We start from the raw sequence: 70515 nt of genomic DNA, 5'->3' as shown, positions 1-70515 counted from the left end.
TATTTACAAACTATATAGTCTATGGTAGGCCTCTTGCTAGCTAGCTCTTATATCTCAAATTAACCCATAACTATTAATCTATGTATCACCACGTATTCTGTGGCTTTACCTGCATCCTATTATATGTTGCTCCTTGGGTGGCTGGCTCATATCTATTCCCTTCTGCCTTTCTTCTTCCTGTCTATCTCCAGTTGGAATGTACCACCTAGCCTTATTTTGCTTCACCATTGGCCAAATAGCTGTATTTATCAACCAATCAGAGCAACACATATTCACAGCATACAGAAAGACATCTCACAGCACTTCCCTTTTTTTGTCTAATCAAAAAGGAAGGTTTTAACTTTAACATGTAAAAATTACATATAACAAAACAGTTATCAAGCAAGAATTACAGTTATAATATCTAGTCTATATTTTGCAAATTCAAAGAAAATAATCTGTTTATCCTTTATTTGTGAGTCTAAGGTTTCATATCTAACTTATCTTTTATCATAACCAAGGAAAATTATAATTATATCTAGTCTTCAACTATATCAAAGACCTCAGAAGAATATACTATTATCTAAGAAAACAGGAAATGCATTGTAAGCAACTTCCAAAATTCTGGAAATGACAGAGAGAGCTGCCTGCCTGAACAGTCATCCAAAATTCCTCTGTAATGTTGAGGCATCCATCTTCAGCCAATAGGCCTAGAGTTTTTTTAGTTGCTTCTTCCTGTGTGTCCTGTAGAATATTTGGCAGTCTCCTCTGTAAAGCAGGAACCCGAAGAACCGTTTTGTCTTGCAAAGTTAAGTAGTCACCTTCCTATGGGTTCTGCTTGTCCAGTTTATATAGCATATTATCAGCAGTCCAGGCAAGAGCAGTTTCTTGCCCAAATGGCTATTTTTGTCAAGAAGAAGATAAACTCCATATAGAGTGTCTTTGATGCCCATCTTTCTCTTTAAAGTAAATTGGTGCTGCCAGGAGCAGACATGTCTCAATGTCCAGAAAAGTCAAAGGGTTTTTTTTGTTTTGTTTTGTTTTTATGAGACAGGGTTTCTCTGTATAGCTTTGTGCCTTTCCTGGAACTCACTCTATAGACCAGGCTGGCCTCAAACTCACAGAGATCCACCTGCCTCTGCCTCCCGAGTGCTGGGATTAAAGGCATGAGCCACCACCGCCCAGCCAAAAGTCAAAGTTCTTAAAACATTTTTTATTTTATTTTTATTTTTATTTTTTTTTTCGAGACAGGGTTTCTCTGTGTAGCTTTGGGCCTTTCCTGGAACTCACTTGGTAGCCCAGGCTGGCCTCAAACTCACAGAGATTCGCCTGGCTCTGCCTCCTGAGTGCTGGGATTAAAGGCATGCGCCACCACTGCCTGGCTATTATAACATTTTAAATGTCATATTCTATAAGTCTTTGAAGTGTTTGAAGATTACCTACCTAATTGAAATATATCTATGTATACCTAGAAAACTTAACTAACATGACTATAAGTTTGATTATTGTGGATGACTAATTATTAATCTGTATTTCTTAATTATAAACTAGAGTTTCAAATGAGCTGCACAAACAATACCTTAAACAAGAGTAGAAATATGCATACAGTATAACAAAATTAACTTTAAATTTGTATCAATAAACTGAAATCCATAGCAATGTAAAACATTTAAAATAAGTTGTTGCTCTTTAAAAATAGATTCAATAATCTATCCTTTCATCCTATCAAATCTATATCCTGTTTTCTTCTTTAAAAAGAGGTTGTATTTATAATCAATCTCCTTTAAATAAAAATAAACATTTATAAACAATCTTTTGGGAATTTGGACGTAGCTTCTCATACTACTTCCTGCTGATCGAGGGCTCTGGCAATCTTATGGGAATCCTGAGAAAATTAAGAATTATGGTCAAGTCCTGACTGGAATAGTCTGTGATGTTGTATTATCTGAGCCTGTTGCCTTGAAGCTGTTCTGAATGTTAGATCATCTGGAGACCTCTCAGGCGGTCTTGGCTGATCAAACCATATTAGCCTAGAAGCAATCCATAGGTTCTCATCTTCTGTGGAATTAAAAGCAGAACCTCTTTTCCAAAGCAATATGTTCTTAGACACAAATTTTGAAGTCAAAATATCTTTAAAATATATATTTTGGTTTAACTCAGCAGCCTTTACAATCAAATGCCTTTCTGAAGTTAAAAATCCCAGAAGACAGGGCTGGAGAGATGGCTCAGAGGTTAAGAGCACTGACTACTCTTCCAGAGGTCCTGAGTTCAATTCCCAGCACCCACATGGTGGCTCACAACCATCTGTAATGAGATCTGGTGCTCTCTTCTGTATACATAATAAATAAATAAAATAAAAAAAAAATCCCAAAGACAGCTGGACGATGGTAGGGCACGCTTTTAATCCAAGCACTCAGGAGACAGAGCCAGGTGGATCTCTGTGAGCTCGAGGCCAGCCTGGTCTACAGAGCAAGATCCAGAATGGGCACCAAAACTACACAGAAAAACCCTCTCTCAAAAAAAAAAATCCCAAAGACAATATAATCCAGACTTTGTGTGTGATTTCCATCTTTATGTGGCTTATTTTTTTATTTTTTATTTTATTTACTTTTTTTTTTTTTTGGTTTTTCGAGACAGAGTTTCTCTATGTAGCTTTGTGCCTTTCCTGGAACTCACTTGGTAGCCCAGGCTGGCCTGGAACTCACAGAGATCCACCTGCCTCTGCCTCCCAAGTGCTAGGATTAAAGGAGTGCGCCACCACCGCCCGGCTGGCTTATTTTCTTTATATTACTTTTACTGTCTCTTTAAAAGACTTTACTTTTTAAATTTATTTAATTTTTGGTTTTTCTGAGACAAGGTTTCTCTGTGTTGTTTGGAACCTGTCCTAGAACTCGCTCTATAGACCAGGCTGGCCTCAAACTCACAGAGATCCACCTGCTTCTGTCTCCTGTGTGCTAGGATTAAAGGCATGTACCACCACGGCCCAGCAAGACTTTATTTTTTAAAACTATTTATTTATATAACTGCATATATTCCTTTTCCTCTCTTTTCCAAGCCTACATACATTTTTACATGTAATGTAAACCATTTAGAGTCTTGTTTCATCTGAATCTGACTTATTGTGAATCTATAATCCTTCTTTGACCTGGAGAGATTTAAACTGCCAAACTGTGTGTGTGTGTTTAGGACTGAAGTAGCAGCCTTGGCTGTGGACTCTACCTTGACACTTTTCAACATGGTGGAGGTAATTCAACTACAGCTCTGGGCGTCATGCTCTCGAGTAACTCTGGGAGGCAGTGTGTAGGCCAGAAACCTTTTTCTTTTTCTTTTCTTTTCTTTTCTTTTTTTTTTTTTTTTTTTACTAGCAAAAGCTAAATCCACCATGCAGCATATTGCATGGCTTGGAAACAGCTTTGTGTACCGTGGTGGGAATCTGCCATGCTACAGGTCAAGCCCACATGCCATGAACCCACCATAGTGTAGCTCAAGCCTGCAGGCCATGGCTGGCCTGAGAGACACACTAGGAAGCTGTTTTTAGCTCCAGTTTTAGACTCTTTTTTTTAAGTTCTCTCAAGTTTTAGGTGGAAAGTTGAACCAACACATTGGGCAGCCAAATGTAGCTGGAAGATTTCCCTGGCCCTGCCCAGGCCCTGTGGTTGGAATGAATCTCTCCCAACCATGTCCTGTAGCTGCTTGGTCTTATATTATTTACAAACTGTGTAGTCTATGGCAGGCCTTGCTAGCTAACTCTTATATCTTTTTTTTTTTCATTTTCCTTTATTAAGAAATTTTCTACTTATTCTACATACCACTCACAGATCCCATCTCCCCCATCCTCCCACCCCTAACTCTTATATCTTAAATTAACCCATAACTATTAATCTATGTATTGCCACGTGGTCCATGGTTTTACCTGCATCCCATTACATATGACACTTAAAATGTTTACGTTTTCTGCAGTGAACCATGACCATGCCTAACAGTAACCTTTGAAGTCTCCAAAAGGAGGATGGGGCCCCACAGCGATGATACCACCGGGACTATGATAACACCTCTAAGCTGAAAAACACCACCTAAAGATTGGCTTTGGACTACAAACTGCTCAGGACAATTTCAAAATGGCTAGCTGAGATGGTCCAGCCTCATAGACTACTCTAGCCAGGCAGGATTTGATATAAACCCTGCACTTTCCCATTACATAGAGACTGGACAACAAATGATACAGCTAGCTCTCCCAGGACTTTACAATTATCCCAATTTTTTTTCAGGGTCCCCTAAAGATTCCATCACCCCCAGACAGCAGGAAGTAATTTTAAGAATACGATGTTCATATTCCCAAGAGGTGGGATGGGCAGTTTTGGTTGTTCAGTGGGTTATAGATATTTGTCTTAGTTTAGGGGGTTGGTTACAAGTTGTTATTGGTAACGGTCAGGAAAAAAAAGCTCAACAAGGAGATTAGATGCAGGGATCTCATTCTAAAAAGAAAAAGGGGGGCTATAGAAACAGGATAAAAGGGTAGATTATTGAATCTACTTTTAAACCAAAAAAAAGCAAATACCAGTCTTAAATTTTTACATTGATATGGATTTTTGTATATTGATACAAATTTAAGGTTATTTTATTAGAACATACTGTACATATGTTTCTACTCTTGTTCAAGGTATTGTACCTATACAGTTTAACAATGTAATGTAAATTTCTAGTCCTTGGGCTGGAGAGATGGCTCAGAGGTTAAGAGCACTGTCTGCTCTTCCAGAGGTCCTGAGTTCAATTCCCAGCAAACCACATGGTGGCTCACAACCATCTATGATGAGATCTGGTTCCCTCTTCTGGGGTGTAGGAATATATGCAGACAGAACATTGTATACATAATAAATAAAGAAATCTTTAAAAAAATTTCTAGTCCTTGAAAGTTATTATTATAAACTAGGAGAATAAAGAAATGCAGGTTAGTAGTTAGTCACCTATTACAATTAAACCAATCAGTGTTTTATTTATTGACCAATCAGAGCATTTGACATACAGACCATCCCACAGCAAAGATGTTTTAATAACATAAGGTTCTTTTTTGTTTTTTATGACAATGAGACATGTCTGCTCCTGGCAGCACCAATCTACTTCAGAGAAGATGATGGGCATCAAAGAAACTCCATATGAAGTTTACTTTCTTTGTGGCAAAATTTAGCCACTGGGCAAGAAAGTGTCCTTGACTCAACTGCTGACAGTATGCTGTCCAAATTGGACAAGCAGGACAGAAAAGAAAGTGACTGCCAAACTTTGCCAAGACAGGGTAGGACAGCCCTTTAAAAATCCTTCTTCACAGAAGAGTCTGTCAGATATTCTAGGCCTTTAGGCCGAAGATGAATGCCTCAACATTGCAGAGGAACTGTGGGTAACTGTCCAGGCAGCCAGCTGTTTCTATCATTTCTTAATTTTGGAAGTTGCACTTCCTGTTTACTCAGGTAATATTATATCCTTCTCAAGTCTCTGTTGGAGTTGAAGACAGTTATAGTTTTCCTTGTTACTAAATTCAGAAAAGAAACTCACAGAAAGGTGTAAAGTGTATAAGGTTGAGAGACATAAAAAGATAGTTTGGGGTTAGTAATGCAAGTTAAGATAGAAAGTGAATTAGGTACAACACTTTGGACTCACCTGAGGCACAAATCCTAATTGGTCTTAATAATAAAAACCCAGAGCCAGATATTGGGGTAAATGTTGAAAGATAAGAGAAGCAGAGCAAGCCACCACCTCTTACCTCACCAACTCCTCAGCCTGTGAGCTCCTGTCTCCTTCCACCTTATATTCCTCTCTCCACCCAGCCATATCACTTCCTGTCTCCACCTCTTTAGTGCTGGGATTAAAGGTGTGAGATCCTAAGTGCTGGGATCAAAGGTGTGAGCCACCACTGCCTGGCTCTGTTTCTCTTTTAGACTGGATAATTCTTGTGTAGCCCAGGGTGGCCTTGAACTCACAGAGATCCATCAGCCTCGGCCTCTGGAGTGCTGGGATTAAAGGTGTATGCCACCACCGCCTGACCTCTGTGGCTAGTGGCTTAGCTCTGCACTCTGATCTTTAGGCAAGATTTATTTGTTAGACCACAAACAAAATATCACCACACTCATCAAGATAGGATAGATAATGGAGTGTTTTCTCTGAATTTGTCAAGTGTTGATGGACTAGATATTGTTAATATAATTACTTCCTTATTTATATTTGTATATAGTTATTATATTTATTGTATATAGTTTTTTCTATGTTAATTAAGTCCTCTTTTTATTTATACAAAAAGGGGGAAATGTGTGATATTTTGTATGTGTTCTAACAAATAAAGTTTGCTTGGAGTCAGAGGGCAGAGCTAGCCACTAGTTAATCATAGAGATCTGGAGGTCTGTACAGAGAGGAGCAGGAAGTGATAAGGCAGCGCAGAGACAGGATGTCATCACTTTTGGTTGGGGGATTTGGAGATGTAGGAAGTGACTGTGGCTGCTTCCTTGCTTCCCTGATCTTTCAGGTTTTACCCCAATATCTGACTCCCGATTTTTATTGATAAGATGTATTAGATTTATTTACACTTCACTTTTCTACCTTATTCTACTTCATACACAGTATATATGTGTTTGTACTGTGTGAAAGAGCGGTTTTTGTTTTTTTTTTTTTGTAGATTCATCCACACTATTGCAATTATCAAATTTGGTTTTTGAGACAGGGTCTCACATTGTGGACCACAATGACCTCAAACTCAAGGGAATCTTGCTGCCTTAGACTCTTGAGTTCTGAGATTACAAATGTGAATCCCCACAGTTGGTTTACATTTATTATGTTTAAAAATTGGGGGCCAAGTGTGGTGACCCAGCACTCAGAAGGCAGAGGCAGGCAGATCTCTGTGATTTTTGAAGCCTGCCTGATCTACATAACAAGTTCCAAGCCAGCCTATAAAGTGACCCCCCTTTCTAAAAAAAAAAAGGTAAATAAAATTCTGGAGGTCCTTTTTTTATTATTTCCTAATTTTATTTTATGTTCATTGGTATTTTGCCTGCATGTATGTCTGTGTGAGGGTATCAGAAGCCTTGGAATTGGAGTTACAGACAGGTGTGAGCTGCTATGTGGGTGCTGGGAATTGAACCCAGACTCTCTGGAAGAGCAACCAGTGCTCTTAACCATGGAGCCATCTCTCCAGCCCCAAATTCTATAGTTTCTAAAGACAGAGTCTGAGACTGGCAAATTCAGAGATCTGCCTGCCTTTGCCTTCTGAATGCTGAGATTAAAGGTATATATTACCATTGTTCTGGCTGGTCTTATGTCAACTTGACACACAAACTAGAGTTATCTGCAAGGATGGAAACTTGATTGATTGATTGATTGATTGATTGATTCATAAGATGCAGCATTTTCATAAGGCATTTTCCTAATTAGTTATTGATAAGGGAGGGCCCATCCCATATGGGTGGTTCCATCCCTTGGCTGGTAGTCCTGGGTTCTATAAGAAAGAAGACTGAGTGCTCACTCTGGCAGCACATATGCAAAAAAAGAAAGCAAAAGAAAAAAGAAAGCAGTCTGAGAAGCCAGTAAGCAGCACCCATCCATGGCCTCTGCATCAGCTCCTGCCTCCAGGATTCTGCCCTATTTGAGTTCCTGTCTGACTTCCTTCATTGATGAAGTGCTGTGGAAGTGCAAGCTGAATAAACCCTGTTCCCCACAACTTGCTTTTGGTCATGGTGTTTTGTCACAGCAATAGACACCCTAACTAAGACAACCATGCCCACCAGTTTTTATGCTTACTTATTTTGTATGTATATGTGGGCATGCACATACCATGGCATGCATGTAGAGGTCAGAGGACAACTTGTGGGAGTTGGATGTCAGGAATGAAACTCAGGTGATCAGGCTTGGAAGCAATCACTCTTACCCACTGAGCTAACTCACTGGCTGTTGTATGACAAAACTTTTCCTGGGGAGACACAACATTTACACTCCTACTCACCCTAGACAGGGAACCCATGACAGACCAAAGTACAGATACCACCAAAGTCCAACTTGGTAAATCAATGAGCTTTATTGGGGTCACTTATGGGAATATGGGTGAGGGGTTACTTATAGGAGCAGAAATGACTCAAAGACAGCTAGCTGCATCACCAAAGCCCACCCCCAGCACAGATGACAGCTCACAAAGCTAGGAACCTGGAGCACACTGCACAGCCGGCAGGCAGTTCAACAGGTTGGAGAGAATCTTTTCCAGGTGCCTCAGATGGTCTAAATCTCTTCCAAACAGCTTGACTGGTTTCTGCTGCTTCTCAGAGTCACTGCAGCTTGGCTCATCTGGATCTTCTCTACAACGAGAGACTTCTTTTGCAGCTCAGCTTGCTGAGCATCTTATTTGCAGCTTGGCTCTGCCACCTCTGAGGAAGACTCAGCTTTGATTGCTTACTCTGGCCTACTAAATCTGATCAGTTTTAGAGACTTCCTGAAGCTATTTTGAGTTGTTTAACTTCCTGTTTAAAGGTCTTCCCTGAATAACCAAGAATGTTTTGATCTAGAAGGAAACTGTTATACAATAGTGGCCCACTCTTAAAGGTTTCACTACCTTTTGGTAGTGCCAGTCAGGGGGATAAAGTCAACACAGGTAAAAGAGACTTTAGAACATATTTCAGACCTAAACTATAACACCATATATGTGGTTTGCAATTTTTTTCCTAGTCTATAGTTTATCTTTCATTTTTTAAAAATATATTTTTGAAAGCAGATTTATTTATTTGTTTGTTTGTTTGTTTATTCAGAGTCAAGGTCCGCTATATGGTCAAAGCTAGCCTCAGAACTGAGTGTCTTCTGCATCAGCCTCCTAAGTACTAGGATTACAAATGTGTGCCATTAAGTACAAGTGTTGTGGTGCATATCTTTCTTATCGCCTGGGAGGTAGAGGCAGGAAGTGAAGGGAAGTCCTGCACTGGGGGAGACTCCCTTCTAGACCCCGGATTAGGCACAAACCACACCCAAACACCTATTTTCACAGAGCGATCCTTTATTAAGCAGAAAAGAAAGTTTGAAGTGGCTGCTTTCTGACTCAGGCAGAAAAAACAACAGCAAATGACCTTGCAGGTGTCATTTTTAAGAGGAGGAGAAGAGGAAGGCTGTGTTAGGATGGGCTAGAATGTGGTGGTAAAGGAGATAGGGCACGAGGGAGAAGATGAAAGGGACAAGGGCAAGGAGGAAGGGGACAAAGAACTGCCTCTGGATAGAGGGGAAACGGATGCAGCACACAGGCAAATGGCAGTTTATAAACCGGGATACTCCAAGTTAGGATGAGGTGTTTAATTTTTGTTTTGTTTTGTTTTCCAAGACAGGATTTCTCTGTGAAGCAGTTCTGGCTCTCTTGGACTCCCTCTGTAGACCAGACTGGCCTCGAACTCACAGAGATCCATCTGCCTCTGCCTCCTGAGTGTTGTGATTAAAGGTGTGCACTACCAGCAAGGTGTTGAATTTTTAACTGGGCATGTTAATTAGCTGAGCCAAAGCGGGCTTCTGATTGCTGGACTTTGGTAGTCAGCCTCAGGAAGAAGTGGCCAAATAAGAAAATAGACTTTTTTGGCTAGCTTTAGGGGTGTAATCTAATGGTTTTTAGCAAAGCAGCGGGAATGGGGAAGAAGGACATGGCCTGCCAGAGCCACATGCTCAAATGGGCTAGTGTCTCTTCAGGATGACCTCTGTGAGTTTGAAACCAGCCTGGTCTACATAGTGAGTTCCAGAAAAGCCAGAGCTACATAGTGAGACCCTGTCTCAAAAAAGCCAAGATAAACAAACAAGTGTGTGTGCTACCACCCATAGTTGTAGCTCTTACTGTTTTCTTCCTCCTCCTCCTCCTCCTCCTCCTCCTCCTCTTAGACACAGTTTCACAATATAGCTCAGGCTAGCCTGGAACTCAATAAGTGGTCTAGGTTTACAGAGATCCACCTGCCTCCACCTCCCAAGTGCTAGAATTAAATGTGTGTCCCAGCATGCTCAGCTAAAACTCCTACTCTTTTGTTTGTTTCTTTGAAACAGGGCCTCTCTATGTAGTCCTGCCTGTCTTGGAGCTCACTATATAGACCAGGCTGGCCTCAAACTCACAGAGATCTTCCTGCCTCTTCCTTTCAAGTGCTGGGATCAAAGGTGTGCACCACCATACCTGATTAAAACTCCTTTTTTTTTTCTTTTCTTTTCTTTTTTTTTTTTTTTTTGGTTTTGTTTGGTTTGGTTTTTTGTTTTGGGGGCATTTGTTTGTTTGTTTTTGCTGTTTTGGTTTTTTGAGACAAAGTTTCTCTGTGTAGCCCTGGAAGTCCTGGACCTCCCTTTGTAGACCAGGCTGGCCTCGAACTCTCAGAGATCCACCTGCCTCCCCCTCCTGAGTGCTGGGATTAAAGGGTAAAGGCATGTACTACCACCACCTGGCCTGAAACTCCTTCTTTTGATAAAACCAGTATGTCCATTTTCCTTTTCTACAAATGGTGGATGGGAAGCTTCCTGTTTACTGAGGTGTGTACTTCATCCTGTGAGTGTTTAGCAAGGTGTGATAAGGATGAAGCATAGGACTTCAAGCATCCAATTGTCACCCTCTCACCTCCATGCTCAGACATCAGGCCCTCTGCTAACAGCAACCCTAAAATTACATCTGAACCACCAGCTGTGTGTTAAAGTCAGTCTGGATGCCACAAACATCTCTGGGGTAACTATAGACACAGAAAGTGTTCATCCTCCTATCATTGAATGGTCCCTTCATCCTTATTCTCTAATTACCACAGATAGAGGAGTTATTCCCAGATTCAACCCCTCTGACTTCTTTCATACCCCATGACCTCTGGATGATCTTAGGCCTGTGATACAGCCTCAAGGACTATATTGGTGTTTAGAGCTTCTGTTCTTTGCATTTTCTGAATGAATTATGTAGAAATTATCTTCATTGCTACATAACAAAAATTAAGTCACTAGAAATGGAAAACACGATCTTGCAGTTCCTGATGGGAACTATCAAAGAGTGGCTCAGCTGACAGTTTTACTGTTGGTGTTTTTGTTTGTTTGTTTGTTTTTAGAGACAGAGTTTCTCTTTAACAGCCCTGGCTGTCCTGGAACTCACTTTGTAGAACAGGCTGGCCTCAAACTCAGAGATCTGCCTCTGCCTCTGCCTCTGCCTCTGCCCCTCTGCCCCTCTGCCCCTCTGCCCCTCTGCCTCTGCCTCTGCCTCTGCCTCCTCTGCCTCCTCTGCCTCTGCCTCTGCCTCTGCCTCTGCCTCTGCCTCTGCCTCTGCCTCTGCCTCTGCCTCCTCTGCCTCCTCTGCCTCTGCCTCCTCTGCCTCTGCCTCCTCTGTCTCTGCCTCCTCTGCCTCTGCCTCTGCCTCTGCCTCTGCCTCTGCCTCTACCTCTGCCTCTGCCTCCTCTGCCTCCTCTGCCTCCTCTGCCTCCTCTGCCTCTGTCTCTGCCTCTGTCTCTGCCTCTGTCTCTGCCTCTGTCTCTGCCTCCTCTGCCTCTGCCTCTGCCTCTGCCTCTGCCTCTGCCTCTGCCTCTGCGGTGCTGGGATTAAAGGCATGTAGCACCATACCTGGCTCAGCCAACAGTTCTTACTCAGAGTCTTTCAGGACAGGAAGACCAGGTATGGCTTCAGTTTATATTCATTGTCATTGATATTGACAGGAGGCCTCTGGCCTGTTCTGTAAAAAGAAGTTCTGGGATCAAAGGAGTGGGTCACCCCTTTGTTGTTGTGAGGTATCTATCAGAGAGGACTACTAAAACACATGTTGAAGCCAATAGAAAGCCTTTAATAGCTGGCCTGTAACTACACTGGGTGTTCAGGACCCCAGTGCACTCCCAACTCCCAAGCCTTTTTCTTTTTCCTTTTTTTTTTTTTTTTAACCTCACTCTGTAGACCAGGCTGGACTTGAACTCACATAGATTTGCCTGCCTCTGCCTCCAGAGTGCTGGGACTAAAAGTATACTGCCACCCAGCCCCAAATCTTTCTCAGATTGAGCTTTTAAGCACAAAAACCACACCTGAGGTTAGCATATCTTAGTTAGCCAGAAGCAGAACTACAGAAGCCAAAAGGCAAGGTTAGTAGTTAGGGACTTTCCCATAGCTATGGACTTTGATGGGTGAGGTTTTTGCTTTCATTTTTGACAGGTAGTAATGCTGACATGCTGGGTTTCACAGCCTAAATGGTACTTTCATCATGGCATCAGTTGTGCTAAGATCTGGAGGCCTGTTACCACCATGCCCAGCATCAGCTGATCCCTTTGGTAAGCATATCCTGAACAAACTACAGAGGACAGGAAGTAGGGCAGGAAGGCTAGGGTCTGATTAGGAGAATTACTGCTCTTTCCAGAATTCTCTTCTTCTGGAAGGGGGCCAATTAGAGCAATATGACCTCCTATTGCCCTCTCAGGTGACACTTCTTCCCCTGGTCACACAGAGAAGTACTCCCCGACAATGTAGATTTATTTCTAAACAGTCTTATTAAATAAGAAACACGGAGCCAGATATAGGGGTGAAAGCCTGACAGAGATCAAGGAAATAGGTAAATCCACAGCTAACCTCACCTCACCAACTTGGCAGCTTCCAAAATGCCAGTTACTTCCTGTCTACCCATGCCTATATGCCTTGCTGTTCTGCCATCTGATTTGCTCTCTCTGCCCAGCTACATCACTTCCTCTTCCTGCCCAGCTCTGTCACTTCCTGTCTATCTGTACAGACCTCCAAACCTCCATGTTTAACTAGTGTTGGAATTTAAAGTCTGTGCCACCACACCTGGCTCTGTTTCCACTGTGGCCTAGAGCACACAGAGATCCTGCCTGCCAAGTGATAGGATTAAAGGCGTGTGCTAACATTGCATGACTTCTGTGTTGTGGCTGGCTTTTTCCCCTGATCTCCAGTCAAGCACAAATAAAATATCACCACATTTCAGCACAAATAAAATATCACCACATTTCCCCCCCTTTTTTTGTCCAATAAAAAAATAAAAATGAATAACTGGAGAGAGATATTTGATTGTAAAGGCTGCTAAGCTAAACCAATATATGTATTTTAAAGTCATCTTGACTTCAAAATTTGGATCTAAGGATATGTTGCTCTGGAAAGGAAGCTCTGCTTTTGTTTTCACAGGAAGCAAGAGGCTATAGATTTGTTCCAGGTTAAGATACATCAGGTTTGATCAGCCAAGACCCCCTGAAAGGTCTCTGATGACACCATGGCCCAGATGATCCAACATCCAGAATAGCTTCAAGGCAACTGGCTCAGACAATGTAGCCTCACAGACTGTTCCAGTCAGGACTTGACCATAATTCTTAATTTTCTCAGGATCCCCTAAAGATGCCTTTGTACTCAACCAGCAGAAAGTAGTATGAGAAGCTATGCCCCAGTTCCCAAAATATTGTTTATAAATGTTTATTTTTATTTAAAGGAGGTTGATTATAAATGCAATCTCTTTCTAAAGAAGAAAAGAGGATATGGATATGATGGGATGAAAGGGTAGATTATTGAATCTACTTTTTTTTGGTTTTTTGAGACAGGGTTTCTCTGTGTAGCTTTGCTCCTTTGCTGGGACTCACTTGGTAGACCAGGCTGGCCTTGAACTCACAGAGAGTCACCTGGCTCTGCCTCCCGAGTGCTGGGATTAAAGGTGTGCGCCACCACCGCCCGGCTTGAATCTACTTTTAAAGAACAACTTGTTTTGCATTGCTATGGATTTTGGTTTATTGATGCAAATTTAAGGTTAATTTTGTTATACTGTATGTATAGTTCTACTCTTGTTTAAGGTATTATATTTGTACAACTCATTTGAAATTGTAATGTATAATTAAGAAATATAGATTAATAATTAGTCATCTATGATAAGCATAGTCATTTCAGTTAAGTTTTCTAGGTATACATAGATATATTTCAGATAGATAGGTAATCTTCAAACACTTCAAAGACCTACAGAATATGGTATTTAAAGTGATTTAAAAACTTAGACTTTTCTGGACAATGAGACGTCTGCTCCTGGTGGCACCAATCACTTCAAAGAAGATGACGGGCATCAAAGACACTCTATATATGGAGTTTGCTTTCCTTATGGCAAAAAATAGCCATTTGGGCAAGAGACTGTTCTTGCCTGGACTGCTTGACAAAATGTTATATAAACTGGACAAGCAGAACCCATAGGAAGGTAACCACTGAACTTTGCAAGATGAAATGGTCCTTCAGGTTCCTGCTTTGCAGAAGAAGACTGCCAAATATTCTACAGGACACAGAAAAATGTGACTGAGAGACTAGGCCTACAGGCTAAAAATCGATGCCCCAGTGTTGCAGAGGAATTTTGGATGACTGTCCAGGTAGCCAGCTGTCTCTTTCAGTCTAGATTTTTGGAAGTTGCTTACAATGCTCTTCCTGTATACTTAGGTAATATTATATCCTCCTGGGGTCTTTGATGTAGCTGAATACTAGATAGTTATAATTAAAATTTTCCTTGATTATGATAAAAGATAAATTAGATATGAAACTTTAGACTCAAAATATAGGATAGATAGAATATTTTCTTTAATTTTGCCAAATACAAATAGACTAGATATCATAACTAATTATTGCTTGATAACTGTTCTATTATATGTAATTTTACTATGTTAAAATTAAAACCTTCCTTTTTGTTTAGACAGAAAAGGGGAAATGCTGAGGGATAATGATTTTGTGCACTGGTTTAATAAAATGCTGATTGGCCAGTAGCCAGGCAGGAAGTATAGGCAGGGCAATCAGACTAAAGGAATGCTGGGAAGAGGAAGAGCAGAGTCAGGAGATGCCAGTCAGCCATCCAGGGAGCAGCATGTAATGGCACATAGGTAAAGCCATAGAACATGTGGCAACATAAAGATTAACAAAAATGGGCTGAGTTTAAGTGTAAGAGCTGGTCAGTAATAAGCCTGAGCTAATGGCCCAGCAGTTACAATTAATATAAGCCTCTGTGTGTTTATTTAGGTCTGAGCAGCTGTAGGACCAGCAGGGACACAGGAAAAACCTCTGACTACACCACAAGGTGAGGCCTTGATCCAAGCAGGCCCTCACCTCCCCCTTCCCTTCTGTACTGAGCAGTTCCCACCTCCCACACTGACTTTTCTGCCAAGAAGATCTTTCACTTAGTTCCTTAGTACCATTGTCCCCCTTCACTCAGGTCTGAAGGGTACAACACCTATTCCACATGGTACCTACTATTCAGGATCACTGGCTCCAACCCATAGAAATTCAGGAAGATGGAAAGCAGTAGGGCAAGCAGGGGTGACAAGTTGAGCAAAGACTTAGTGATTTCTCCCAGGTTTGTACAGTTCGTCACAAGAAGATCCAGAGAGAGCCTATTGGAGGAGCTGGTAGATCAACCTGTAGTAGTTACTTGCCTTACTTCATGGTAGCCTGGATGCAGCTCCCATGTGGCCCACAAGATACTCTGCAGGTTGAACTTGTGATGGGAGCCATCCCCTTACACAAGGAAATCATAGCACTCAGTAGCAACTCTGAGGGCAGAAGAGGCACAAACAGTAGAATGGTGAATTTTGTGAAATAAGGGTGAGTTTACAATGCATTCTAGCCTTGGTGCCTCTTAGACTCAGTAGCATCCAGATGCCATTGATCAGGATAACGCAGAGAAGAACCCCAATCCTTTTCCACTAGGTGTGCAGCAAGTCCGTAACACCCCAAGAGTCTCTCTTGAGTCTAGGAATGAGGTGTCCTTGACAGGCTGTCATGCCAGGGATCCCTACCTGTGTTGCAGAAAGGGGAACTTAAGCTGGGTGAGGGGGAGCTCAATCTGGTTAGAAGCTGGTGTCTTTGTGCTTAACCATGGGAATGAAACAGAATCCAAATAGCCAAAATTGAGGTTTCAAGGCAGAAGAGGTCAACCCTCCCCCAAGTGCAGCACAACTTCACACAGATCACCTTCCAGGGTCTAGAGAAGAGTGAAAAAGTTACTCTTTTTTTTTTTTTTTCTTAAAAGACAGGTCTCACTGTGTATCCCTGGCTGGCCTGGAACTCCCTGACCTAAAACTCACTATGTAGACTAAGCTGGCCTCAAAATCATATCTGCCTCTGCCTCCCAAGCATGGATTAAAGGCATGTGCCACCATGTCCAGTAGTACCAGGGCTAAGGAGATGGTTCAGTAAGAGTGCTTGTTCTACAAGCAAGGGGAACTGAATTCAAACTCCTAACACCCATGTAAAAAGTCAGACATTACTACACTGCCTGGAACCCCAGCCCGGGGATTGGGGACAGGGATTGATATATTCTGAGAGCTCAAAGGCCAGACAGCCTAGCAAAGAGGACCACCTTTCAGTTCAATGAGAGATCCTGTCTTAAGGCAATAATCCAGAGAACCATAGAAAACATCCAATGTCTTACTCTGTCTTCTGCATGTGTGCCCATGGCTACATACTAGCACGCATAACACACACACACACACACACACACACACACACACATACACACACACACACACACACACACACACACTTTTTTTTTAATAAGGAAAAAAACCCTCTCCCTAATCACCTTCCCTCACTGAGATACATTCTGCAAAGCTTGGTAACTGTCACCTTCCTGGCTGCCCCTCTTGGAGCACCTATTATATCTGAAGGGGTGTTGCAGACTACACCACTGAACAAAGCAAAACTAACCCTGGAATACCAGGGGTCCGTTCATACATGCCCAAGCTGGATGAAAGGGCAGTCTTGCAGTGAGTGGGGCTTGAGAAATGAACTGGGTCAGGGCTGTTGGAACTAGGAAGTGGTACTACTGAACACACTGTTCACAAGATGAAACAAAATAAACCCACAACACAACTCTGTAAATATTCTCTGGTACAGTCTAGGTGTCAGGCCTGCATGCAGCCCTAGGTCAGACCACACTTCATCCCCACCACAACCTCCAGGATCGGTCATAGCCCTGAGGACCTGCAACAGGAGGTTACCAGAGTTAGCAGCAGGGAGCCACCTAACCCTAACCCTAACCCTAACCTTAGGCTCCTCAGCTTCTGAGGCTGGGAACAGCAATTCTGCACTAGGCCTGAGTTCCAGCTAGTGCAGGCAGGCCACCAGGTGGCCAAGTAAGTGGTGACACACGCCCGCTGGGACACCCTCACAGCCAGCCAGGAAAAAGTTCATCTCAAAGAGGCACTTTTTCAAACAGCCCAGTACTTGCCCAGGATCTCAGGGTTGGCGCAGTGCCGCTGCTGCAGCACCAAAAGCGGGAATCAGATCTTGCGGTGGTGATCCTACACACCTCTCACCTCCACATAGTGTCACCACACCACACCTGTCACTGGACCATGTAGGTTCTGAAGATGTCTCACGGTCATCTCCAGGATGTCAGCTGTCTCTAGTTTTGTGTGCTGGGAGCTCTGGAGACAGGAACGCAGGATGGGTGGCAAGCCAGAAGTATCCTATACTCTGGATCTTAGGATCTGAGGGCCACAGTAAGCCCTGTGAACTGGAGACCCTTCGAGTGCTTCATCCCAGTCCGGCTCACATCCTTCCCGTGTGCCTTCAGGATGACGGTCTGGAGCCGCCACTTCTCCGTAACCAGCTTGGAGGGCTATTTGGTGGAGCAGCGGCTGGTGTTTCATTGTCCCTCACTCAACCTTGCAGTTTTCGGATGTGTTGTCTGGGGTCCAGCCTGGGCTGGTTCAGAGCTCCTATGAGTGGTGAAGTGCTCGGCTTCCCTGAAATGTCCACCGGCAAAATGCACCAGGCGGTCTAGTGAGTGCAGAGTCGGTGCACTCCTACAAACTTGAACCTCAAGCCTGTGCATTGAGGGCTTTAAAAAAGCAGTGGGGCGACGGGGCCTGTGAATCCTACTTGGCTTCTGTTCCCACACTCCTCTCAGCCAATGGGAGGGCCAGCCTCCGGCCTGGCCTGCGGGCCCGCCCTCTCTTGCTGTTCCGTGCAGCCACCTCCCCCCCCACCCCCCACCCCCCACCCCCGCCCCTTCCCCATCCTCACCCTCCGCTGTCTGACAAAAGTGAACCGGATGCCAAAGTCCACTACCGTGAGGGCAGAGCACCAAAAAGAGCCCTCTAGTTAGGGGAGCGAAGTAGTGAGCTGGGTGGAGGCTTCTGGCTTATTTCCCTTTGGAGAGGAAGTACGGTGGGATGGGATGCAGTTCATAATCACCTCGTAGGAAGTCCAGAAGGAAATTTCTCCAAAGGCTAAAAGACAAATTCTCAGGACTGCGAAGCCTGGACCCATTGTGTCTCCTCGAGGTCCCACCCAAGGCTCGAGCGGTTTTAAGTCTGCCCCTTGTCTGTTCAACTGAACACCATTTGCTCATGAGCCATGCAGTTTCCAACAAGGAGCCTGAAACACAGAGGCCTAGGAACAAACTTTGGTAGAAAGATGAAGCAATACCAGCCACTGAGACTAGTGGGAGGTCAGCTGGTCCCTGTCAGCTGTCTGATAATGCAGGGCAAGTGGAAGGACAACTTCATGCAATGTAAAGATAAAGATGTCTGTCAGTGGTGACAAACCAGATGTCATGGAGTTAATGATATATTCTGGATCAGCCCATTGGTAACTAAGTCCAGCAAAGAACTCAAAAAAAAAAAAAAAAAAAAAAAGGAGGACAAGCTGGGTATAGTTGCATGTACCTTTAATCCCAGCTCTCAGGAGACAGAGGCAAGCAGATTTCTGTGAGTCCAAGGCCAGCCTGGTCTACAGAGTGAGTTGTAGGACAGCCAGAGCTACATGGTGATTGAGATACTGCCTCAAAACACACACCCCCCAAAAAATTAAAAAAATTTAAAATCTTTTTTTTTTTTTCCAAAGGAGAACAAGAAAAACAGGGCCATTATTGTTTTCATGGTTGCTATTGTTTTTATTCTGAGTTACACTGCAGGGCATATAGACATTACAAAACTCGGGTTCCCAATCACAGCATAGCCTGGCAGCTGCCTGCATATATTCATTCAATGGTGGTGGCCTAAGACCACAGGGGGCTGGACACCCTACTTCTGTTTCAAATCTGTCTTAGCAAGCCACAGAAAGTAAGTGACTAGTTTGTTGGGTTAGAGAAAATGCCACTTCTATTAGGTGGTTCCAAAGCCTTCAACAATTGGTTCTTCAGAGAGAAGGAAGCTTTCAAGAGGCCAGGTAGAGGGAATGGCACTCCCAGAGTATTCTAGAAAGGGAACACAGTGAAGAAGAGAAGGAAGGGAATGGAAACTCTAGGGATTGCAGGACAGGGCCCTTGAGGAGCTTTTCTGGATAACAGAGTAAGCCAGCTGGTACTGGGGGGAAAAAGTTTTCATCCACCTAGTGTGTGAGGTTGATAACTGGAAGGTGGTCTCTAACCAATGCCTGTTCCAAAATCCTTGAAAAAGACCATAACTAGGTATCTTCTCAGAAGCTATCTTTCTTTCTCTGAGGCCAATCTTAGGTCTGGTCCTAGTTTATACCTAAAAGAATTCTTCTTCTCAGCTCTAGGAAGCCCTTTTATGATCCCAGTGTTGAACTATACCTCGAAAGCCACTCTTACTAGGACTGGAGATGGGTGGCAAACCGATGTCCAACATGTCGACCCCCACCTCCCCACACATACCCATGCCTTGGGTTGACAGCAAGGCTGGGCTGTCACATTCTTAGCTGTAGGCTTATGCTGAGCCTTAGGAAGGAGTCTATCTGGAATCCCCCTGACCTCTGCCTCCTGCAGAGACCAGACAAGTGGGGGGGACATAGAAGAAGGAGGCCTCAGGAACCCCATTCCTTCTCTGGTTGCCAAACTGATGGTTAAAGTTTACTTGTGAAATGGGTTGTCTTTGCTCATATAGTCATTAGAAAGAAAAATAAGATCCTACTCCTTTAAAAATGTTTGATATTGGGCAGGGAGATGACTATGTAGAAAATGATTGAAGAAGACACTGAACATTAATCTCTGACCTCTACATGTACAAGCACATATATTCATACATATATGCAAAATAAATACATAAACAATATTTATATATCCGATTCCTTCTTCTAGACTCCAAGGGCACCTGTACTCACATATGTGTAGCATGAATCTTAACAGGTCTTATTAATAAAGAACAAACACAGGGCCAGGTATTGGGGTGAATGCTGGAAGATCAGAGAAGCAGAACAAGCCACAGCTTCCTCACCTCACCAGTTCCTCAGCTGATCCTGTTTCCTCAGTCTGGATGACTCTCAGCTGAACTGTGATGCTCAAAAGCCTAAAAGCTTAACCAACTCTAGTTTCTGGTCCTCACAACTTATATACCTTTCTGCCTCCTGCCATCACTTCCTGGGATTAAAGGCCTGTGTCACCATGCCTGGCTATTTCCAGTGTGGCTTTAAACTCACAGAGATCCAGATCTCTGCCTCCAGAAGGCTAGGATTAAAGGCATGTGCTACCACTGCCTAGCCTCTATGTTTAATATTACGGCTGTTCTGTTCTCTGACCCCAGATAAGTTTATTAAGGTGCACAATATTTTAGGGAACACAATATCACCACACATATGCACATACAAACCCACACCCCATATCCACATAATTAAAAATAAACCTTAAAAAAAATCTGAGGACTAAGTATATAACTCAGTTGTTCAAGTACTTACTTAGCATGCATGAAGTTCTGGGTTCCATCCCCAGCACTGCAGAAATCGGCACAGATAATGCATGACTGTAATCTCAGAACCTGGGCAGGAAAGACAGGAGGATCAATTTAAGGCCAGTTTCATAGTGAGTTTGAAGACAGCATGGACTGCACAGCAAGACTATCTCAAAAACAAACCCATCTGACTCAATCAATGAGGCCTCTTTATGTAAGCAATAAGGTCTTAATAAACTGTTCTAGGATAGAAATACTTCCTACTAGCCATGTGGTGGTGGCAGTGGCACATGCCTTTAATCCCAGCACTCAGGAGGCAGATCTCTGTGAGTTTGAGGCCAGCCTGGTCTACAGAGCAAGTTCCAGGACAGCCAGGGCAACATAGAGAAACCCTGTCTGAAAACAACAACAAAAACAACAAAATGCTTCCCATAACCCCCACCTTCTGCCCAATAACTATTGTCCTAAACTAATAACTGTCTTTGGGCAGTTCTGATTGCCATTACTTTGTGCAACTTCTGAATTAATTTCTGTGACTTTTTCCAAGATAACTAATTTCCAAGCTGATAAATGAAAAATAAGTTTTCTATTATTAGTTCCTGTTATGACTTCTACATGATTTGTAAAGGACCTGAAATGCTGAATATTTAGGGAATACACAGGCCTTGTTGTGGCCTTGACCCCTGAGAGCCAGTCTCTTTCCTTCCCAGCTAGTTTCTTTTCATTCAGTTTTGTTTTTCACACTCATTGAAGGTATGCCTTGGGAAAAGGAAACTGAAACAGAAGGCAGCTCTGACGTCTGGAGACTCCGCCTCTTGATACCCACAGCTCACACACTTAAAAGAGCTGACCCAGCCTCTGGCTGTGAGAGAGAGCAGCTAGAAGCTGAGACAAGCAAACTTCCTCAGTTCCTGCAGGGGACCTAGTGCTAAAGCCTACAGCCATGGTGAGTCCAATTTGGGGCAGAGGCAGATGGATTCCATTCTAGCTGACTTTCCTCCATTCCTTGATAGGGCCTTCCAGATGCAGAATAGTCACAGTGTGGAAACAGAATACAGCTACTCAAAGATCACTACTAGGGAGGGACTAGGTTCCTTGTTTGCTCAGCTACCAGCCCTAGATCCCTTAGGGCTGGACCCAGAAGGGTATCTTGGTGGGTGAACTGAAACAACATGATGGTTGTAGGAGGCTGGCCCTTTAGAACTGACTCCTCTGTATCATCCCCATATCTGGATGGTCCCCTTTGATGGAGGAGAGGGTGGGGGTGGGGTATGGGAACTGGTCCTATGACCAGTGCTTTGGATGGAGTAACTCCCAGTAACGGTGCCAGAAAAGTCTCTAAACTAATAGTTCTCACCTGTGGATGGAGACCCCAATTGGGGTCAAATAGCCCTTTCACAGGAATTGCATATCAGAGATCCTGCATCAGATATTCACACTACGACTCATATCAGTAGCAAAATTAGTTATGAAGCAGCAATGAAAATAATTTTGTGGTTGGGGGTCACCACACCATGAGAACTGTATTAAAAGGCCACAGCGTTAGAAAGGTTGAGAACCACTGCTAAACCCATGTGATGCCTGCAGACCCGGGACCTGAAGGTGAAGATGCTGGGGGGTGAAGAGTTCCTGGTGTCCCTGACTAACTCCATGACGGTGTCAGAACTGAAGAGGCAGATTGCCCAGAAGACTGGTGTGCCAGCTTTCCAGCACCGCCTGGTCCACCCAAGTGGTGAGATGCTACAAGAGGGCGTTACCCTCATCAGCCAGGGCCTGTGCCCTGGCAGCACAGTCATGCTGATAGTACAGAATTGCAACAACCCTCTGAACATCCTGGTGAGGAATGAAAGGGGCCGCAGCAGTATCTATGAAGTCCGGCTGACACAGACGGTGGCAGAGCTTAAGAGGCAGGTGTCCCAGCAGGAGCAAGTACAGGAAGACCAATTTTGGCTGAGCTTTGAGGGAAGGCGCATGGAAGACAACCAACCACTGGGGGAGTATGGCCTAATGCCCCAGTGCACAGTGTTCATGAATTTGCACCTGCGGGGTGGGGGTGGGAGTGGATATGCTATGCCTAAGGCCTCTATCCAGAGCCAATGTTGGTAATAAAAGGTTGATCCAATGAAAATCTCTGCCTCCTGTCTGCTTGTCAGAAATGTCCATCTGTTGCCTTCTCTTCTACATCTCTACTGAGGTCAGGTGCAAGAACCCAGGTCCATCTATTGTGACAAGGCCTTGGGTTGCCAAGTTAAGGGACAGGATTTCAGAGCCTAGTGAGAGAATTCCCCTTTGAAATCCTTTGGTAACTCACTTCTAGAGAAAGACTTTTTTTTTTTTTTTTTTCTGGGACCCAGTTCTGAGCCTCAGCCAGCCTCTCAACAACTGGTCCCCATCTCTATATCTGACTTAGGGACAGGTCAGGGTTAGGTCCTACCAGTAACAGAATGAGGCTCCTAATGGGACCAGTTGCTTCCCAGATCCTTTGGAAATAGTGAAGGAATGTTCTTGGACCTGCCTGGGTGGGCTGTGGAGGGTGGTGTATTCTTCTGTGGGTATTCCTAGTCTCACCTACACTAGTCCTCAGAGGGGCAGGACAGGGCCTCTCTACTCACATCAGTCATTTGCTGTTTAGGACATGGTGGTTAGCAAATACACCTCATCAGAGCTATAAAGAGGCCATTATTGGCAGGTAAGGGGGCACCTGGAATTGGGGGCTCACCTGTCCACAAAGGAAATCATATCGCAGATAAGAGGCACCCAATTTGGAAAAGCTTCATCCCCTTCCTGCCTGATATTTCTCTTATCTTTTCCTCCTGTATGTACTTACTACGGCTTTGAGGCAGCCTAAGGCACAAGCAAGTCAGGACAAGTACCTCAATGGCCCTGGGGGCCTTACACTTCAACCTTTAGACCTTTAAAGAGAATTTGAGTGGAGACTCAGAAGCCCCCATTTCTGGTTGGTGCGCTTGTGCATATCTGGGTAAGGTGACCCTAGATCTAGCAATGCTGGTGTCCACTGTGTAGATGTGACCTCAAACCTTCACGGACCACCCCCCACCCCTGAAGCCTTCCAGGGTCCTGATGGTAGAGTCTTTCTCAGGAGGAAGAGCTTCTGCCACCCACACTTTACTCTCTCTAGCTTCTGGTTCAAAGGCACAGCAACCCTGGTCTTGTGAAAACAAAGCAGTCTTTTCTTTTTTTCTTCAACCTTCTGCAGACCATCGTTCCCCGAGCCTCAGTTTATACCCTGTACCTAGCCAGGCCAAGTAGGAGAAGCGCTAGTCCACAGAGGGGGAGGGAAAGGAAGCGGGGTCGTGGTAGGTTCCGCAGCAAGACAAGAGAAGGTAGCCATAGGTCGACAAGGGGCATCCCATTGCCCTACCCAGCCAGAGGGCAGGTAGGCGGGTCTGAGCTTAATTCAGACCAGTCACCGCGGAAAGGCCACCGGCAGGGGGCGTAGCGCTACTACGCCGCCTTAGAGCCTACTGTGGGCCCCGTACTGGTGCGGGAGTCTGTGAGCAATCCCGCTGTGGGGGCCGATTCAAGGGGAACCGGAGGTCCAGCTCCGGTAGTCTTTCCTACCCAGAGAGCCCTGCCGCTCCCGGCGCCCCGGCACGTCGCTCCTAGATTATATATTAACCTGATTTCAGCTGCATTTCCTGGTGGGTGGGCAGTTTGGGCGGCCGGGGGAGGGGCGCCCGGCGCCCCACCTTCCCCTCCCCCAAGGCGGCCCGCCCCCCCCCCGGCCGGGGCCCCCGCCTCAGCTCGGCGCCGCAGTCTCCGGGCTTTGTTCCCTGCCCGCGCCGGTCGTAGGGAGCGGAGGCGGGCAGAGCTCCCAGGGGGAGGGGCGGTGTTGCTCAGTTCCCGCCCCTGGCCCGCCCCCACGCCGTCCGCCCTCCCACCTCCTCCGCTGCGGTCCAGTTCTGTCCTGCCCCCTGAGCGGTCCATCCCGCGCGCTCTCCCGGCCGCCTTCCGCCGTTCTAGGCTGCGCCATGGCCAGCCTGCGGCTATGTTGCCCAGCCCCGCTGCTACCACTGCTGCTGCTCTTGGTGGTGGCCGAGCGCACCCTGCCCGGCGCCAGCGGGACGTGCCCGGAGCGCGCCCTGGAGCGGCGCGAGGAGGAGGCGAATGTGGTGCTCACCGGCACGGTGGAGGAGATCCTCAACGTGGACCCGGTGCAGCACACGTACTCGTGCAAGGTGGGCCCCGGCAAGACCCCACGAGACCCCAGCCCTCTGGAATCCCAGCCGGGGGCCCTTTCCCCGTGGTTCCCGTCCGGAGGCCCGCCCTTCGCGTGCCGGCCGCCCTGCTGGGACCCCGGCCCCAAGCCGTGGGAACGAGACCGGAACGCTTCTGTAGCCCCAGCTCGAGCTCCCTTGGCGACCGCCAAGCCTGCGGGTGGGGCACCAGGTCCCGGAAAACTCTGCAGCTCAGGGCGAAAGTTACTGCGGGGCCGCTGTGGTTCTTCTCACGGTGCCCAGGCCCCAGTTGCAGTAGTGGCTGCCCCCCCTCCACCCTTGTCCAAAGCCCCTCTTGTTGGAAACAAGTGTACACCCTCTCCAAAGGAAAGGAATAGAGTTTGGGGAGGTGTGAGGTGGGGATGGACTCAGACTGTGATGAGGCCTCTACCAGGGCGAGAAGGGGTGGTCCGCAGAGAGGAAGGGGTGCGTAGTCCAATCCACAAGTCCGAGGAACCTGCGTAAGGTGCTGCAATGACTGGGTTTCGGTGGAGCAAGAGCAGAGAGATGGACTATGGTTGAGTCTCCCGTGCACAAGGAGCAGGGGCAGGTGCTCCGTTCTGGAAGAACTGGGTTTCCCTTACAATACAGGAGAAGAGTCAGCTCTGCTTCAACTAAAGCTGAATTTGAGAGCACCTTGGAATAGGTATAGTGGGTACCCTCAGAATCTTTGCTGGTTCTCCTAGCTCCTCAAATCACTTAACTAGAAATAGGATCGTTCTTGCTCTTTGGGGATGGGAAAGACGGTGACTTCTTTCAGAGTAGCGTGTCTTCATGGGTTCCCCCGGCTGGGCCCCCTCCTCTCACTGCCTAGGCACTTTGCCAAGTCCCTGCAGGATTTTCCCGACTTCCTCCCCGCTGCTCCTGGGTGTGGCTGGGGTGGGGGAGGTGTGAAAACTGTGAGTTCCCCCACCCCGTTTGCAATATCTCCCTCAATAGTTTACTGCAGGGGGGAGGGACAGGTAAATGAGGTTCTTTAAGTCCTGTAGGTGCTGCGATTCTGAGGTGCCTAACAGGAGCTAGGCAGGTGGACAAACTGCCCATTGTCTTTTTGCTCCCTCCATTCCAAGAGCCTAAACCCCCAGAGCACCTGAAGAAGGGGTGCTAGAACTCCTTTCCAAAAAGTGTCTGGGCTCCTGGACTTGTCCTGTGGGTGCTGCAGGCTACATCCTTCAGCCATGTCTGTCAGAGGGGTGCCCTCAGGGCCCCAAAGGAGAAGGTGGAGGGTGGGGCCGACTTGAATTGCCCAAACTTGACTTTGTGGTTCAGAGCTGCCTTGGCTGTAGACTCAGGCAGACTGCGGAGCAAAGAAGTGGGTCTTTACTTCCTGGGGGAGGTGTCAGCCCACACACAGGGTTGTGAAGATCCCAGCTGGGATCTTGCTCTTAAGTCCCTTCATCTGAAGTGTCTGGTCCTGAGTGGTAGTGAGCTAGAGGGTCTAGAATGTTGGCACTGCATGCCAGATAAGCCCTGACTGAGATGGACCCTTGTAGTTAGACTTGGGCTGGTTAGACCTAGGGTGGGAGTATGGTTAGGTGGTATGCCTTCTTATGTGTCATCCCCCATCCAGTAGGTGTCTACTTCCCTGCAGCATTTGCTGAGAAGCTGAGTCACAGAACTTTGAACATCTCTGCCCAAGGCTGGAGTCCACTGTGGACACTGGCTTGAGCAAGTGAGAACAGAGGAGGGGAAAGGGCCCAGGTATCCAGTCTGGCACCCTATCCCTGTAGGACCAATACACTTTTACCTTCCTGTCCACTCAGGTTCGAGTGTGGCGGTACTTGAAAGGCAAAGATGTGGTGGCCCAGGAGAGTTTGTTGGATGGTGGCAACAAGGTGGTGATTGGTGGCTTCGGAGACCCCCTTATCTGTGACAACCAGGTGTCCACTGGAGACACTAGAATCTTTTTTGTGAACCCAGCACCACCCTACCTGTGGCCAGCCCACAAGAATGAACTGATGCTCAACTCCAGCCTTATGCGGATCACTTTGCGGAACCTGGAAGAGGTGGAGTTCTGTGTAGAAGGTGCGTGCATGATGAGGGTATTCCTTTGAGGGCCAGTGCCTTGCTGATAGTAACAGAAATTTCATGGGATCTGAGGGAGGGGGCAGGCTACAGAGGAGAGCTTGCTATGGCGCAGGAGAGTAACCATCCTGCTACCTACCCGTGATGCAACATTATTATTCCTGACTACATCTCTAGCTATACAGATTAGAGACCCTCACCTCTTATATTAGATGTCTTTGGTCTTGGAGCCATAAACAAGCTGCTGCCCTGGCTAGAGACAGGTATCTCTGTTTTCTCTCCCTTTCCCTCAGCACTCACATTCCCCTTTGAAAGGCACTTTGCTATGGAACAAGCTGGGACCCACCTGTCTTATCCTTACAGAAGTCCAAACATCTGTCTTGATCCATACATTTGAGTACACACCTGTGGCTAGGCACAGGGGTTTGGACGGTGGGGGACTGGCCTGTGTGTTCCAGAGGCCCAAAGTTTGTAGAAGAACAGCTCTGTGGGATTGGGCTGCCATCCTCTAGAAGGTAACCATTCAGGTCTCCCCTCTCTCCTCCTCAGGACAGCCCCATTTGGTGACTGAGACTTTTGAGGGGAAATGTGTTAAAGAATGCTTTTTTTCTCTTGCTGCTGCTACTACATCCTGTCTGTTCCCTCATGGCTGGGGACAGAAACTTCCTTCTCAGAGCAGTGGCAAGGGTTATGACTTCCAGTCCTCTGATGTGATGTGTTTGCCAGCCCTGAAGACTTATCTCCTGTCTTTCTGCTTTGATGCTAGCTGGGCTCTTGAGGGGTGTCTCTAGAACCCTGTCTCCATGCTGACCTTGGGTGTAGGAGGGTCAGGTCCAGAATGTAAACTCTGTGGCCCCTCAGCCAGATATGGTCAGCTCCTGGGTTCTTGCCATAGGGAACCTATGTAGACAAGAACCAGTGATTCTAGCACTGCTATGGAAGTTTTTGCTTTGGGAAATTGGGGGGCAGGAAAGGCAGGGGAGGATGTATATGTGAGGCCAAAGATAGATAGATATGTCAACTTGGAGTTGAGTAGGGGGCTGAGAAGGATCAAGATCAAGAGGGTGAATCATTAATAGCTGGGTGGATCTAGTAGTCTGAGGGTCCATGACTCAGTAACTGAGGACTTCTGAGATCAGAGGTCATGGTAGGGAGTAACAGAACAAGATTTAACATCTCACCAAAGCCAGCTAGGCCCACACTACACTCTGGCTTTGGTCCGGTAGAGCCCAATTTGGAGCAGTACAGCTAGAAAGAAGAATCATGGAAAGAAGGCCTCCCTTCCTGTGCACTTGTATATGGCTGACACGTAGGGATACTTACTTCTGAAGACTCAAAGACCAGCATTTTACCAGAGAAGAGTCCAGGAGTAGCTGTGTGTGTGTGTGTGCGTGTGTGTGTGTGTGTGTGTGTGTGTGTGTGTGTGTGTGTGTGTGTGTTGAGGGGGGCAGATATGGGACTAAAGACTCAGAGATAGAGCCAAGGAGGCTGAAGAGATGTTTTAAGGTATGTAGAAGGTGGGGTGGGGCAGAACAAGGAGCCGGGGTGCCACTGTAAGAAGCTTGAAGAAATGGCGTCTTGGATCTGTTTTGGAAGCAGACCAGAGTACAGTGGGTAAATTGGGTTCTAAGGCAAGGTCAGAACACCCAAGGAGCCATTAGGGCTTACGATCTAGGATGGAAATGAAATATCTTCTTGCCCAACCCTCCAAAGCTGGGTCTATTTCCTGACCTGTAGGTGATGAGGCTTTTGAGCCTTATCCTAGGTCCTCACACTTGGAAACAAGCCCATCCCTCTAATCTGATTTCCCAATCTGCCTCCAGGTCCCCTACACCTGCACCACCCCACACTGGGAACTGGGTGAAATCTGGGCTACTTCTGACCTCTTGTTCACTCTTGGAACACCCCCAGCCAGCTAGCACCTCCCCCACCTCCCAGAAAGGCTCCTCTGGTCCTCTGCTTGGGAAGCCACATTCCTGGCATAACTGGGGCAGGTATGTGCCCCTCCCTTTGCATCACCTTCGGGCAAGAGTGGCTGCTGCTCCTTCTGGAAAGGGACCTCTCACTCTGACAAAGCTTTGTCAAGGAAGTGGAGAATCCTCTTCACTGACAATTAAGGGCGCAGAGCATAGGCCCACCACTGTCCTCACCCTGTTTCTAGAGAAGATTGGATTGGCACCTCCCTGAAGCCCCCAGGAGAGACATAGCCTGGCTGGGGACCTGCACTTCCCTACTAAAAATCAGGAGCAGAGAAAGGAAGTGTTGTCTGTTCCAGCCAGCACCTGGCACAAGGACAGGGCAGGGGACCCAGGTTGAGTGAGCCTGGCACCTGACCAGCCTGGCCCTTCTCAATTCTGAAGCTGGGGTCTTGGTGACTCCCTTGTTCTGGGCTGGCCAGATTGGTTCTGCCCTTTGTCTCTGGTAGGTCAGCTATCCAGAGCTTTCAGGAAGATAGAGTAGAAGAGCTGTAGGTCCCAAGGTGGTGGATAGGAGCAGCCTGACCCACTAAGGCTGGCTTCTGGTACTGGGGTTGCCTAGGATATTGTGACGGTTCCTAGACGGTTGGGAGGACTGCCTTCTAGGCTAGGCTTAGACTCCCATTGCCATTTTCTTTCCCCTCACCTCCCCCACATTCCTTCTGCTGAGGGAGGAGGTGGCTCTCCCTTTGGACTTCAGGTTCTCTGCCACTCTACAACCCCACCCACAGTCCTATGAGGGCCCCTCCCCCAGGCATGTCCAGGCTGGAGGCTGCTAGAGCTGGAGGCTACTGGCGGTCCCCACTGCTTTTTGCCCAGAGAGAAGGGCCTGCCCAGGTAAGGAAGGGCCTCCTCTTTTCCATGTCAGGGAGTTCTAGTAAGAAGTTGGCTGCAGAAATGGACTTGTCTCATCTTTGGGCTCACTGAGGCAGCCTTGGGGATGGGCTTTGCTTGCTGGAATCAATGAATGCTTCTAGGTGGGTGACAGGCAGGATACTATTAGTTCTGTGGAGATGGCCTCCCATTGGGCAGGCCAATAGGCAAGATGGAGCTAGTGGAAGTAACTTTTGACTTTTTCCAGACCCATCCTGCTCTCCCATCCCTACCCAGAGAAAATGCCCCCCCATCACCCCTGTCAATTAGAAATGGGGAGGGATGTTTTGAAACCACTTCTGTTACTTGGATCTTTCTGGACAAAGCAAATTCTGTTTCCACCCGCTTGAGCCCTCATAGCAATCCTGCGGACATGGGATCCCCATTGCAGACCAGACAAACTGGGACACCTACACACTGACCCAGGTCTAAGACTACCGTCAACCCAGTTCAGGTCCGTAGTTACTCGTTAGTTCCTACAAGCTACAGTAGGATAGTATAGGGTGGAGTTACTCGGAGAGTAGGTCGAGGACATACCCAGGACCACAGGTTCAGGAGGGTCCTGTATCACTGATTTATAAGGACCCTCTATTGTTTCCTAGGCCTGGTTGCTATGCACAAGAGGCAGAAGTCACAAAAGGGTAGAAAACAGCTAACTTTTTTCTCCTGTGATTCTCAGGTCAGCTGTTTACCTCAGAGTGGAGATAGAACACTAAACCATTGATGCCCTGGTGGGTTGGACTAGGGGCTGCCACAACAGTTGTCATAGTAATCCTGCTCATTTGGGGCAGTTACCAGCTAGAAGAAGAGGGCTCTATGCCCCCTATACCTCCTGGGGTTCAGGAGTAGGCCATGTGTGACCCTTGTTGGAAGCTGGGAGAGCTGATAAGGTCAGTGGTGGAGGACCGGGGATCAAGGGATCTCACCCCTCCCACCCTCAGCACAGATCCTGAGAATTTCCTCTGAGGAAGGCCCCCTGCAGGGACAATTTACCAGGGAATAGAGATGGCCCCTCCCTGGCCTGGAGGCAGGGAAGATAGGGAGGCTCTGTCTTCACAGGCTGGGCTGTTTCCAGCTGTGTGAACTTTATATAGATATGTATGCCTAGGCCTGCAATTGGGGGGAGGCGTAGTTGTCACTATCTTGGTTTTTCTGGGTTTATGTCTAAGTGGTCAGGTCCTGGTTGCTGACTTCACGTGTATGTGAATCTCAGCATCTGTTTGCTATTGGTTCTGTTGGGTCCAGTTGTGCTGGAGAGCCAGAGGCACCTTTTGTGAGCTCTGCCTCTAGGAGTGACTGAGGTGTATTGGAAACATTTAAAATGAGGGATGTGTTTGGTGAGCTGCTGTGAGAACAGGAGACCAGGGAATTTAGTCACTGACCTTTACAAGCCCGTCAGACCCTGAGGCTGACGCAACCCCCTTCCTTCCTCCCCTCTGCCCTTGCTAGCCCCAGGTAAGTTGGTAAGTTTGAGAGTGCTCTTGACTACCACATCCTAGATCCCAGAAAATGTAGGCTAGCATTATGCCAGTTCAGGCCCCTGTACCCACAAGTGAGGTTCCAGCACATATGGAAGAACAGAGCACAAACACCATATTGGTAGAACGGTTGAGATACCTGTCTCCTACTCTGGAAAAGAAGCCATCAGGTATAGTAAGTGGCTTGTGGTGTCTTCCATCATTAAATCCATCAGTTCCTTCTTGCACATGTCCAATCACCATTCTACAACCATTCCCTGTGGGGTTCGTGGGGCATCTGCTGTTGCTGGTACCCTCAACAGAGTCCTGCTGGTAGTTTTAGTGGCTTTCCAAGGAGCAGTGAGTTGGGATAAAGGTGAATGAAAGGAATAGTGGGTGGTTGCTGCTACCTGGGAAAGAGTAGATAAGATGCTGTGAGTGTGAGGAAAGGAGAGTACTATTCTCCAACATCCTGTCCCCTGGCTGAGAGAGCAAGCTAATCCCTTTCTGGGATGGCCTTCCTGCCTATCTGCTGATCCCAAGTAGGAATCTGCTGATTCTGCAGTAGGAAAGTTCTTCCTTGCTTGCCCCAGCCTCCTTCCTCTCTGGATCTGTCTCTGCTCCTCCTTCTTGCACCTCTAGTCCTCTGTCCCCGCTACTGCCTTTCCTTCTCATCCTAATAACTGGCTGCCCACCACCTCCATGAAGCCCTCTGGAACCACTGGGCCATAGGACCCCTGCTGTGTTTACCCCTCTCCTGTATCTGATATCTCTAACTTAACTCAGCACAGCTGGAGTATTAAGCAGGGATACCAAGGTCTCCTGACTCACCAAGCACTCACTGATCACATGTGGGTGTCACCTAGCTCCTTCCTTTTCCTCCTGGAGATAAGTAGGGACTGGCAAAGCTGGGTTTGGGTAAACCTAAGGAACAAGAGGGATAGCATGAATGTCCTCCCTTCACTGCCTTTTCATCAGTACCTGCTCAGCTGGCTGTTCTTGATCATTCTGGAAAATGCCCAGGTCCATATTGGAGTTCCCCAAATCTGAAAGGTTGAGGATCTGCATTAAAGACTCTGACCCTGTGACAGCTGTGGCCCCACTCATCACTTGGTCAATGTGCAGATTTCACTTCACCCATCTGACCTCCATTTGAAACTGCCATGATGTCTTCCGGAAGCCAGACAGACACACTTAACTTCTTAGAGAGGTGTAAACGAGTTGATAAGTTTGTCAGAACAGCCCCATGTTGAGGAGCCTAGCCAGCCAAGGAATAGAGAAGGGGCAATCTGGCAGCATATTGGCTACCCTAAAAGACATCCCTATTGTATCCCAAATTTTAATTTAATCCAACCACTCTGTAGAACAGGGTAACTGTCCAGGTGGGTGGGTGGGTGGGTACAGATCTGACCTAGGCCTGGAGGCTCCCTCATGCTGGCAATTGACCAGGGCCGAGTGCCTCTGTCCTGCTACGAAGTGCCTATTGTCCTCTGAGGTGAGGAGGGAACAGAGAAAAGTCAAGGTACAGTTTGAGGCCAGACACCGGAGGTGTAGGATAGTACTGCCCTGCCCCCACCATGGCAGCCAGAACTGAGTCCATCCAGTACCTCTATTAACCTGAGGATGCATGCCTAGAAATCCCCACCACCAAAGAGAGCAGGTGAGCCTCACCCTGGCCTGACCAGAGGTCAGAGGGTGGGGCATGTCTGCTTGCTGGGTGAGACCTATGCATTGGGAAATGAGTGTGTGCTTAGTGTCCAGATAGGCAGCTTTTTCCATGGACTCCTCTCAGTCATCGAACCCCTAACTCGTTACCTTCTTTTGTAAGGGAGCTGAAGGCTATCTAGAAAGGGAGAAGGACTCTGTACCCTCTCCAGGCCCCATCCTCCAACCTCCTCTGGTCCTGAGAAGTACCAGAGCATAGGGCCACACCTATTATGCCTGGGAATGAGGGACAAGCTTTGTGCTACACAAAGAATGTCTAGTGTGTATGTTGGCTGGGGATACAATTCCTGCAAGTTTGAGTGACTGCTGGAAAGCAGAAGTACTTAGTGTCTTGGCTCATATATGTGGTTGCATGTTGGTAGGGTGTGAGCCCAGAGGGGTAAGCCTAGATCAGCATCCTGTTCATTCCTGGGCATGAGCCTGCTGGGCAGTCTAGGCTGAATGATTTTGTCTAAAGATCCCAAAATAACTCCAGTAGCCTGTGCTCCCCTCCCCCAACTGGCCTAAAGCCTCAAAGGCTCTTTGTTTTTTGAAGGCATCCTGCCCCTGCAGGGGGCTCAGACACTGACTGGGGTTTGGTGGGGCCAGGCTGCCTGCCTAGTTCCCTTTCCCATGGCTAGGCCCAGTAGACCTCAAGCCCCATTCCAGTGTTGCCCAGGACTGACAAGAACCCCATATGAGCACTGAAAAAAATTATTGAGACCTCTTCGGTGGCTCTTCTCAGGGTTTCTGCTTGGTGAAAGGGGGTAAGCAAAGTTTATGGCAAATTTCCCAAGATCACTTGAGGCTTCTTCTGCTAGCTCTTGCCTGGGGTTTCTACTACTAGTGGGACCCAGCCCTCCAAGACCCTGGTTCCTGCGCTTCCTGTAGAGAGCACACTGGGACACTCCAGGGCTGAAACAACATATCCAATAGTACCGTGTAGCCTGCTGGGTACTTGTTCTCTGGCACTTTCTATGGGGCAGCGAAGCAAACATATATGAGTGGTGCCACACTCTCCAATTGTAAGTTCTCTTGACTTTCTAGGAGCTAAGAACTCAGACCCTGTTTCTGGTACTGGGGGAGCTAGCATCACAGAAACTACTTAGTGTCACTGGCATTGCCAAGGTCCAGTAGGAGGCACTCAGGGCCAGAGCTCCCCTGAGGAAAAGGTGAGGCCATCTAGAAGTGGAGTTTCCCAGTTGTTAGATCTGATGCTGTCCTAGACTGCATGCATAGGGCTCATAAACCCAGCTTTATTTCAGAGTTTCCTGCAAAATTTCATTAGAAGATTTGAGTTTGGGGCCACAAAAGATGGAAAACCTCTTATCATGGGTGACGAATGAATGACCCAGCAGGATTGCATTTTGTGCCTGGCCAGAGGATGGAAAGGCTTGGAAACAGAGAAGATATGGTGTTATCAACTGGGGTAGAGAAATTGTCTGACAGATAAAAGGGAGTGGGCACACTGGGGGTGCCAAGTATCTGACCAGAGGGGGCTTAGAGAGGTTTCAACTGTAGATAATACGGAAATGGAGCCATTTCCAGTCAACATGCAGTGAATGTAGGGTCTTAGTGCCCCAAGCAGGGTTGGTTGAAGGATGGAATAGAGGAGCCCCACAGACAGAGATGTGGTTTTCTCAAGATGAACTGAGATGAGGTTTGAAAGTAGCCATAGTTGGCTGAAAAATGGGGCCTACTGACAGCAGATGCAGAAGCCTGACTAGAGTCTTGAGTTGTGGATACCATGTACCTGTTAGTATAACCCAAGTGTGTAGTATGGGGGCTGTTAGTGTGATTTCAGCTGAGATGAACACTTAGCAGGAGGGTGGCTGTGTCAAGTGTGGATAGTGCAGAACCTGCATACTCCCCAAGCTTGTGGACAGCTGGGGGATCTTTCCCCACAGAGACCAGGAAAGGAGCTCCCTCACAAAACCGAGGTGGGCTGTGCCTCTATCCCAAACCCTTTGCCCCAAATGGTCCTGTTGGAGTCTGCAAAGTAGCTTGGGGTGGGGGTAGGCTCCAGAGTCAGGCTTTAGGGATGGCCAGAGTTCAACAGCTATTTGTATAGGCTTATATGCATGTTTTCTCATTGCTGGGGAGTTGAGTGAACGGGTGGCTTAAGATGTTATATTCAATTACAAGGGGAAGGGTAGGTGGGATGATTTCTGAACTCATCACCTCATCCACCTGAGCACCTTACATGCTACTTGGGGACCCCCGCCTCGATGCCAAGGCAGAGCCTACAGGATCAGAAACAGCAGGCACTGGCATAATGCATGCATAAGCACAAGCAGACCAAATCCCAGAGCTCAGTCCTTCCTACAGGCTCAAGCCCCTTATGGTGTGACTCCCAGCCAGGCATTAAAAGTGATAATGGAGGACTGCCTCTGCCCACACAGCAACCTCAGCCTCACTTGGCTGCCTCCTGCCCAGCTTCCTCGGTAGCTTTCATGGGGTGGGGGCCAAGCAATTGTCTCCTCTCCAGGCCCAGCCTCTGCTCCCCTATAAACACTTAGCCCACTCCTACTTCTCCCCCGTTCTCCAATTTCCAGACCCATTGCCCTCCCATCACTTGTCCCTCCCTTGGTCCCTGTCCTCCTACCAGCACCAACCCTCCCCAAGCTTCTACCTCTACCCAGAGCTGATCTGTCCCTTTTGTACATTTTGCATCCTGATCTTAATCCACCCCAGCCTCTTTGCTCCCAACTGCGACTCCCTGTGGACGCTAGAGTCCCCAGAGACATCTTCCTTTGTCTCTGCTCACCGCCCCCGCCCCCTTGGCTTCCCTCGCCCCTCACTCACTGCCCCAGCCCAGCGAGGACAAGAAGAGCTGCACTGCCTGCCGCTGCTGTTGCTGCCGCCGCCGCTGCCACTGCCACTGGAGGTGGGCAGGCGCCTCCGCGATTCTTTATTCTCTCTCCAAAGCCAAGCCCGTTGCTCCTCCCGCTGCTGCCATCGTGCTCCCGCCTCTGCTAGGCAGGAGCAGACAGGCCCTGCACCGGCGCCCCTGGTCTTTGGGGCCTTCCCTGCATTTCAGACTCCAGGAGCTACAGAGGACAGCACTGGCTAGTGGGCGGAAGAATTGTAGCCAACAGGGGTTGCCTTGGCTCTCCATCATCGTTTGCCTGCTTCTGAGCTCACATTTGGGATTTCTACTTGGAGAGAATTCTGCTTATCTCCCACCATGATCCTGGAGGGCTGGGGAGGGCCCAGTGCTCCCCCAGCCATAACTGGCTAAACTTTGAGATCACAGCTGCCATCTGCTGCTCCAGGGCACCCAGCATGGGGGGAGTAGCTCCGAAGAGGCCCAAGGGCACTCCATAAGAACCCCCACACCCAAGAAGTGGGCTAGAGCTGTATCATGCCTCCTCTGCCACTGGAACACAGGCCCAGGCAGCAGCCTGGTGCCTCCTTGCTGGTTCGGTACTTCATGATCCCCTGCAACATCTGCTTGATCCTGTTGGCTACTTCCACGCTGGGCTTTGCGGTGCTGCTTTTCCTCAGCAACTGTACGTGGCTGCTGGGTGTACCCTTGTTCTGCTCAGTGAGCCCCCTCATCTCAGTTATCAAGGGTTTCAGGGCAGACAGGGTCATATCAAATCCAGGGGTTGTTGTAGATGGGGCACCTTTTCCTTCTGGTTATTGGATAGGTCACACTAAATTCCTGGGCTTCTTAAACCTATTCTTAGACTTCTAATGGTGCAGACCTTCAACCTGAGCTGCAGAAAACTCTGTGGGAATTGGCAAGGGTAGGTACATCAGTGCTGTGATTGGGAGCAGGGGCAAGAGATGGACTTATCCAGAGAAAGCAGGTGGCTGTGAAGTTCAAGAGGCAGAGAAGGACCAGGGCCTCCTCTGTCTGTTCTGCATTTGTCAGTGACCTTCCCAGCCTTGCTGATTATAACTGGAGCCTTAAGGAGTGCTTGTGAGTGGGCAATATACATGCTCAAAGGAACCTAACTTTTTTTCCCCTCCTCTAGACAAACCTGGAACCCACTTCACAGCAGCGCCTCCTATGCCTCCTGATGGTGAGTGGCGGTGGTTGGGGCAGGTGGTTGGCACACTGATAATGGGGGGGGGGATGGACAGGGTTACTAGGATTAGGACTGTTTTGTAATGTGTACACCAGGTGTATTTGGAGTAGGAAGCTGGGCAAGGGAACCTGGATCCCTTCCAGGGAGTCCACAGGGGCCCTTAGGTGCTGGTCAATATTCTGAGCAGGACCAGTCTTAGAACCTACAAATTGAGAGATAATGTCAGAGGATTTGTGTGAGGTTTGGATGGACCACTGAAGTCAGTCTGTTTGTGGAGGGATTCCTTTTCTTTGTCTTTTTCCCTATTCAGGAAAGGGTGGGGCTGGAAACAGACAGAAGGGAAAGTGGATTGGGTAGTGGGGGAGGGCTCAGTAAAGCTAGTGACAGCTGCTAGAGGGCCTAGGTCTGACCCTGGAGTGGGGGAGGGAGCAAATGATGGAGGGGGCAGGCTGACCTTTTTTATAGCATTGTGGGCTGGGGCCAGCTCTCCCAGAGCGGCTGCTAATGTGTAGGCTTCTGTAACTAAGTTAATGATAAAGAGGAACTGACCAGTGTTAGGAAAAAAAAAAAAAAAAAAAAAAAGCAGAGACTAGTAGGAATAGACTGTATCTCAGCTAGCCCAGCCTGGCTCCTTACAGCAAGAGGGGTACAGTTCCCAGCCCTGTCCTTGGTACCTACTACCCCATCAACTCTGCTGCCTGGACACCTGACTAGTTTTGTAGAAATCATATGTCTTGTGTTAACTTACATGTGGCAGAGCCATGGTTTCTGGTGTTTTTGGTTTGGGGTCAAGGGTTGAGACAGGGTCTCTATATAGCACTGGCTGTCCTAGGATTTACTATGTAGATCAGGCTAGCCTCAAACGCACAGAGGTCCTCCTGCCTATGCCTCTCAAGTGCTGGGATTAAAGGCGCATGCCACCATGCCCAGCCATGATTTCTGTTTTGATCAGGATATGGGTTGTGCGGACTTCAGGAAATCCTAGGATTGAGGTTGTGGGTGTCATTATGAGAATCGACCCTGTTGTTTTCTTTCTAGAAAGCAGCCCTGGGTTACATAGATAGTCGGGGTTATTTTCTGGGTCTTTAGAGTAGAGGAAAGTATCCTGGCACTGATAAGGCCTCCCTCCTTCTGTTCTAAACTAGGAAGTCAGGATTAAGGTAGAACTCTCTAGGGGCCTCAGCAGTCTGTGAAACCAGGGAGTTTCCTTGGGAATGGGGAACCCAGACATCTAAGAGTGGGAACTTGATTCAGATGCAGGATATCAGAGGGTCTCTCCTACCTTTTGATGGTCAAATGGGGAAAGAAAGGTGTCTGTAACCAACTGCCCTTTATTCCCTGAGTCTATAATGTTAGCAAGCTGGCAGTGTGTTTTTTGACTCACTTGGCCAATAGGCTTTTGGTCCCAAGGACTGCTAGTTGGGCAGTGTTGGGGTATAGTGGGAATGGAGGCTGGTAGTGAGTGATATAGGTGCTTCTGACCTAACCCTAGGCTCTGGTTTTATGGCCCTAAGTCTTCATCCCTGACACCAGTGTCCTTCCTGAGCAGCTGCTCCCCCAAGATCTGAAAGGCCCTTTAGAGTCCCAAGCCCAGACTGGGTTGTGGTAAGCCGAGGCTATGTCACCAGGTGCCTCTGCCTGGGAAGTTATTATCAAGGCAGTAGGATACCACTGTGTGCTCTATGACCTTCACTATTACTAGAGTTGCAGAGACTATTGACTGAGTTGATGGATGAGTAAGCAATCTGCCTGTTGGGATGGGAAGCGGGAGGAAGTGACTCTCACTTCTCCACATTTTTAAAAAAGGGACTAAATCACTCCCAGTGAGGTGGGTTGTTAGTAGGTGGAATGTGCCCTTCAGTGTGGTGCATGAGGTTGGGGCTGAGTGTTTACAGACTAGGGGCAAGAGGCCTAGAGCTGTCTACATTCAAGGTAGGCTCAGGAGGGAAGAGAGCTTCCTTCTTGGTAATTTCAGCTTCTTCTGAAATCCCCCAAACTGCCAGATGTCTTCTATCCTTTATACACACTGCATTCCCCACAATTGTACATGCAAGCCCCTTATTGATATCCAGCACTTGCTTTATACACTTTAGACATAGGCCATGGCCCATGGGCAACCATCTGTTCCATCTCCAACCTACCAAAGACTAGTAAAGAAGTTAAATATACTCTCTACTACCATGGTAGATATAAAAAGTACAGGACACCTCCAACATCATATGGAAAGATTGCCTGTATAGGAAACTAGGAGACCATGGAGAAGTTCCACAGGGCCTAAGGAGACACTTAGTGGGCGACACAGATATGATCCATTAGAGACTGTTGAATCATAGGTGCCCAGGTGTGCCACCTGTGTTTATGAGAGGCAGTGTGGGGAAGTGACCAGGAGCACAGATGGGAACTGAGCTAAACTCTGGTGTTTATTAGGGATATGGCTTTGTCAGGAAACCTCACTAAGCCTCTACTTTCTTTCCTGATATGTGGGTATTGCATGATGATACTTGAGTGGTGCCTGAGGTTCAGAGCTATTAAAACAGCTCTGCCTGCAATGTGCATGCATGTAATTACTTCATCCATACCTGTCTTCAGGTGGTCTCAGATTGGGCCTGTTCTAACATTTAGTTAAGAAACTTGTCTTGGGAGCTGTCTGGAGGCAGAGACAGGCATATCTCTGAGTTCAAGGCCAGCCTGGTCTACAGAGAGAATTCCAGGACAGCCAAGATTACAAAGAAACCTTGTCTCAACAAAACAAAACAAAACACAGAAACTTGTCGTGACCATGGATGGTAGTGTGCACTTTTTTTTTTTTTTTTTTTTTTTTTCCCGAGACAGTTTTTCTGTGTGACAGTCCTGGCCGTCCTGGAACTTGCTCTGTAGACCAGGCTAGCCTCTAACTCACAGAGGTCCTCCTGCCTCTGCCTCCAAGCACTGGACTTAGGTGGTGTGCATTTTTTAACCCCAGAACTCAGGAGGCAAAGGCAGGTGGATCACTGAGTGTGAGACCATCCTGGTCTACAGAGCAAGTTCCAGGACAGCCAGGGCTATAGAGAGAAACCCTGTCTCAAAAAAAAAAAAAAAAAAAAAAGAAAAAGAAAAAAGAAAAGAAAATTGTCTTGAGCTTTTATGATCTCTTGGTCCTGTGGGTAAGGGATACACTTAAACTTCAGTAAAGCAGGTATCACCGTGGGTTAAGTGATAATTCTTCTTTCTTGTTGTTTTGTTGAGATAGAATCTTACATTTGTAGAGCTATATGTGGGTCTTGGTGGGTGAAGGAATGAATAGCTGCCCTTGGCTGTGGGTTTGAGACCTGGGAGAGATTGGCTAGGCCAGGTAATCCAATAGAGAGGCCCAAGAAGTATAGACACTATCAGTCAGCCAAAGACCTGGGTGCCAGGCACAGACCCAGAGATTGGACCTAGGGACACCTTGGTCAGCAGCTAAAGAGTGCAGCCATCGAGCATCAACTCAGCCTCAGAAAGTACTTATTGAATTTGGTATGAGACCTTGAGGTGACTTAAGTAAGAGAAGGCCAAATTTGAGGATGGTACAATAGAGAGAGAGGTGTTGGCCAGGCATGAAAAGAGACCACTGGTGAACGAAATATATGTTTATTTTGAGCCAAGACAGGGAAGGCTGTTGGTACTGACAACCCTGCTATCATATACTCTTCTCAGTACTTGTTGGGGCCCCTTCTCTTACATTTGCAGACATTGGCAAATCATAGCTCTGGGAGTAGGTACTTCCTGTCCCCATCTACAGAAAGGGAAGGGGCCACCAAGGCACAGTGTGGGAACGCCTGGCTCTAAGCTGAGGAGGGTAAGCACAAACACAAAAAGCCATAGTGAAGGCAGGCAGAGGTTCCTATGATTTTACCCTTCCCTGGTGGAGGCAAGGCTACACAACAAGGGAGGCTGGGTAGCACATTGCTGTGGCTGTCCACATGCACCCTGTCCTCCTCAGAGATATCCAAGATTGCTTCTGGTTAATTTCTGAGCGTGATATGAGGTGGTGACAATTACACCTGATTCAACACTTAGTAGATCTAGGTAGCTGTAGCCTTTAAGAGGCCTGCCCACCTCATGGTTCATCTTCTCAGAGGGTTTCAGCCCCAATGCTGTGCTTAGGAAGGCTTCCCCAATGGGTATCTGAACTTTGAATGTACCAGTGTCCACTTTACTTGTGGGATTAATGAACAACACCTGGCCCTTCCCCGAGCCAGTTAGGCTGCTGAAGAGGTTCAGCAACAATGCGTGGGCTGGACATTTGCAACACCGAGACTACAATGTTAGAAAACTCTTGTGTGAATGGGTGTGTGGGGCTGAATATAGGAGGCAGTTGCACTAGGACAAGATTCAGGACTTGAATGAGGACATTTTCTGAAGTAAGGGCCCAGAAGGACAAAAGGGAGGTACCTGTGTGATCCCAAAGAGACCTGTGCCACTGCCAACTTGAGTCTGGGTGGGAAGTATTAAAGGATTATAAATGGGAGAAGCTGACTGTGGGGGCCTTGGAAGGTGAGGGGAGTAAACAGAGAAAAGAGTAGAAACAGTACAGATTGGGGCAGGGCAGGACATTGTACTTGTGCAGGTGAGAAAGACCTTTAGAGAGGTGGTGGGGAAGGAGCAGTGAAAGAAGAAAAAGGTGGATGTGGAAGGAGATTCCAGACTCCTAGTAGTACATAGTGCCCATTAGACCCTGAGGAAAGTGAAAGAGGTTGGGGGTTCTCAGAAGGTTGTGGAGGTGGTCCTTACTGGGAGGTAGCAGGAGTCAGCTGGAGACAGAAGCAACCCTCAAGAAAGAAACCCAAGATGAGGTTAGTCTGAGTTTTGTGAAGTAAAAACAGACAGATCTAACACCCATAGCCAGCTTCCTTCATTCACACCTCTCAATCTCCTCAAGTTAGCAGTGGCAAGGCTCTTTGAGATTTCATAGACACCTCAGTATATGCCCTCACCCAGATCCTTCAAGGTCCTTCCAGCTCAACCTCAGGAACCCACCCACACTGGAACTGAGCACTGAGGCTTATGTGAATGAAGCTAAGGTATTCATAGCTGGGGCCCTTCCGCTGTGTGTTAGAGTCCATGGAGGTGTGCTGGGAGTGAATGTTTTGTCCTATTGTTGGGACATGAACTCTCTACAGTGGTAGAGTATAAGGTGAGGGAAGCTGCTCTCCCATGAGGGAAGGTTCCAGAAGCCTTCCAGAGTGGGGTTGAGCATGTGCATTGATGGCTATCAGTTGTAGGATGTAGGTGCTTATGTGTTTGAGGTGAGCTCAGTCATGTGAATACTTAAATAGGGATCTTCCTATGAGATTTGGGCACAAACAGAATGTGATGCAAAGACTCATGGGTGTGTGCACCTAGAAACAATTCCTGGCCAGCCTGCTTCTGAATACCCTTCTTCTGGTCTAAACTCAGTATGCAGGGGAATGTTATGTGGCTTTGGTGCTGTATGTGAACCCAGTGTTGAGGATCCAAGCCAGGCCTCCTGTGTGTGCAAGAAGAATGTCTGCCCTGCTACTGTGGCTCCTGTGTGTGGTTCGGATGCCTCTACCTATAGCAACGAGTGTGAGCTACAGCGTGCACAGTGCAACCAGCAACGGCGTATCCGCCTACTTCGCCAAGGACCATGTGGTAAGTGAGTATGGGCTGTGTGTGTGTGTGTTGGGGGGTTGGGCGTGGAAAATCAGCATGACCTCACCTGTATACCCACAGGGTCCCGGGACCCCTGTGCCAATGTGACCTGCAGTTTTGGCAGCACCTGTGTACCCTCAGCCGATGGACAGACTGCCTCATGCCTGTGCCCTACTACCTGCTTTGGGGCCCCTGATGGCACTGTGTGTGGCAGTGATGGTATTGACTATCCTAGTGAGTGCCAGCTGCTGCGTCATGCCTGTGCCCGCCAGGAGCACATCTTCAAGAAGTTTGACGGCCCTTGTGGTAAGCAAAGCACTCACTATATTTTGCTTCTCCCATACAAGACTCTTCTATGTGCACTGGTGACAGCCCTTAATTTCTACTCTCGGACTCTAGACCCCTGCCAGGGCAGCGTGTCGGACCTGAACCACATCTGCCGTGTGAACCCACGTACACGGCACCCAGAGATGCTTCTGCGGCCAGAGAACTGCCCTGCCAAGCACACACCTATCTGTGGAGATGATGGGGTTACCTATGAAAATGACTGTGTCATGGGCCGTACTGGTGCAACCCGTGGCCTGCTTCTCCAGAAAGTACGCTCTGGCCAGTGCCAGCCTCGAGGTTGGTGCTCCCAGAGGACTGATCCAGCCCTGCCACTGTGGCTCATTAGGTCCCACTTCTGTATACCTCATGTTCCTACTCACCATGTCAGGTACCCATGAGTACTCTGTACATGATAGACAGTTGGTGTGATACTCTGCCTATCTGATCTGCTTGCCTGCTCCCAGACCAGTGCCAGGAGACTTGCCAGTTCAACTCTGTGTGCCTATCCCGCCGTGGCCGTCCCCACTGCTCCTGCGATCGTGTCATCTGTGATGGTGCTTACAGGCCTGTGTGTGCCCAGGATGGGCACACATATGACAATGACTGCTGGCGCCAACAGGCTGAGTGTCGGCAACAGCTTGCCATTCCCCCCAAGCACCAGGGCCCGTGTGGTGAGCAACTTGGGATCCAGCTGGGAATAGCTGGTCTTGCATCATTCCTTGTCCCTATCATACACCATTTCCATTCCTTGTCATGTACCTCCCCGAGTCCTGGGCTGGGGTCACTTGGGGAAGGTGCTGGTATGTGGAGGCTATGAGGAGGGGAACTGGGGAACCTAGGAGATGGGACAAAGGCAGTGTGCACTTGGCCTTGCTACACCAGCAGGTCCTCTGGTTCATCATCAGTCTCCGTACTGTTCAGGGCAGACTACTTGGGTGGGCAGGAATGGATATGGTCCTGGAGATTCCTTACTCTGGGAACACAGTGCAGTCCCAAGCCTCTTAGAGGTAGATTGTAATTTGGGAATTGAGGGACCAGTGGAGAGGGTGGAGGAAATTGGGCAGTGGCCAGCAGGTCCCTTTGGGGCTGTGGGCCTCTATGGCCCTGCCTACCTCTGCTGTCTGTCTTGGTCAGTCCTCTGTCCATCTTTCTTTCTGCATCTGTCTCTTCTTGGTCCTTCCTTCCCTCTCGGCTCCGACTCTTGTGTCTTCCAGCCTGATCTGCTGGCAGGATGAGGGGACGCGCCTGCCCGTCAGGAGCCCACAGCCCGAGGTCTGCCCCCGGCGCGGCTGCGGGGAGTGGCTTGCTACTGCCTGGCCTTCTGGTCCTCAGAGCAAGTTGACAGACACCCTCTTCCCTGTGTAGTCTGTGATTGTGGGGTATAGGGTTTTCCCACTCATGGGGGAAAAGTTTCAACCCCCATGTGCATATTATCCTAGGGCTGCTGGTGGTCCAGGGTCAGTGACCTGCTATGGACAGTCAGAAACTCATATGTCCCCATCCACCTCTGTTGTGTGTCTGTCCCTTTCTCTGCTGTGTCCTGTGCATCTAGGTCTTCCTCCACCATTCCCACCCTGGAGAGGGGCTGTTGCGTGGGAGTGGGCTTTGTCCACATCTGGAGGAGAATGTGGACTGAGTGCCACATCCTCTCCAGACCAGACCCCATCCCCATGCCATGGAGTGCAGTGTGCATTTGGGGCAATATGCACAGTGAAGAATGGGGAAGCTGTGTGTGAGTGCCAGCAGGTGTGCTCGGGTATCTACGATCCTGTGTGCGGCAATGATGGTGTCACTTATGGCAGTATATGCGAGCTGGAATCCATGGCCTGTGCCCTCAAGCGGGAAATCCGGGTGGCCCGCAGAGGACCCTGTGGTCAGTGGTGGGCAAGTGGGTTGGGTTGGGAGGAGGCTTTTGGTCAACATGGTGATAGAGCTTCCTCCCCAGACCGATGTGGCCAGTGCCGTTTTGGATCCCTGTGCGAGATGGAGACTGGACGCTGTGTGTGCCCCTCTGAATGTGTGGCCTCAGCCCAGCCTGTATGTGGCTCTGATGGGCGCACATATGCTAGTGAATGCGAACTGCATGTCCATGCCTGTACACACCAGATCAGCCTACATGTGGCCTCAGCTGGACACTGCCGTGAGTGGGACCAAACGGGATAGGCTTCCATGATTGCTCAATCAGGGAATCACACTTACTCCTGCTTTTTACCATCTCCTATAGAGACCTGTGGAGACACAGTTTGTGCCTTTGGGGCTGTGTGCTCAGCTGGACAGTGTGTATGTCCCCGTTGTGAGCACCCCCCACCTGGCCCTGTGTGTGGCAGTGATGGTGTTACCTACCTTAGTGCCTGTGAGCTACGAGAAGCTGCGTGTCAGCAGCAGGTACAAATTGAGGAGACCCGTGCAGGGCCATGTGAGCAGGGTAAGCTCAGGTAACTGGTGTGAGGCCCTAGACCTCAGTCTCTGATGGAGACCTCATAGATGACTGCTCTCTTTTCCTGCAGCTGAGTGTGGCTCTGGGGGCTCTGGTTCTGGGGAAGACAATGAGTGTGAGCAGGAGCTATGCCGGCAGCATGGTGGTATCTGGGATGAGGACTCAGAGGATGGGCCATGTGTCTGCGACTTCAGCTGCCAGAGTGTCCTTAGAAGCCCAGTGAGTACAGAAGCTTTCTCATGGCTCCAGGATGGGTGCACTGGGGAGGGGGTCAAGGCAGTCCACATTGATCCCCTTCCTCTAGGTGTGTGGCTCAGATGGGATCACCTATAACACTGAGTGTGACCTGAAGAAGGCCAGATGTGAATCACAGCAAGAACTATATGTTGCTGCTCAGGGAGTCTGCCATGGTGAGTGGCTGTACAAAACATATCCAGCATGTGGTGGCATGTTCTATACATTTGTGCTTCTGTTTCACTGTGTGTGCTTGTTCTATGGTTCATGATAGAGATATAAGCTATGGGCATGCACGTGTGCTTTGGTGACTTGTATTGTTGTTGATGATGATGATGGTAGCTTTGTCTTTTGTTTTCAAATTTTATTTATTTATTTTGGTTTTCTTTTTGTTATTGTTATTATTATTTATTTATTTTGAGACAGAGTCTCTCTACATAGTCCTGGCTATTCTGGAACTAGCTATGTAGACAAGGCTGGCCTTGAATTCTTAAATCTACCTGCTTCCTGCTCCTTGGGTACTAGAATTAAAGGTGTGCACTAAACACTCAGTTTCTATGAGCCAGACTAGGTTTCCAAATGGAGGCCATAGGGAACAGGAGGGGGACCCACTAGGCACTTTAGCTCTTGTAGAAAAGAGATTGATGACAGGCTGGGAATGGTGGTGCATGCCTTTAATCTCAAAGGTAGGCAGATTTCTGAGTTCCAGGCCAGCCTACAGAGTGAATTCCAGGACAGTCAGGGCTACACAGAGAAACCCTATCTCCAAGGAAGGAAGGGAGGGAGGGAAGAAGGAAGGAGACTGCTGATTTATGTTTGTGCATGTACACAGATGTATACGCATAGGAATAAATAATATTTTAGAGGAATGTGAATGAATGCATATGTGTCTTCGTTTATGTGTACATTTATATCTGTATGTATGTTTGTGACTCCAGTAATATATATGTACATGGGGATGTGTATGTGGCTTCTTATATTTGTAGGTTTTGGGTTCTACATTTACTATATGTCTTTATATGTGATATGTTGGTTTCATCTATGACAGCCCTAGATTTTCGGTTCTCAGTGGAAATTGATGTCAAAAGGGATGAGTCATGTGGCAGAAATCACTGAGGCAGAATAATTGGGTTTAGGGTAAACATCCAGCACTACATCAAATCTGAATTCCTATGCATCTTTCCTCAGGCCCTACCTTGGCTCCATTGCTACCTATGGCCCTCCCCCACTGTGCCCAAACCCCCTATGGCTGCTGCCAAGACAATGTCACTGCTGCCCAGGGTGTAGGCTTCGCTGGCTGTCCAAGTAAGTATCTGAACCCAGCCCTGACCATGGTCTGACAGAGCTATACAAGCTCCTGTGACAAGTGCTTTCTCCTCTTGCCAGGCACCTGCCATTGCAACCCACACGGCTCCTATAGTGGCACCTGTGACCCAGCTACAGGCCAGTGCTCCTGCCGACCAGGTGTGGGAGGCCTTAGGTGTGATCGCTGTGAGCCTGGCTTCTGGAACTTCCGTGGCATTGTCACTGATGGTCATAGTGGTTGCACTCGTGAGTAACAAAGCTCCAAGCACTCCTGCCTGTCCACCCCATCACTGCTCATGTCTTGGCTTGACCAATACCTGGTAGGGTTCTGGGGTACGAGGGAGCCTATCTAAAGTATAGATTCTTCCCTCCCACTCCCTCAGCCTGTAGCTGTGACCCTCGAGGTGCCGTGAGAGATGACTGTGAGCAGATGACTGGACTGTGTTCCTGTAGACCTGGTGTGGCTGGTCCCAAGTGTGGGCAGTGTCCAGATGGTCAAGCCCTGGGCCAAATGGGCTGTGAAGCAGGTAAGGGCAGGACTGGTGCTGACCCCAGGACTCCCATTGCTGAGGGTGGGAGTACCTGAGTTGGAAGGGATCTTTCATGCCTACCCAGATTCCATGACACCTGTGACTTGTGTGGAGATACACTGTGAGTTTGGTGCCTCCTGCGTAGAGGAGGCTGGTTTTGCCCACTGTGTCTGCCCAGCTCTCACATGTCCAGAGGCTAACTCTACCAAGGTAAGGAGTGGAATATATGGAGAGTGATGGGGGTGAGGAGGCCTTTCCCAAGCATCCTTTTCCTGTACCCCAGGTCTGTGGATCAGATGGTGTCACATATGGCAATGAATGCCAGCTGAAGACTATTGCCTGTCGCCAAGGCCTAGACATCTCCATTCAGAGTCTTGGCCCATGCCAGGGTAAGGACCTGGAACAACTACCTACAACAAACCAGAAGGACTTGATTCTGTCCTGGCTCTAGCCCCTAACATCCCTCTTTTTTGCAGAGATTGTTGTTCCTGGAGCTTCCCCAGCATCTGCATCTATGACCACCCCAAGGCATGTTCTGAGCAAGGCACTGCCATCCCCCAACAGTGGCCTTCCTCTGGCTCCCAGTAGTACCATCCATGATTGGCCCACCCCACTACCCACATCACGACCTCAGACTACAGTCAGCATCCCCAGGAGCACTGCATGGCCTGTACTGACTGTGCCTCCAACAGCACCCACTGATGTAACCAGTCTTGCCACATCAATCTTCAGTGAATCTGGCAGCACCAATGGGAGTGGCGACGAGGAGCTGAGCGGAGATGAGGAGGCCAGTGGGGGCGGGTCTGGGGGTGAGCAGGGCCTCAGGGGCATGTGGGCAGGTCTGAGGGTGATGTGGGGGTAGAGCCCAAGAGTGGCTCCTACCCAGGGCTGTGCTTAGACTCCATTTCCCCAGGACTGGAGCCCCCTGTGGGCAGCATTGTGGTGACCCATGGGCCACCCATTGAGAGGGCTTCCTGCTACAACTCACCTTTGGGCTGCTGTTCAGATGGCAAGACACCCTCACTGGACTCAGAAGGCTCCAACTGTCCTGGTAAGTGGACAGTGGGGAAGGGTGTGAGCTTGAGGAACAGCGTAGATGCACCAGGAGTAGTACTGTCTTCATCTTGTGGTAGCAGGTTGGTATAAGGTTATAATATTCTGGCTCCAGCACTGGAGAGTGTCGGGGTTTGGAGATTTGGCACACACATGCACTCTGGTCTCAGCCATTGAATATGCGTTTGTGCCAAGGACCCTATACCTAACCCATCTTTCTCCTTGCAAGCCAGCTTGGGGCACCTGCTCCTAGGAATTGCCTGGTAACTGACACCAGCCCTACCCTGGGGTCCCCACTCACTAACCCCATGGTCATCTGACTAACATCCCTGTTCTGTACCCCACATGGCTTGCTGTGGGGCTTGCTTCTGTGGCTGCTAGGAGGCTAGATGATATTGGCAGGGCCTCACTGCCCCTCCCCCACAGCTACCAAGGCATTCCAGGGAGTGCTGGAGCTTGAGGGGGTCGAGGGACAGGAGCTGTTCTACACACCTGAGATGGCTGACCCCAAGTCAGAGTTGTTTGGGGAGACTGCAAGGAGCATTGAAAGCACGGTATGAGGGTTTGTGGGGTGCCCATCAAGGAGAGACCCAGATGACTGGCTCAAGTGAACCAATCTTAACTGGGTTTAGACAGTACCTACTGCCCTCACACAACACCTACCCACAGCTGGACGACCTATTCCGGAATTCAGATGTCAAGAAGGACTTCTGGAGTGTCCACCTACGGGACCTGGGGCCTGGCAAATTAGTCCGTGCCATTGTGGATGTTCACTTTGACCCTAGTAAGCCCGTTTCCCTTATGGGAGATATGGATATGGACTGTATGGAACCAGGTCATACTCAGGACTCTCTCCTCCTTAGCCACAGCCTTCCAGGCACCAGATGTAGGCCGGGCCCTGCTCCGACAGATCCAGGTATCCAGACCATGGGCCCTGGTGGTGAGAAGGCCTCTGCAGGAGCATGTACGATTCTTGGACTTTGGTGAGTGCCAGGTTAGACCTCATCTTGCCTGTCCTCCTCTAGCCCCCATACCTCAACAATACTTTGCATGTCCTATGCCCTTCATATGTACCTAACAGTTATCTTTCTCTGCAGACTGGTTCCCCACTTTCTTTACGGGAGCTGCCACAGCCAGAGCCACCACTGTGAGCCGACTGCTAGCCTCTGCTGTCACCCCACGAGTCTACCCCAGTCACACCAGCTGGCCTATTGGCAGAACCACAGCACCACTAACCACACGCCGGCCACCTACAACTGCCCCTAGCACTGACCAGCCTCAGACCCCAGGCCCTCAACAGCCCCCAAAGTCCTGTGATTCCCAACCTTGCCTCCATGGAGGCACCTGCCAGGACCAGGATTCTGGCAAGGGCTTCACCTGCAGCTGCACTGTAGGCAGGGGTGGCACTGTCTGTGAGGAGGGTAAGGTTACTGGAGGGCTTAGGGATAATGGCCAGAGGGTGAAGCAGAGTCTCAGGCACTCCTCTAGCTTAGCTCTGTCTGTTCCCTGCAGTACAATTCCCCTCTGTGCCAGCTTTTGAGGGCCACTCCTTCTTGGCATTCCCCACCCTCCGGGCCTACCACACACTACGTCTGGCATTGGAATTCCGGGCACTGGAGAATGAAGGACTGCTACTCTACAATGGAAATGCACATGGCAAAGACTTCCTGGCTCTGGCTCTGCTGGATGGACATGTACAGTTCAGGTGGGCATGGTGGATGGGTAGTACATGGGCATGGCTTCTGTAGGTCAGATGGACTGTATGGTGGCAGAGACCAATCCAGACCTTCTAAATCTACAGGGGTAAAGTCTTGGGTGAGATGATGTAGCCCAGGCTTATGGTAGGCCTGGACAACGTCCTAAACACCTGCTCTCATGTCCAGGTTTGACACAGGCTCAGGGCCGGCAATACTAACGAGCTCAGTGCCAGTGGAACCAGGACGATGGCACCGCCTAGAATTGTCACGGCATTGGCGGCAGGGCACACTTTCTGTGGATGGCGAGACTCCTGTTTTGGGTGAAAGTCCCAGTGGCACTGATGGCCTCAACTTGGACACAAACCTCTTTGTAGGTGGTGTCCCAGAAGAACAGGCTGCCATGTGAGCTGGGGACTGGCTGGGCCCCTGGTCTCTGACTCTGGGTAACAAATGATGGGTGACAGGCATGAGTGTGGATGGTAGCTATGACTTTGACCTCAACCAGTTCCTGCTGTGCTATCTGTGGTAGCAAGCCTTTGATGGAACCTCTGAAGATGGCTAGCCCTGACCTTCAGCCCTGACCCTTGACCCTCATCCCTTCCTCCTGATTCTGTCTTATTTATGGATCTGGCCACCCTGTGAACACAATAAAGAGAGTAGGCATAGGGGTGCCCATGATCCCTAGCCCTAGTTTATGGGTATGTTAGTATTACAACTGATTAGTAAAGGATGCCTCTGACTCTGACCTCTCCTGGTGTTAGGGTGCTTGATCGGACCTCTGTGGGCATCGGCCTGAAAGGATGCATTCGTATGCTGGACATCAACAACCAGCAGCTGGAGCTTAGCAACTGGAAGGGGGCTGTGGTCCTAAGCTCTGGTGTGGGAGAATGTGGAAACCACCCCTGCTTGCCTAGCCCCTGCCATGGTGGGGCCCTGTGCCAGGCACTGGAGGCTGGCATGTTCCTCTGTCAGTGCCCACCTGGCCGATTTGGTGAGAACTAGCCTGGTGCCTGGGAAGGTATTTAGGTGTTGTGGGAAGAGTCTTATGTTTCTCTGGAACCCCTACCCAATCTTCCCTCAGGCCCGACTTGTGCAGATGAAAAGAGCCCCTGCCAGCCAAACCCCTGCCATGGGGCAGCCCCCTGCCGTGTGCTTTCCATGGGTGGGGCCAAGTGTGAGTGCCCCCTGGGACGAAGAGGTGCCTTCTGCCAGATAGGTAAGGTCAAAGAGATGTTGGGGAAAGATGAGGGGTTATGGTCAAATTCCTGGGTTGATTTGGGGTCTGGTGTACCATCTAGTTAGGGTTGAATTACGATCACTTAGACACAGCAATAGGGAAACCAGGGACTGCAATTTTGTTTGACGTCTGTTTGGCCCTTCCTAGTCCTAGAGACTGGTGCTGGCTCCCGGCCCTTCCTGGCTGACTTTAGTGGCTTCTCCTACCTGGAACTAAAAGGCCTGCACACCTTCGAGAGAGACCTGGGGTTAGTAGGGCAGGAGGATTAAGGGAAGGGAGCCAGCCTGATGAGGAGACAGTGATACACTCCCACAACCCCACATGACACCAGGGAGAAGATGGCACTGGAGATGGTGTTCTTGGCTCGTGGGGCCAGTGGCTTACTCCTCTACAATGGGCAAAAGACAGATGGCAAGGGGGACTTTGTGTCCCTGGCCCTGCATAACCGGCACCTGGAGTTCCGCTATGACCTTGGCAAGGGGGCTGCAGTCATCAGGTGGGCATATGGGAACTAGACTGGGCATTACTCAGGGTTGTCTCTGGACCATCTGCACAGATCACAAGGAGGACCTAAAGGATTGTCCTGAGGTTGGGATGTCAGTGCATATACCAGGAATATATGACTTGGGCCCTGGGTGAACAGAGCCCAGAACCTACGCCTACCTTTTTGCAGGAGCAAGGAGCCCATAGCCCTGGGCACCTGGATCAAGGTATCCCTGGAACGAAATGGCCGCAAAGGTGCCCTTCAAGTAGGCGATGGGCCCCGAGTGCTAGGGGAGTCTCCGGTGAGTGTCCAGGGCATGAGGAAGGCCCAGATATCCCACACCCTATTCCCACCACTTCCCTTCCTCCTCCCTGGTGGCTTTATAGCCCCCCGATAGGCACCTCTCACATAACTGTTTTCTCTGTCTGCCCTGTGCCTCGGTCTCTCTCCTTTCTGCCCCCACTGCTCTCTGGCTCTTGCTCTGCAACCCCCCCACCTGCTCTCCGGATGTCAGAAATCCCGCAAGGTATTGTTGGCCTCTTACCCAACTCACCATCTCTTGTACCCATTCCTAGAGTAGCCCTTTCCCACTAAGGTCCACGTCTGCCATTTCTGTGTGATTAATGCTGCCTCCTAGATAGTGAGGGGTAGATGTGGGGCATCAAGCAATTGGGCATATTGACCTGGGACTTGGCCTACTCTGGCTCAGTGGGTGGATCATACATGACCTTTTGTCCCATGCCTCCTATAGGTGCCTCACACAATGCTCAACCTCAAGGAGCCCCTCTATGTTGGAGGAGCTCCTGACTTCAGCAAGCTGGCCCGGGGAGCTGCAGTGTCTTCTGGCTTTGATGGGGCCATCCAGCTGGTATGGGGGCGGGTACCAGCCAGGGTTCTCCACAGTGGGATGGAGAAGGGCCATTGTATGTCTCGTCAGAGAAGGTAGCAGATATGACAAAGACACTCCCTTCTCTCCTCTTCAGGTGTCTCTAAGCGGCCACCAGCTGCTGACTCAGGAGCATGTATTGCGGGCAGTGGACATCTCACCTTTTGCAGACCACCCTTGTACCCAGGCCTCAGGCAACCCCTGCTTTAATGGGGGTTCATGTATCCCAAGGGAAGCCACTTATGAATGCCTGTGTCCTGGGGGCTTCTCTGGGCTGCACTGCGAGAAGGGTGAGCACTGGCAGCCCAGGGCTGAGACTTGACATGGCCTGGAGATCTCATCTGAGGCCCATTTCATCCCATCTGTCTCCCAGGGCTAGTTGAGAAGTCAGTGGGGGACCTAGAAACACTGGCCTTTGATGGGCGGACCTACATCGAATACCTCAATGCTGTGATTGAGAGGTAACGTGCAGTCAGGAGCCAGGCACTCCCTCCACTCTCAGCTGTCTTGTCTGGTCCTGTCTGTGCATGCCATTCAGGGTAGAGGTGTTAGATTCTCCATACCCTCTCAGCTCTGGCCAGGAGGGAAGGCCTAGAATCTACCCTACCCCTTCGTTCTCACTATCTCTGTCTCTTTGTTTGCAAGCGAGCTGACCAATGAGATTCCACCGTAAGTAGGCCCTTGGCTCTACTCATACCTTGGCACTCATTCATGTCCATGCTTTGCTCCTAGCATTATGATCTTGAGCCCCACTAAAGGTGGAATTTCTACCGTGGATGGAGGATGGGGTTGAGGCCTGTTTACATACTGTCAGGCCCAGCTTCCTACCTTGGAAATGGTCAGTCCTCTTCCCAGGATATACCTGCCAAGGGCCATCACCCACCACTGAAGCCCAGTGCAAGTGTGATTTTTGTACTTGTGTATACACGTATACATGTTTCTATGTGTAGTACTTGGGTATGTATTTGATTTGTGGGTATATATATGTGTACTGTATATACCTACATATGCCCATATGTGCATGCAACATACACGTGTGAATGTGAGTTTGTGCAGATGTGTGTACATGTATGCAAATATGTGGTATGTGTGTGTTTGTGTGCGCATGCGTGCACAGACACAGTCATGTATGTGCTAGGGCATCTCCACGGCTGCTGCCATCAGAAGAGCCTTTGTGTCCATTCCATGTCACCAATGCCTCACTCCTTGAATTACCCACTAGGGCATGTGCCCAACATATGCATTACATAAAGGTCACTGCCAAGGCCGTTTGTGGGAAGGGCCATTGATACCCTGGAGTTATGCTTGCTCTTCCTCTCATCTGCACATGTTGACAAAAGGAATTTTGGCCTACATTCAGCCTGTCTTGTCTCCTGCTTACCGCTTCCCTCTCTTCCTGCTTCTAAGCCCTGAAACTCTGGATTCCGGGGCCCTTTTCAGGTAAGCACATGGCAGGACCTGAGAGACCTAGCACATTACCTTGCCATGTGCCTGCCTCTTGTCTGCCACCTCTCCGATCAACTTTGTCTAGTTGACCATGTCTTCCCTCTCTCCTTTGTCCCCCTGCCCACCCAGCTGCCCGGGTCTGATCACCAGCTTTTGATTTCTGTGGCAATAGCTTAAGCTTTTGTGCTGTAACTAACACCTACACCTACCCCACTTCCATCACCTACCACCCTCCTGGAAGCCCTTGACCCATCCTTTCACTTTTCAGTGAGAAGGCACTACAGAGCAACCACTTTGAATTGAGCTTGCGCACTGAGGCCACTCAGGGGCTAGTACTGTGGAGTGGCAAAGCCACAGAACGTGCAGACTATGTGGCTCTGGCCATTGTGGATGGACACCTGCAGCTGAGCTATGACTTAGGTTCCCAGCCAGTTGTGCTGCGCTCCACTGTGAAGGTCAATACCAACCGCTGGCTTCGAGTCAGGGCTCACAGGTCAGTGGAGCCCACTGAGAATAACAGCTGAACTTGCTTAGCTGGGTCATACCCAGTCACTCATGGTCACTAGCAGCTCAAGGTATTTTGTGAGAAGGGGAGGAGGAAGCAACAAAAAGACAGGAGAAGCAATCAACCACTGGCCCCCGGGAGAACATGGAGTGTCATTCCCAGGGTGTTGTATCTGCAAGGCATGTGATAGAGAAAATGTGGGGCATAGGTCCTAGATGAGGGAGGGGGAGCTCTTGACAGCTTTGCCCTACCCATCCCCTAGGGAACAGAGGGAAGGTTCTCTTCAGGTGGGCAATGAAGCCCCTGTGACTGGCTCTTCCCCGTTGGGTGCCACACAACTGGACACAGATGGAACCCTGTGGCTTGGTAAGTGTTTGGAGGTGGCCGGGGAGGAGATACCCAAGGTTCCCAAAACCACCTGAGGGATAGACTGTCCTAGAGCCGACACTCAGATCAACTCCATCTGGATAACAGATGGACTAGCCAGGGCAGGGCAGCACCCTCTTCTTCGTTAACCCTTCAGATCTTAGGCCACAGAGATCTGTGTTCATGTGTAGTTGTAGTATCCCACTGGTATTCAAGTGCTGGTGCGCCTCATGTTGGCATTACTGCCTGCTGATCTACTGTCTGTCCTGTAGGAGGCCTGCAGAAGCTGCCAGTGGGGCAGGCTCTACCCAAGGCCTATGGCACAGGTTTTGTGGGCTGTCTGCGAGATGTGGTAGTGGGCCATCGCCGGTTGCACCTGCTGGAGGATGCTGTCACCAAACCAGAGCTAAGGCCCTGCCCCACTCCCTGAGCTACTACCACCAGAGCTCCCACCCTCCCTACTGTAATTATTTTTTATTTTTGTAAACTTGTTGCTTTTTTATATGATTTTCTTGCCTGCACGTTGGCCAGAAGGACTGTTGGCCTGGCCTCCTTTCCGTCCAGGCAGCTGTGCTGCAGAAACAAAGTGGTGCTGAGGGACTCATAAGTAGATCGTGGCAACCTAGAACCCTTGACTTTGAAGGCAGCCTTAGGACACACTCCTCTGTCTAAGGTACCATGCCTCAGACTCTTGCACTGTACATCCCTACCTGCCCATTTGTATTGGTCTTTTGGGTCTCCTGGACCATTGGCAAGCCCTATTCCCATGTTATTAATGCTTTATTGGATGAGAACTGTGTCCCTGAGCAGGAGGGAGCTGTTGGAGCTGAAGAGGCTCTTCATTAGAGCAAGTACCATTGGGTCCTTTGTAGGTTTCCACTTAAGCTGCTCTCCTGCATATGCTGAGGACCAGCCTCATCCCAGGCTAGCCTGGACCCCTAGTGCTTCCTGTACCAATACTGTGATTTAGAAAAGTTATTAATATCGGGGCATCATTTTACTTCCCCAAATGTGTCTGCCTATCCCAGGGTGCTGGAAACAAGCCAGGCTTCATCTAAGTTGTCTTGACTGGCCCTCAGCTGGCCCTACCCACCTACCCAGCCACTGTGGACACAGCCATCCTTTCTCTAAACACCAGGCCACTTAGGAGTCCCTAAGAGGGAGTGGGTAACTATGGGATGTGGTTGACCTCCATTGCCTACCTGCCTGAGCAGTCAGCTGCATCTGTCTCTCAAAAGATATCTAAGCCAGACTTCTAACCATATTCTTTAAGCATTGATTTTACTTGATTTCTGATCTGGAAGTGTTGTCATTCCTGTTTTAACTCACAGCAACCATTAATTGGTCTGATGTGAGGGCAACCCTCAGTTGGTCCATTGTAAGGGTAGTTATTCTTGTCTGAATGACAGTTATCTGCCCAATGTCCAGCCAAGGGCAAGTACAGGGGTAGCAGAGGTGGCTATAGAGCCAAAAATGCCTTAAACTACAGCAACCATCTGTTTCTCCACTCCCTGTCCTTAATGTCCGGCACAGTCATTTTGGGAGAAAGACCAGACAGATCTGGGTTGGGGGCAGCCTGACATTTTTCCTGCTGTGGTGGTCCAAGGCTGGAAGGAGCTGCATGGTATCTTGTTACTAACTCCAGTATGTGTCTATGTCAAATACCATAAAATAAAGTGTGAAAACTTTAAAACAGGGACTGTGTTCATACTTAACAGCCTGATGGCTTCTTGCTTAGATTCATGAGGCACAGACTTCAAACTCTCCTGTCTCTGGATGGAGAAAGTAGAACCTGACTGGGAATCCACAGCTCCTTTTGGCTGAGGTGCCTTATATGGTTAATGGGGATATAGCCAGACATAGTGCCTCTAATTCCATAGACGGGCAGAGCTCTGTGAGTTCAAGGTAAGGCTGGGTCTACATAGTGAGTTCCAGTACAGCCAGAACTACATAATGAGACCTTATTTAAAAAAAAAAAAAAATAGGGGGTAGGTGGAAAGATGGATCAGTGGTTAAGAGCACTTGCTGTTCTTCCAGAAGACTGGAGTCTGGTAACAGCACCCATGTCAGAGGGCTCATAGCTGCCTGTAACTACAGCACCAAAGGACATCTATTAGCAGCACCTACACACACACTATAAAACATTCAAACTTTTAAAAGTCCCACAGTCTTTAAAAGTTCCATCTCTAAATATCCAAAGTCTCTAAATTTCCCAAATCCCTGTAAAACTAAAACTTTTTTTTAAAAAAATCTTTCTTTAATCCCAGCACTCAGGAGGCCAGCCTGGTCTACGGATGAGTTCCAGGACAGCCAAGGCTACACAGAGAAACACTGTCTCAACACCCCACCCCCACCCCACCCAAAAAAAGAAAATCTTTAAAAGCTCCAAGTCTAGCAAGGTGGAGGTAGTGCATGCACTTGGGGCAGGGGCAGAGGGAGGTGGATCTCTGTGAGTTTGAGACCCACCTGGTCTACAAAGTGAGTTCCAGGACAGCCGAGGCTACACAAAGAAACCCTGTCTCGAAAGCAAAAACAAAACAAAAAACAAAAACAACAACAACAAAAAAAAAAAAACAACACCTCAGTCTCTCAACTGTGGGTGTCAATAGTGTAAAGAGTTAAGTGCTTGACATCTGGGTCCCACTCATGATTCTCAGGCCTGCCATCTGCAGCACACCAGCTCCACTCCATGCCTGCTACTGTCCTTGGTGGACATCCCAGAATACTGGCATCTCCAAAATGCCAGGGTTTTCTGCTGCAACTGGGCTGTACTTTGACCAATAGCCTCTCATACCCTCTCTTCAGGGACTCCAGCCCTGCCACACAATGCCAAGCCTCTACTGATCTCCATGGTCCCTTCATGCCTTCAAAACCAATACCACCTTGAAGACTCTTACACATTACCAGCATAAGATACAACTTTGGCTGCCTCTGGACCACAATCTCTGTATGCTGACTCTGAGGATACACTTCCCAGAAAATTCAGCCTCAGTGATGATGCCTTGTTAATCATAGTTGGTTCTTCAGTCCCAACTGACCAGCATCCATTGTCCCAGCAAAGCAAAGATTTTTACTCCAGTGGTGTTGGTCTCTTATTAATCGCAGCTGATTCTTCAGTCCCAGCTGACTAGAACCACAAATTCTTAATTCAAAATATCACTTGACAGATCTCCATGACTACTGTCAGCATTTTCTAAGTTCCCACAACAGCTCATTGAGTTCTAAACACTTAATGGCCTTTCTGGAAGTCACAATCTTCCCCAAAACATGATCGGGTCTATCACAGCAATAAACCACAATTCTGATACCAATTTCTGTCTTAGAGTTTCTATTGCTATGATTAAACACCATTACTGCGGCCAGCATACCCATGAGCATCAAAGGGACCTGGAGAGGTAATGGTAGACAGACATAGGACTCTGGGTTAACATCAAGAATGAACAAGGGTAGGCTGTGATGGTTTGACAGGTGAGTGACAGTGGGAGCTGCTTTTTGCCCAAGCGTGTACAACAAAGACAAAGATGACACTGGTGCCATGCCATCCAACAGCCAGGCCTGGGAGAAGTTAGCACTTATATTGAAATTTATATGTGTGTATGAATATCTGCTCCATGTAGCAGCTCAGAGATAAGATGGGGGGGGGCGGACATCACATTGAGGGAACCAACAGGAATATTACATTCTTGGTGGTTTGTAAGTTGGGATCTCTATTTATGCAGCTCCAGAGACTGCTGTGAGCACTCAAGCAAAGCAAAAGTCTTGTATGATTATAGTGCTAGAGCAGTTCCCCATGCTAAGAAACTTGTCTCCAGGAGATGTCATACTAGTAGGTCATCTTGGTATCCTGGAGGTCCAAGGCCCCCTTTGAGGGTACTTAATCAGGTACTTGGAGGTGTCCCAGGAAGTCAGCCATTACTCCCCAGCAGAATGGACCCACATGACAAGGACATCCAAACATAGGTGGGCCAATGCAGAGAATGACTCCTCTAAGAAGAATGATGCCTTTAGGACCACAGAACAATGGAGATGTGATGAGACCAACTGAATACTTTAAGGTGGCTCTGGAATGCATGGAATGAACATGGGTCCAGATGGTGGTAGACCTTGGCCAAACCCAACAAATGCCAATTTAATACCATATTCCTCAATGTCTCTTGGGAATTAAGTAGGTCTTCCAGAATGTAGAGGGCCACCAGGAACACCCATCATACCTAGCACAGAAAAACCAACCAATTCTAGAGATAATGTGTATACTTTAATGAATGCAGTACCTTCTGGGCCTAACAGACTAATTTTCCAATAGGCCCTGAGTGAGATGATCCCATGGATTAGAAGGATAGAGACCTATCACATGAATGGCTCTTTAGGCTCAGGAAATATGGAGAATATTTCCAAGAATTCTCCCAATAATATGAGCCTGAGTAACCAGCTGGCCAATCCAAGGCATGACAGTAAAATGGGAACAGGAAATTTCTTAAATCATTTTCAGAGTAAGAGTTACTCCTCCAGTATAGCATGAGTGTGTGATACATTACCAAATCTCGAGAAAACTACTGAGTCAATCCTTCACAGAACTACTACAGAAGAAAACTACTCATTAGTGTATAGTTAAAAAGGGAATCTCAGTCACACCAAACCAACCTTTTTAGTTCCTGCTCTCTCCCCTATTTTGTGAAGAAAGCAGATCCAAATGTGATTCAAATAACTGAACAGAGTGATGGTGTGTGACATTTTGTTTGTGTTCTGACAAATAAAGCTTGCCTGGAGATCAGAGGGTGAAGCTAGCCACTACTTAACCATAGAGGCCAGGCAGTGGTGGCTCACACCTTAAATCCCAGCACTTGGGAGGCTCGCCTTTAATTAGGAGGTGGAGTCAGGATCTTGGACCCATTTGGTCTAAGGATTCATAGAGGTAAGAAGTCTCTAGTGGCTGCTGCTCTGCTTCTCTTATCTTTCAGGTTATTACCCCAATATCTGACTCTTGGTTTTAATTGATAAGACTAATTAGGATCACACTTCAGAGTGGCACATTAGAATTGTCCTAAATCAAACTGCAAATAATTTTCTGTGTATGTACATGAGTGGGAAAGAATGTATCATATATGTAGACCATGCACATATTCATATGCATGCATCAACCACAGGGCATTGTAAGATGCTACATGACATTTTTGTTTGTTTTTTTCAAGACAGGATCTCACTATGTAGCCTTGACTGTCCTGGAATTCACTGTAGACCAAGCTAGCCTATATCTGCCTCCCAATTTCTGGGATTAAAGGCGTCCACCACTATGCTTGGTGCCTGGCTACATAACATTTTAAGTAGAAGTAAATTGGACATTTTACTCCATCCTTTTTTTTAATTTTTAATAACATTTTATTTTATTTTAAAATACTATTCAGTTTTACATAACAGCCACAGATTCCCTTGTTCTCCCCCTTCCTGCCCCCCATACTCCATCCTTTTATTTCACATTTCCATTTTGATTATTAAAGGTTACTCCTGCAACTTGCTGAACTATTTTGTGCTGTGTATATCACTGCTTTATATGGTTTTTGTTTTTGTTTTGTTTTTCAAGACAGAGTTTCTCTATATAGCTCTGGCTGTCCTGGAACTTACTCTTTAGACCAGGATGGCCTCAAACTCAGAGATCCACCTACCTCTGCCTCCCGAGTGCTGGGATTAGAGGCATGTACCATTACCCATGGAGTGGTCCACTTCAGTGTTTCACTGTGCCCCTGCTTACATTATTAATGCATTGCGTAATGTGACCAAAAAAAATACATGAAATATGGTATAGGGTGCTAGAGTAATGAAAAGTTTGGTAAATGGGGTGAGAATAAGAAGTGATATGAAGAGCCAGATGGTGATAGCACACACTTTTTAATACCAGAACTTGGGAGACAGAGGCAGACAGATCTCTATGAGTTGAAGGCCAGCCTGATCTACAGAGTTCCAGGACAGCCAGGGTTACACAGAGAAACTCTGTCATGGGGGGGGGGGGTGGACAGGGCAGGGTGGAGGGAGTGATATGAAGTTTACATGTGGTTGAAATTCAGAAAGGTGTCCCTCTTTTGTTGTATTCTGGCTTCAGTTCACAGTATGGCTTTACCAGTCCTGTTAAGATCCAGAAATAGCCTTTAAGAGAAAGCACAGGTGTCTAGGCTCCAATTTATGAAGGGGATGGGACCTAGACATTGGCTAGGTATTTGAATGAGTTTAAATAAAACCATCAGGTTGGATAAAACTTCTTGTTTCTTGCTTTTCTTCTTCTTCTTCTTCTTCTTCTTCTTCTTCTTCTTCTTCTTCTTCTTCTTCTTCTTCTTCTTCTTCTTTCTTCATCTTCATCTTCATCTTCATCTTCATCTTCTTCCTGCTCTTCCTCCTCCCCTCCTCCTCCACAACTCCTCCTCCTGCTTCTTTTGTAAAGGGTTAGTAAAATACAATCTTTAAGCCAGTAACAACAGCATGGTAGTTTTGAGTTTGCTTTTTCACTGAAATCTGTTTGTGAGTTTACGTATCTCAGTAGGAAGCCTGTAGGTGGAAGTTTCTGTCCCTCCAGCAACTCCCAAATACCCGGCAGCCACTTCTCAAATAATTGATGCAGGGGCTTATATTAATTGTAAATGTTTGGCTGGTAACTCAGGCTTATTACTAACTAGTTCTTACACTTAAATTAACCCATAATTGTTGCTAGAGTTTTCCTGCCTTGCCCACAGTCACCCACCAGTCCCACAGCACTCAGACCCAACCAAGTAAACACAGAGACTTATATTGCTTACAAACTGTATGACCATGGCAGGCTTCTTGCTAACTGTTCTTATAACTTGAATTAATCCATTTACATAAATCTATACCTTGCCACGTGGCTCATGGCTTACCCGCATCTTCACATGCTGCTTGTCATGGCAGCGGCTGGCAGTGACTCCTTCCACCTTCCTGTTCTTTCTTTTCTCCTCTCTGTTAGTCCTGCCTATACTTCCTGCCTAGCCACTGGCCAATCAGTATTTTATTTATTGACCAATCAGAGTAACTTGACATACAGACCATCCCACAGCACATAATTCTTATCTATGTTTAACCACATGGCTTGGTACCTTTTCTCAGTACAGCATTCTCATCTTGCTTCCTCTGCATCTGCCTGGCAACTCCTGACTCCACCCTTCTTCCCAGCATTCTTAGTTTTTTCACCCCGCCTTCACTTCCTGCCTGGCTACTGGTCAATCAGTATTTTATTAAACAAATTTGAGTGACAAATCTTTACAGTGTACAAGAGGATTCCAGAGCATCCCCCCCCTTTTGTCTAATTAAAAAGGGTTTTAACTTTAATATAGCAAGATTATATACAACAAAAACAGTTATTAAGTAATGATTATAGTTACAATATCTAGTCCATTTGTATTTGACAAAATTAGAAAAATGTTATTATCTATCTTATCTTGGTGAGTCTAAAGTTTCACATCTAATTTACCTTTTTATCATAACTAAGAAAACCTATAATTATAACTATCAAGTCTTCAACTCCATCATAGACCCCAGAAGGGTAAAATGTTAACTAACAACAGGGACATCTCTCTGCCTGGACAGTTACCCAAAGTTCCTCTGCAATTTTGGGGCAATCCAACTCTGGCCTCTGTGAAGCAGGGAATTTTGAAGGACTTTCCTATCTTGTCTTGGCAAGGTTCAGCAGTCCTTTCTTTTGTGTCCTGTTTGTCCATTTTGGACAGCATACTGTCAGCAGTGAAGGCAAGGGCACTTTCTTGCCCAGTGGCTAACTTTTGCCACAAAGAAAGTAAACTCCATATGGAGTTTCTTCAATGCCCATCATCCTCTTTGAAGTAATTGGTGCTGCCAGGAGCAGATATGGCTCACTGTCAAGAAAAGTCTTGCTCATATAATCCCTCCTCTCTCTCGCCTATTGGAAAATGGAAATATTTATTAAAAGGGAAAAAAAGAAAAGTCTAAGCTCTTAAAACATTTTAAATATCATATTCTGTAGGTCTTTGAAGTGTTTGAAGATTACCTATCTGTCTGAAATATATCTCTGTATAACCTTGAAAACCTAACTAACAAGTTTGATTTTAATAGATGACTAACTACTAACTTGCATTTCTTTATTATCTTAAATAGTTTGTGATAATAACTTTCAAGGATTAGAAATTTGCATTACATTGTTAAATGAGTTGTACAGGTACAATACCTTGAACAAGAGTAGAAATGTATGTATAGTATGTTCTAACAAAAATAATCTCAAATTTGTCAATATACAAAGATTCATATCAATGTAAAATATTTAAAACAAGTAATCGGTTTGTAAAAGTAGAGTTAATAATCTACCCTTTTATCCTAAAATATCTATATCCCCCTTTTTTCTTTTCAGAGTAGATTTAATAATCTACCCTTTATCCTATAATATCTATATCCTCCTTTTTTCTTTTCAGAGTAGATTTAATAATCTACCCTTTATCCTATAATATCTATATTCCCCTTTTTTTCTTTTCAGAGTAGATTCAATAATCTACCTTTTTATCCTATCATTTCTATATCCCTTTTTTTCCTTCAAAACAAGAAACCTCAATCTGATCTCCTCTGTTGAGCCTTTTGTTTTTTTAATTTTAACCATTACCAATAACAACTTGTAACCAATCACTTTAAACAATGACACATATCCATAACCCACTGAAAGACCAAAAACCACCCACCCCACCTCTTGGGAATATGAGTATCATGTTCTTAAATGTGCTTCCTGCTGTCTGGGGATGATGGCATCTTTAGGAGATATGAAAAGAAAAATTTGGGTTAACTGTCAAGTCCTGGGAGAGGTAACTCTGTCATTTACTGTCTAGTCTCTGCATAATGGAAAAGTGCAGGGCTTGTCTCAAGTCCTGGCTAGAGTAGTCTGTGAGGGTGTATCATCTCAGCTAGCCACCTAAAAATAGTCCTGAGCAGTTTGTAGTTCAAAGCTGATCGTTAGGTGGTGTTTTTCAGTTGAGTGGTGTTATCATAGTCCTGGTGTAATTGTTGTAGGGCCCTATCATCCTTTTGGAGACTTCAGTGGTCCCTGTTAGGCATGGTCATGGTTCACTGCAGAAAATTTAGACATTTTAAATGTCATATGCAGCGATCTTGAAGAGGTTAAAGGATCGATATTTGTTATGTACATCCAGAGTACAAAAACTTAATTCCTAGTTACCTGATAGAGACTCAAACCTGAAATCATGTACAGGAAGCTAGATAAAGCCTTTTTCTAGAATTAGTGAGTACTCTATATGACCATTAATATGTCAAAAAGTTTAACACACACACACACACACATATATATAAATCTTATAAATTTTGAGATAATATTCTGAAGATGAATTGCTAAATGGTCTTATTAATAAAAAACAAAACCTGGAGCCAGATTTTGGGCTTAAAACCTGAGAGATCAGAAGAATAGGAAAAGCCACAGCCAACCTCATCTTCCCAACCTCCCTCAATCAGATAATGACTCTGAATTCACTTCTCAAGCCTCTCAAACTCTAGCTAAAGCCCTTAATATCCCATGGAGTTTCCATATCCCCTACCATCCCCAGTCTTCAGGCAAAGTTGAAGGAACTAATTGTTCCCTCAAAAACATTCTTACCAAACTCTCCCAAGAGCTTCATACTGATTGGATAAAACTCCTACCATTGGCTCTCCTGCGATTAAGGGTCCTTCCAAAAAAAACCCTCCTCATCTCCCCTTTTGAGCTCATGTATGGATGGCCGATTATGCCTCCTGGTCTCACGTCTCAACCATCACCTCTCCCTGATCATCTCCTTATCCCTTTGTTACACTATCTCTGCACCTTTCTTTGGAAATTCTCCCAGCATCATTTGCCTTAGCCTTTCCCAGGTCCTCTTCCCTCTCCAATTAACATTGGAGACTTGGTTCTCCTCTCTCCTCTAGGACACAATTCCTGTGCTCTTGTTCCAAAATGGACAGGCCCCTTCAGGGTAATCCTTACTACCCCAATTTGCTGCTAAGCTTAAGGGTATCCTCACTGGATTCACCTTTCCCATCTGAAGCCGTTTATACCACCAACTCAAGATGATCTTTTGATCCCAACAGGACCTAGCCTTCTTAAGTTTCAGAGGATACCAAATTCAAACAGCCTGCCTCCGATCTTAGAAGAATGAGACCACACTCATCTGTTAAGATTCAAGACCAACCCTATCAGGTCATGCCCTACCTCTTTTTATTCTATTTCTTTCTACTCACCCAGTGCTTGGATTAAAGGCTTGTGTCACCATGCCTGGCTCTGTTCCCCAATGTGGCCTTGAACTCACAGAGATCCAGATAAATATCTGCCTCCAGAATGCTAAGATTAAAGGCATGTGCTATCATTGCCTGACTTCTTTGTTTAATATAGTGGCTGGCTTTTTCCTCTGATCCTCAGATAAGCTTTATTGGGGTGCACAATATATTGGGGGACACAATATATCACCACAATATTCATACCTTATGCAAAAGTTTTAAAGAGTCAAAATAAAACCGAAGGATTATGAAATTAGTGGTAATAAATAGTCCCTACACTTTTGTTTTTCTTCTGTCCCATATCAAAGCCTATTAATGCTAGGAAAAGGCAAGACCTGAGTTTTACATTTGAAACATTTAGAGGCCTTATCAGAATTTGTATTTTTATTACTGAAAGAAATAAAGTGGTAGCAATCTATTTATTATCCTGTCTTTTTTAGTTTATTGTAGAAAATTAATGAAGTCCATAAAGGTCTCTGTAGGTTTATTGTCTGTTAGTGAAAAAAGCCCCTAACTGTATCTTAAAATCAGGGGCTTTTATTTTTATTTATTTATTTATTTATTTATTTATTTACTTACTTAAAGCCTTGTGGCAGTTAATGAGACCATTGTTTGTTTGTTGTTTATTAACCAATTGAGGGCTGGCAGCTTATTGAGCCTCAGTTTTGAGACTTTTTTATTTAAGAGACTCGGGTTATTAAACTTTTAAAGCTCTTAAATGTGTATCATCAGCAAGCAACACGTTCATCCTTTGTATCCAAAGGTATTCCCAGAATGTTCTTAAAGTAAAAGCAAACTTTCCCCACCCCTTCCACTATAGAAGGAATGGCCAGGTAGTGGGAGCTTATTTGCTGCTGCTGCTGCTGCTGCTGCTGCTGCTGCAGCAGGTGGCGGGGCGCTGAATTGTCTGCTGTAGAGCAAGGAAGCCCCACGTGAATTGTGCATACAAAGAGATGAAAATTTAAAAGCTTTTTGTTTGTTTGTTTGTTTTGTTTTGTTTTTCAAGACAAGGTTTCTCTGTGTGTAGCAATGGCTGTCCTGGATCTCACTCTGTAGATCAGGCTGGCCGCCACCTGGCAAAAATTTACAAGCTTGTTGTAAGGGAGATAGTTTGTAGTCTCTGGGCACTCCTGTGAAGTCTGATTTAACCTTTCCTTAGAATGACCTTGTTTCAACTGTTCTCTGGACTTCAAAAATAATATTTCAGCCAGGTGGTAGTGGCAGCGGCACACGCCTTAAATCTCAGCACTCGAGAGGCAGAGCCAGGTGGATCTCTGTGAGTTCAAGGCCAGCTTGGTATAGGGAGCGAGACCCAGAATAGGCATCAAAACTTCACGGAGAAACCCTGTCTTGAAAAACAAAACAAAACAAAAATCTTTTTTTTTTTTTTTTTTTTTTATCTTGGTCACTTTTTTCTGAACTAAAGACTTCATGCTGGGCTGCTGAGGGAGGTCAAGGAATTTTAATTTTCCCAGCAGTTTGTTGGTCCCTGGAGGGCATCTTAGATTTATCTCACAGGGCCTCCAAACCATCAGCATTCCAAATTATAAACAATTTTACAGGAATCATTCACCTTGCTCATGTTTTCATTTTATAGTAAACCATGGATTATGCTCAACAGTAGTGTCTATGTATTGATCTAAATCATCTTTATTCATTTTAACTCCTCTTACCTTCAACATATGATTAAGAAGCTGGTGTGATGGTGCACAACTTTAGTTCCAGCATTTGGGAGGCAGAGGCAGCAGGATTTCCACAAGTTCAGCCTGGTCTAAATAGGGAGCTCCAGTACAGCAGGGAAACACCCTATCTCATACAAAAACAAAAATATGATTAAGTAAAAAGATATTTCCAAACACTTTCTGAATTCCCCTTGTTCTCAAGTACTTACTCGTTTCAAGTTCGTGTGTAAGTGACCTGGTAGTATATGGAGACCCTTTTTCTTGGTCATCCAGTTCCTAGTGAAGAAAGGTAAGGTCAACTTGGGTCAATGTGGAAAACAAGGACTGGCCCCTTTAAGAAGGACTGCTCCTTGCTCTTAGGGTTATCCACAACCCCCATATTGCAACACCGCAGTTGAAGTGAGATGGGGGAACCTTGTACATAGGCCCAGGATGACACTGAGCCCTTGGGTTAGTAGAAGCTAGTGGTCTGCTAAATTAATAGATTCTAAAGTTGTTTGTTTGTTTGTTTGTTTGTTTCTTGAGACAGGGTTTCTTTGTGTAGCCCTGACTGACCTGGACCTAGCTCTGTAGACCAGGCTGGCCTTGAACTCACAGAGATCTGCCTACCTCTGCCTCCCAATTGCTAGGATTAAAGGCGTGCACCACCACTGCCCAGTTCTAAAAGTTTTTATCTATTAGTCACATGATGTTAGTTCCCAAGTAGAAATGGGCAAGAAATTGTATCATGAACCTTAAAAGGTCTTATTAAAAAAAAAAAAAAAAAAAAAAAAACAAAAAAAAAAAACTCGGAGCCAGATATTGGGGTGAAGGCTGAAAGATCAGAGAAGTAGAACAAACTACAGCAGCCAACCTCACCTCACCAACTCCTCAGCTAATCCTGTTTCCACGAATCTTCAGACTGAATCCCTCTGAGACCTTACCCCTAAAGGTCTCAGTTGAACTGCTACTTAGTTCCTATCTCCTCATGACTTATATACCCTTCTCCACCCAGCTGTCACTTTCTGGGATTAAAGGCGTGTGTGCTTTCCAAGCAAAGGCATGAGATCTCAAGTGCTGGGATTAAAGGCATGTGACACCACTGCCTGACTCTGTTCCCAGTGTGGCCTTGAACTCACAGAGATCCATCTGGATCTCCCAAGTGATAGGATTAAGTGTGTGTTCCCCCACTGTCTGGCCTCTATGCCTAATCTAGTGGCTGGCTCTGTCCTCTGATCCCCATGTAAGTTTATTAGGATACACAATATATCACCACATATCCCCTTTTTTGTCTAAAATAAAAAAGTTTATAACTAATATAAGAAAAACTATATACAATAAGTATATACAATATATACAATCAAGAGATACATTAACAATGCCTAGTCCATTAACATTTGACAGATTCAGACAAAAAACCTCCATTATTTATCCTATTTTGATGAGTCCAAAATGTTGTACCTAATTCACTTTCTATCCTAACTTGTATTACCAACTGAAAACTATCTTTTGATGTTTTTCAAACTTATACACTTTACACCTCTTTAGTGAGTTTCTGTTGTAGATGTAACTGTCTTATTAAAATAGAAACACAGAGCCAAATGCAGAGTTGAGAGCCCAAGAGGTCAGAGCAATAGCTAAGAGTTAAAAACCCTTTCTTACCCTTCACTGCTACTGCTGTCCTTCCCCCCAGCAAGAGAGCTACTTCCTGTGTATCTGTCTTTTTATTGACTTTCTGTTCTGCCTTCTCATTGGTTGTAAACCCAACCATATGACCTCCTCGTCATTGCTTGTCTATACAGACCTCCAGGTCTTCTATGGTTGGTATTGAGATTAAAGCCATGTGTCTCCATGCTGGCTGTATCCTTGAACACACAGAGATCTGCCTGTCATGTGATCTGGATTAAAGGTGTGCACTAACATCACTGCTCGGCTTCTGCTATGGCTTGCTATTAGCTCTGACTCCCAGGCAACTTTATTAATAAATACAAATAAAATCACATTTCAGTTCAAATAAAATATCACCATATCCTGTTCTGAATTTGTTAGCAAGGAAAACTATATCTAATCTTCAATTCCCTCAGAGACCCGAGAAGGAAATAATATTAACTGAGTAAGGAGGAAGTGCAAACAAGCAACTTCCAAAAAATGTGAGAAATGACAGAAATAGCCTGGACATTCACCCAAGGTTCCTCTGCAAAGTTGTGTCATTCATCTTACAGGCCTAGCATATCTGAGAGACTCATCTGTGAAGCAGGATTTTCTAAAGAGCTGTCCTACCTTGTCTTGGCAAGGTTCAGCAGGCCTTTCTTTGTGTTCTGCTTGTCCATTTTGGACAGCATACTGTCAACAGTCAAGGCAAGGGCACTTTCTTGCCCAGTGGCTAACTTTTGCCATAATGAAAGTAAACTCCATATGGAATTTCTTCAATGCCCATTACCTTCTCTGAAGTAGATTGGTGCTGCCAGAAGCAGACATGCCTCATAGTCATAAAAAAAATCTGTTATTAAAACATCTTAAATGCCACATTCTGTAGATCTCTGCAGTGTTTGAAGATGACCTGTCTATCTAAAATATATATCTGCTCTACCTTGAAAACATACTTAACATGACCACAATGACTAACTACTAACTTACATTTCTTTTATCCTAAATAGCTGGTAATAACTTTCAAGGATTAGTAAATTGCATTACACTGTTAAATGAACTATATAGGTACAATATCTTGAACAAGATTAGAAATATATGCACAGTATTTTTAACAAAAATCAATCTCAAATTTGTATCAATATACATAATTTGTACACAATATACAAAAATCCAATCCAATGTAAAATATTTAAAATTAGTAGTTGCCTTTTCAATAATCTACCTTTTTATCTTATCAAGGAATGGCTGTTCCAGAGAACTAGAAGCAGCCCAAGACAAAGTAATTAGTCTCCGGACCTGTAACATTCCAGTTTCTTCACAGTACTGCAGTTTTAATTCATCAATCAGTCTCTGTGGATACAGCTTCTTTCTAGAAGTTCTCATTCACAGCTACTACTTGTCCTGGCCATTGCAGCAGTGAGCAGTACAGGGACCTGGAAAGGAGAGTAATGGTAGACAGAGACACAGGACTCAGAGTTCACTTCAGGAATTGACAATTTTAATTTTTCCCATCCCTATGCAGGATGTTGTCCAGGCTCTTCCTAGCTTTCACAGTCTCTCCCTGCTAGCCTCGTAAGGCCATGAGGTATGAGGGAGCTGCATCAGCCTAAGGACCCTAGTAGGAAGGCCCCATGGGGCTTCTGAGAAAAACTGGAGATAGTCTTTCATCAGTGCCCACCCTGGACTCTTATCCTCTGGGGTTGTGACAGGGGACCAAGGATGTTGGATAAGAAGAGATGTGTTGTAGGAATTCATTCCACCAATAGCTTTGGGGTACAAGCATTGGGGTATGGCTTCTGGTCTGCAAATGTGACCACTTAAGAGAAGAGAGAGGGGTCATGCTGTCTCTTGGGGTGAGGAGATTGGGCATTGGAAAGCAGATTGCAGTTGGTCCCCTGCTGTGGATATCGTTCTGTA

General features: G+C 47.0%; 2 protein-coding genes, 1 long non-coding RNA gene and 1 pseudogene across 11 annotated transcripts; 3 read left to right on the top strand and 1 right to left on the bottom strand.

Annotated features, from left to right (window-relative positions):
- Positions 1-18743: 18743 nt before the first annotated feature.
- LOC114708272 lies at positions 18744-35707 on the bottom strand. The gene is made up of 5 exons (XR_003736772.2): positions 35637-35707; positions 31959-32051; positions 31288-31537; positions 20566-20645; positions 18744-19129 (listed from the first exon to the last, which is right to left on the bottom strand). It is a non-coding gene; the product is annotated as an uncharacterized LOC114708272 (long non-coding RNA).
- Positions 21397-22686, top strand: Isg15 (ISG15 ubiquitin like modifier). Its single transcript, XM_028891462.2, has 2 exons — positions 21397-21504; positions 22146-22686. The coding sequence occupies exons 1-2, from the start codon at positions 21502-21504 to the stop codon at positions 22662-22664; spliced, it is 522 nt and encodes a 173-aa protein (XP_028747295.1). The 5' UTR covers positions 21397-21501; the 3' UTR covers positions 22665-22686.
- Agrn (agrin) lies at positions 24461-56708 on the top strand. 9 transcript variants are annotated; one of them, XM_028891441.2, is made up of 39 exons: positions 24461-24757; positions 26560-26821; positions 36815-36862; positions 42287-42502; positions 42584-42808; positions 42902-43126; positions 43294-43500; positions 44484-44702; positions 44775-44969; positions 45054-45254; positions 45337-45485; positions 45571-45676; positions 46689-46805; positions 46887-47051; positions 47189-47332; positions 47421-47545; positions 47619-47724; positions 47812-48144; positions 48249-48386; positions 48815-48942; positions 49058-49172; positions 49252-49371; positions 49486-49809; positions 49901-50093; positions 50272-50487; positions 50847-51076; positions 51167-51301; positions 51470-51569; positions 51654-51818; positions 51996-52107; positions 52321-52332; positions 52558-52674; positions 52790-52982; positions 53066-53153; positions 53338-53361; positions 54100-54132; positions 54407-54631; positions 54906-55009; positions 55282-56708. In XM_028891441.2, exons 1-39 carry the CDS (start codon positions 24551-24553, stop codon positions 55437-55439), a joined length of 6180 nt encoding a protein of 2059 aa, XP_028747274.1. In that variant the 5' UTR covers positions 24461-24550; the 3' UTR covers positions 55440-56708. The 9 variants fall into 9 exon arrangements, with proteins under 9 accessions (XP_028747274.1, XP_028747275.1, XP_028747276.1 ...); XM_028891442.2 differs by lacking the exon at positions 52321-52332; XM_028891443.2 differs by lacking the exon at positions 53338-53361.
- Positions 56709-57543: 835 nt separating this feature from the next.
- On the top strand, positions 57544-59768 carry LOC114708264 (annotated as a pseudogene).
- Positions 59769-70515: the final 10747 nt, after the last annotated feature.

This window comes from Peromyscus leucopus, chromosome 2 (assembly GCF_004664715.2).
Source record: "Peromyscus leucopus breed LL Stock chromosome 2, UCI_PerLeu_2.1, whole genome shotgun sequence".
NCBI classification, from domain to species: domain Eukaryota; kingdom Metazoa; phylum Chordata; class Mammalia; order Rodentia; family Cricetidae; genus Peromyscus; species Peromyscus leucopus.
The sequence above is the reverse complement of the archived record's forward strand: the minus strand, read 5'-3'. Positions and strand labels throughout refer to the sequence as shown.

What these genes read in the sequence shown, in the direction of transcription:
- Agrn (XM_028891441.2), top strand. Translation starts at nt 24,551, where the DNA reads ATGGCCAGCCTGCGGCTATGTTGCCCAGCCCCGCTGCTACCACTGCTG. An exon ending in AAGGGGGCTGCAGTCATCAG is followed by an intron (nt 51,819 to 51,995) that starts GTGGGCATATGG and finishes ACCTTTTTGCAG; the next exon opens with GAGCAAGGAGCCCATAGCCC. An exon ending in AGATGGAACCCTGTGGCTTG is followed by an intron (nt 55,010 to 55,281) that starts GTAAGTGTTTGG and finishes TCTGTCCTGTAG; the next exon opens with GAGGCCTGCAGAAGCTGCCA.